Here is a 72,089-nt window from a genome sequence, read left to right on the forward strand (position 1 = left end):
TTTGCAGCAGCACACTCTTGTTTTTCCTCTTGACAAGAACATCAACTTCTTTAGTAAACCACGTATCCATGACCTCATTCCCTCAGTAACACTCACTCCTTCACTGTTTCATTTAATCTGTCATTTTCATCCAGTCTGTCTTGCACTCACTCAATCAAAGTCTCATTCAAAAGGCACTCTGATATTCACTTTCCCCACGCTCATAAACACGCCCCCCAGTTACACACTCGTTCCCTCAGTCTCAATCATTCATTCGTAGCCTCACTATCCCTCACGTTAATGCTGACTCCATCACACTCATTCCCTGACAGTCACACTCAATCCCTCACTGTCACACCGACTCTTTCCTGTCACACACCATCCTTCCCAGTCTCACTCAATTCCACTTTATCATAACGACTCCTCACGATCCTACTCATTACCTCACAGTCACTCAGACTCCATTACAAAGTCATTCCCTCACGGTCATACTAACACACCCACAGTCACACATCAGTGCTGAGAGCCTCACTCAAAGCTTCATAGCCACATTGACACCTTCACAGCCTTCCTCATTGTCCAGCCGAGTCCTTCACTTTCGAGCTAACGCTCCGTCAAACTGACTCCTTCACACTCACTCCATCACTGTTTTGCCCAACAATGGCGCGTGAACTCACTCCCACTCTGTTCCTCCAGCAACGGCCTGTGCATTCATCCTCGTTGTCTTTTCTCCGCACCGGCCTGCAAACTAATCACCATTCTGTTTCCCGAGGCACAGACCAGAGTACCATCCCTACTCTTCTCCCAAAGCAACAAACACTGTTCCCATGGAATCGGTTCCATTTGCAATGACCTGTTATTCCACCCAAACTCTTTTGCCCTAGTAACAGACTATGCAAACACCTCCGTTTACATCCAAGCACTGACAGTGCATTCACGCCCAATGTGTTCCCTCACAAAGGTATTTGTCTCAAAATCCATACTGTTAGGCCAGAAAAGAACTGAACATCTGCATCAGCTGTGTTCCACTCGCGGAAGACCATGCTCTCACACCTATTTGCGCCTGTATCAACAGAAGGTGAAAGGGGATTCGAGAATTCGTGGTTTGAAGAAAGTGACAGTGAAAAAGGTAGAGAAAATTGGGGGCAGGATGGAAAGAGAGAGAGAGAGCACGTGAGAGAGGGAGAAATGGAGAATGTGAGAGACATATATGGTTTGGGAGGGATGGATGAATTCAGGTGAAGGCATGTCCTGGTGGGTGACCCAGAAGTAATAATCAATCATAGAGTGAATTTAAACGTATTTCTCAGCTCTTCCCCCGACCCCTCCGCTTCTGTGAGGATCAGGACTTGGGGCCCAGTCTGTCGTTTTCCAGCTCAACTTGTTCAACGCAACGACCAACAACAGTATAGTTCACTCTGCTGCTTGATATCTTTAATGAACAATTTATTATTTATAAATTGATGCTATCGATACAGTCTTTGTAATGGTGCCTTTTCTCAATGGCCTCTGAGTTGCGAGAAACATCGAAATGTGCCCTGTCGTCCCATGTGGGTCAAGGTTGGGTTGGAAAAAGCACTACTTTCAGTCTGCTACCATAGCGACTGGCTAATCCATTGTTGTAACATTCGAATGAAATGAGAAAATAGTGAATACATTGATGAATGAATGATTCAGATTGATTGATGAATTTGGGTAAATGGATGCTTGAGTACATTCTTCAGCTGCTGTCTGAACCTCGTCTGGGACACGGCATAAATCACAGTATTTGTGCAGCAACTGAGGAGCTGCAGCATGAAGGCCAATTCCTGCACAAAGGGAGCCAGATTCATAGAGCCATAGCCCAACCACCACATCCGGTTCCATATAGAATACACCATTAACGTTGACCATAACAGGATGAAATTGGCGGAGATAACAAACAGTAAGATAATGGATTTCTTTCGATTTCGCATTTCTGTGTCACATTGAACCTCCCCATTGGTGTGAGCCCGGAGTCTCCTGCGGGCTCTGCTGGTCACTATAATGTGTCTGACTGTGAAAGCATTGAGTAACAGAATCAGGAGAAATGGGATAGTTGGATTGAGAATGTGGTGGATGGTCTCGATTGCGACCCAGACACGGGAGTTATAAACAGCGGCTGTTACCTCACAAAACCAAGGGGAGTAGTCCAGCCAATACTGAGCTGTGAGCATAAAATACCAGAAAATGTTCTTCAAACAACTTAACACGGTCACTGTTCCCAGAACCACAGCCGCCGTTTTCTCGCTGCAGTATTTACTTTTCAGCTTTTGGCAACAAATGGCCACAAACCGATCAAAGGTGAAAGTAACGGTGAACCAGACTGAACAGTCAGTGGCTGCATAAAGCAGGACGGCGTGGATATTACACAGGGGAATGTACCATAGGAAACCAAAGTGTTCATAATAAACAATGGGAATGTGTCTCAATATCAGGTCGAGGATAATGACCAGAAGATCTGCCACTGCCATGGCCCCCAGGTAACGACTGACACATGGAGACAATCCACAATCTTTATAAAGCAGGACATAGATCGTCACTGCGTTAACTGTGAGGAAGGAAAACAAACACATTACATATCAGCCTGGAGGCAAAATATACAGTTTTATGAAAGACTCCGCGAGATTTTCAAATGTATCACTGCATTCCAAGAATGTTTGAAAGAATTGGAGCTGAAATAACAAATGGTATGTTCTGAATTACTTACAGAAATGCGAGAAAGAAACACAACAATCCCCCCCTTCAAAACGCATATGGCCACATCTTTACGAAAAAGTGTTTTCCAGAACATTCCCACACATTCGATCCCTTGGGAGCAGACACCACTTTCTTTCCAGCTCTTAACATGGAGAAGAAAACATTGCCATTGTGAGGGATTCCCTCCCAGCTCCTTGAAGACAAGCGGGGAATGGAAATTTCTGTCTTCTCGTCTCAATTGTGGTCTATCCTCTGTCGTGAAGAAATGTTAACCGAGGGAAAACATATTCACACCTTTAATTGCCTGAGGGGGCTTCGAGGCAGTGTGTTCTTATACTTGGAACTTGATCTCCTCCCTCTTGATCGTATCATTTGTTCAAAGTACTGACATCCGACCGTTCACAAATAATTTCAGTTCCAGCATGCTTCGAGAATTCTCATTTACGGAATGTTCGGTTGTAATTTTTCCAGTAAATGTCAGTTATCAAATGTTATGGAGAACTTCGGTTGGAGAATGTTCTGGGCAATGCCGGGACGGGAATGTTCTGGGGAATGCCGGGTGGAGAATTTTGTAGGTAATGTCAGTTATGGAATGTATAAGGGAAAACCGGTTGGAAAATTTTCAAGAGAACATCGGTTTCAGAATGTTACAGGGATTTGCAGTTGATAATGTTCTCAGAACTGGAGATTTTTGCAATGTCGGTCATAGAATGTTCTAGGAATGCTGGTTGGATAATGTTCCAGGGAAAGTCTATTATGGTTTATTCAAGTGAGGTCCTGGTGAATTTAGGTTGTACAATATTCTGGGAATTGTCAGTTATGGATTATTCCGTGAATGTTGGTTGGAGGAATGACTATCGTAAAATATTTCAGATTCCGTCTATTCTCGAATATTCTGGAGAATGTAGGTGACAGAATACCCTGAAGAATTTCTAATAGAATGATCCAGAGATTCTAAGTTAAGGAATGTGTCAGTTGCAAAATGTTGTGGGGAATGTCGGGAAGACAATGCTCCACTGAATGGAAGGGACAGAATGATCCAATGAATGTCAGTTACTGAAGGATCAGGATAATGTCGTTAAAGTATTATCTGAAGAACGTCAGTCAAGAACTTTCCACAGAATGTCGTTAAGAGAATGTCCTGGACAATGCTAGTTGCAGAAAGATCCAGGGAACGTCGTTGTGGAATGTGTTAGATCCATAAATATGCATTTCCCAAAGGGCCTTAACGTCCACGACGTTTGGTGAGATCAACGCCGCTTCGCCGAACGAAACTTTGCCGAAACATGACTCAGCTGGTTTCTGTACTCCAAAACATACAGAGTCAGGCAATGCTTTGATCATTTCATGTCAGATCCGTTGTTACGATCATATAATGTTACCTCTTAATCTTCCCCACCTCCTGTTCAGTTTTGAATAAACACTCCCAGGTGTAGAATGTCCTGTATATTATGTTCCCTGTTTCTCTAATGTCATTTAATTCAGTGTATGCATTGAGTGACTCAATCATTTCAGAGAATATAGCAAACACTCAGATACAGGGCCTTTCATTCAGCTTTATGAGGTATTATTATCTGCTTCGCTGTCATTTTTAGTCTTCATTTTGTCTGTTCAGGAAACAGTCTGACGTCGTCGAACTCACCGGATCAGACTGAATGAATAACGGGTCATCGCCATTCCTGGTTTTCTCCTATCCCACTGGAAGGCCAGTCTCACCACAATTGGTGGTACCGAACAGACAGTAATTATCCTGCAAATTCCCAGCATTGATTCCAGAACACAAGACATTTCATGGTAACAGGTCAAAGGTGGTCCAAAAAATAACCTAATGATGGGCAACTACTGCATTCTGCACCACCTCAGTGATATCTCAGTTCTCCTTGATGTTGAAAACAAATCTGAGGAAGCTTAGAAAGTAATCATTGTCTGTTTTTTCATGTCTATTACCAAGTGGGTCTCCTTAGGTCCACGCCTGACAGAGCAGGGTAACATCTCTAATACAATACAGCCAGATAATGGGAGGTGACATTTCGGGTAATAACGCTTCATCAGGAACAGCGGCAGGAAGTCTCCAGGGTGGAGTGATAAATGGTGTGGGGTGGATGTTGGGGAAGGGAAGAAGGTAGCAAAGTGTACAATGGGCGGATGGGGGTGGGGATGGAGGTGATAGGTTAGAGGTGAAGGTGGGGGAAGGTAGCAAGGAGTACAATAGGTGAATGGGGTGGGGACCGAAGTGATAGCTCAGATGGGAGGGTGGAGTGGACACGTGGGAAGGGAGATTGGCAGGTAGGACAGGTCATGAGCACTGTGCTGAGCTCGAAGATTGGAACTGAGGGAAGGATGGAGGAGGCGAAATGGGAAAAATTGGTGAAGTACACATTGATTCCTTGGGGTTGAAGAGTCCGAGGTGGAAGATGAGGCGTTCTTCCTCCAGGCGTCGGGTGGTGGGGGCAAGGCGATGGAGGAAACCTGCATGTCCTCGGCAGAGTGGGAGAGGGACTTCAAATGGGGTGGTGGGATTGATTAGTGCGGGTGGTCCAGAGATCTTCCATGAAACGCTCTGCGATGAGGCGTCGAGTCTCCCCAAAGTAGAGGAGACAGCATCGGGAGCAACAGATACAATCAATGACGTTGGTGGATGTGCAGATCGAACGTTGATGTATGTGAACGGCTTCTTTGGGGCCTTAGATGGCATTGAGAGAGAAGATGCGAGCACAGGTTTTGCAATGACTGTGGTAGCAGGGGACGGTGCCAGGATTGGAGGGTGGTTTGTTGAGTGGCGTGGACCTGACCAGGTAGTCACGGAGGGAACAGTCTTTCTGGAAAGCGGAAAGGGGTGGGGATCGAAATATATCTCTGGTGGTGGGATCCGTTTGGAGGTTCCGGAAATGTTGGCGGAAGATGTGGTTAATGTGAAGGTTGGTTGGGTGGAATGTGAGGACGTGGGTGGAGGGGGGGGGGGGGGGGGGGGTCGGTCCTTGTTACGGTTGTAGGGGTGGGCTTTGAGGGCTGATGTGCGGGATGTGGATGAGATGCATTGGAGGGCATCTTCAACTACGTGAGAAGAGATATTGCGGTCTCGAAAGAAGGAGGCCATCTGGTGTGTTCTGTGGTGGAACTGGTCCCCATGGGAGCAGATACAGTGGAAGTGGAAGAGTTGGGAATACGGGATGGCATTTTTCAAAGAGGTAGGTTGGGAATAGGTCTACTCCAGGTAGCTGTGAGAGTCGGTGGTTTTGTAAAAAATTGTCAGTGTCAAGTCAGTTATCATTATTGGAGATGGAGAGGTCCAGGAATGGGAGAAAGGTGTCAGCGAAGGTCTTGGTGAATTTAAGGTCGGGGTGGAATGTTTTGGTGAATTTGATTAATTGCTCGACCTCCTAGCGGGAGCACGTGGTGGCGCCGATGCAGTCATTACTGGAGCGGAGGAAGAGGTGGGAGTGGTGCCAGTGTAACTAAGGAAGATGGACTGTTCTACGTAGCCAACAAAGATACAGGCATAGCTTGGCACAAACGGGTGCCTTTGGCTATCCCTTTGGTCTGGAGGAAGTGGGAGGATTTGGAGCAGAAGTTGTTAAGGATGTGGACCAGTACGGGCAAACGAATGAGAGTGCCAGTGACAAAATACTGTTGGGGACGTCAGGAGAGGAAGAAACGGAGGGCTTGGAGGCTCTCGCCGTGGCGGATGGAGGTGTAGAGGGATTGGATTTCCTTGTTGAAGATGAATTGGGGCGGGGAAACGGACGTCCAGGAGGAGCAGGAAGGCATGGGTGATGTTTCGAAAGCATGTGGGGATTTCCTGGACTAGGGGGATAGGACAGCATCGAGGTGGGTGCAGAAAAAAATCGGTGGAGCAGAAGCAGGCTGAGAGAATGGGTTGGCCAGGGTGGTGAGGCTTGTGGATCTTGGAAAGGCGGTAGAATTGGGCGGTGCGTGGTTCCCGGAATACGAGGTTGGAAGCTGTGGGTGGGAGATCTCCTGGAGTGATGAGGTTCTGTATGGTCTGGGAGATGATGGTTTGGTCATTGGGGTGGGGTCTTGGACGGGGGGGGGGGGGGGGGGTGGGGTGTTCGGCGCACTTGTCTATGAGTTGGCGCAGAGGTCAGTGTGCCAAATTACCACTTCATCCCAAATTACCACTGCTGCTTTGAAGATGAGGTTGGGATTGGAGCAGAGGGAGTCGATGGCTGCTCGTTGTCAGGGTGAAAGGTTGTAATGGCGGAGGTGGGTAGACAGATTGAGGCGGTTAATGTCTCGGTGGCAGTTGGAACTGAGGAAATCGAGGGCTGGTAATAGGCCAGCGCGGGGGGGGGGGGGGGGGCGGTGTGGAGCAGGTGGATGGAGTATGTTGGAGGCGAGTGAAAGTATCCTGATAAAGTAGGCGGGAGTCCTGATATCAAGAGAAAGCTCGCAGGTGGAGGCAGTGGAAGAATTGTTCAATGTCACGATGCGTATCAAATTCATTGATGCATGGACGGACGGGGAGAAAGGTAAGGTCTTTGCTGAGGGATGATCTTTCGTCCTCAGTGAGCAAATAAAGTGGATGCAGTGGAAGCTTAGCGCTCTGACCTCTCCACCGCTGAAGCCCGACGCCAATCATAGACATCTCCTCCGACCGTCCGCTCGAGCATGACCCCATTCCCCCATCACGAAACAATCGTTTCCCAGACTATGAAGAAGCAAATCACCTCAGGATATCTGCCACCCATAACTTCAAACCGCGGAGTGCTGGAACCCCTGCAAAGCCTGATTCTACCTCCTTCCCAAGATCCACAAGCCTGACAAACCCGGCCGACCCATTGTGTCAGCCTGCTTCTGCCCCACCGCACTTGTCGCCACTTAACTCGATACTGTCCTATTCCCCGTGGTCCAGGAACTCCCCACATACGTTCGAGAGATCACTCACTCCCTCCACATCCTCCAAGAATTCCGTATGGTTCGCAGCTATGTCTGTCGTTTTGTCAGTCCATCCTCCGTAGTTGCACTGGCAGCACTCACCACCTCTTCCTCTGCTGCAATAATGATTGCTTCAGGGCCACATCGTGCTGCCACGAGATGGTTGAGCAATTCATCAACTTCACCAATGCATTATATTCCGAAATTAAATTCACCGGGACCATCTCTAAACCCTCCCTCCCCTTCCTGGACCTCTACATCTCCGTTAATGACGACAGACTTGACACTGACATTTTTTACACACCCACCGACTCCCACAGCTACCTGGATTGCATCTCTTCCCACCCTTCCTCCTGTAAAAATGCCATCTTGTATACCCAAGTCCCCTGCCTCCGTCGGATCTGCTCCCAGGAGGACCAGTTCCACCACAGAACACACCAGATGGCCTCCTTCTTCAGAGATCGCAATTTCCATTCCCACGTGGTTGAAGATGGCCTCCAACGCATCTCATCCACATCCCGCACCTCTGCCCTCAGACTCCACCCCTCCAACCATAACAAGGACAGAACCCCCAGGTCCTCACTTTCCACCTAATTAACCTTCGCATTAACCATATCATCCGCCGACATTTCCGGAACCTCGAAACAGACCCCAACACCAGAGATATATTTCCCTCCCCACCCCTTTCCACCTTCCGCAAAGACAGATCCCAAACTGGCTACCTGGTCAGGTTCACGCCTCCCAACAACTTACCCTCCCGTCTTGGCACCTTCCCTCGCCTCCGCAGGACTTGCAAACCCAGCGCACACACCACCTGACCCATCACAACCCAAGGAACCAAAGGACTCTTCCAAATCCATCAACGTTTCACCTGCAAATCCGCCAATGTATTGTATCCGTTGCTCCTGATGCGGTCTCCTCTACATTGGGGAGACTGGACGCCTCCTCGCAGAGCGTTTCAGGGGACGTCTCCAGGCCACACGCACCAATCAACTCCACCGCCCCGTGGCCCAACATTTCAAATCCCCCTCCCACTCTGCCGAGGACCTACAGGTCCTGTGCCTCCTCCATCGCTGCTTCCTCACCACCCGCTGCCTGGAGGAAGAACACCTTATCTTCCGCCTCGGAACACTTCAACTCCAGGGTATCAATGTGGATTTCACCAGTATCCACATTTCCCCTCCCCCACCTTACCTCATTTCCAACCTTCCAGCTCAGCACTATCCTCAATACCTGTCCCTTCCAACCTATCTACTCCATCCTCCACTCTGACATATAACCTCCATCCCCAACCCCATTCACCTATTGCACACTTTGCTACCTTCCCCCACCCACCTCTACTCACCCATTGTACTCTTTGCTACCTTCTACCCAGCCCCCCCCCCCCCCCCCAAACACCCTCCCAATTTATCGCTGCACCCTGGAGACTTCCGGCCGCTATTCCCGATGAGGGGCTTTTGCTCGAAACGTCGATTTTCCTGCTCCTCAGATGCTGCCTGACATGCTGTGCTTTTCCAGTACCCCTCTGATCTAAACTCTGGTTTCCAGCATCTGCAGTCCTCAATTTTCCCTCGCCTATGGGAAGTGATGACTGAACCAACAAGAGGGAAGTAATCTCACCTACTTACTTGTCACCGTTGTACCTGTCCCAAACAGTATTTTTCCGGGCACCCACCACCTCAGTCCTGACTGTGTGAAGTTCTCACCTTCATATGAAAGATTAGTCTTTATTAGTTTGATATAAGTAATTTATTACAGTGGCAGGATCCTCATTTATTTTAGGTGGTCGGAAATGTAACAAATGTGTTCTATCTAACTTTATGAATGACGCTAAGACAGATTGGAACCTAAGTTACCCCGGAGATGGAGAGATTCTGAATGGATAATCAATGGACAATCTGGTAGTTGGATTATGACATGGGTAAATGTTAACCCGTGAATGTTTCATGACGAAAGGAATGCAATTACTGAAATGAAGAGTGTGAAAGGATCTTGTGGTACATTGTGTACTGGAGTGTTCACTCTGTCCCGTAAAACATGAGGGAACTGTTGCTCCATCTCCCTTATGAGATGACGCCCCCTGACGCTCCTAGTATTCCCAATACTCTCAGTACGCAGGGAATATTTTGTGTAGTTGGAGGTGGAGAATGGTGAGAGTGATGGTGTTTTGAGCCATGGACCATTGGGGTAATCTATATACACGAAACTATCATTTTACCTCGTGGAGACACGAAGACGATGGGAATGGCTGATTGCTACCGACTGAAAAGGTTGTGGTTGCTTCTAGGACAGTAGATATTTACCAGCGAGATGAATACTGTCACAATGCCAAACTAATGAAGTGCAAGAGTGCGTTCAACCATTGGAGGAATGAGGACATGCCAACTCGGCTCAAATGACTAGATTCTTAAATACACAAGGTATTCCAGACACCATAAAGCTAGATGAGATACCTGAACTAAAACTCTGTACAGCACACCAAACTGCGTAGACCATTCCAAGCAATTCAACGAGAAACAGGGACGAGTTACCTGTCCATTTTGGGAAGCTGTGCAGCGAAGACCTGGAAACCGACAGCAGTTACCAACCCAGCATATAATGTCTTACAGACTCCCTCCGCCCCTCTCTCACCCAACTGCATTGCGTGGTGGCACTGTTTGATCATTACACTGCCTGAGGAAAATTGCAGCATTTTCTGGAAATGACAGGATGTGCCGCTTGCACTCATTTCCAGCTTCAGATCTTGATTGCGCTATGACAAAGGGGGGTTGTGCTGTGGCAATATCTGGCAGAGAGAGAGAGATGTGGGGAGTATCAGTTAAAATAAAAACAAAGAACAAAGCCTTAGGCAATCCAGATATTCCATCTAGACATGTCGCCTATATTCTCAGGATCTTTCTCCTAATGATCCCTATCCATCTCGCTCGCACACCATAGAACTCATTCGCCATCACCTTCTCCATCAGCCGAACATAGGGAATCTTATCAAACACCTTACGCAGGTTTATCTGAATCCATTCTCTCTTCAATCAGCTTTTTCACTTCCTCAAATAATTCCATTCATATTGGAACCCTGACTTTTCCAGCTCAAAACCATGTTTCCTATAAGCCCATTTTCATCCAAATGGGAACAGATAATATCCCCTCAATAGCTTCTCCAACGTTTCGCTTTGTGCAATAGACCAAAAAAAGGTAAGGTTCAGGGAAAATGTCAAAGATGGATGCACTTCCATGTTTAACAATAACAAACTGAAACCATTCAACACTGAACACCATTTCCTGCAGTTGAGGGGAATTTTGTGGGAGTTCTGATGTCCGGGAGCGTTTGTTCTGCAACTTAGTAACGGGAAGTGTGGTCAGCACAGTCTGTGAATCATTGTGCTGAATCTTCGATTAATTTGTCTCATTGTCATTTTCATTGACTGTGACAGAGGTATCATCTATACGAGGCCGACCTAGTTTTCTGGCGCTATCTTTCGATCTCACGTCAGTAGCGACCTACCCATCCTCATGGCAGCCCGCTGATTTAATGCCAGCCGGATTCTCCCACCACGCATGGCTGTCAGTAGTCGCTATCGCCCAGATTAATCGGATATTCTCTGATTGCTTGTGCTGGTGCCTTGCTTAAAAGTCCAATGGACGACAGTTGAATTGTCGACAGCAGTACTCAGGCCCTGGTGGGTGAGCTAGTACACAGGAGGAACTTTCTCTTCCCAGAGGAGGCCATACCACCAGCCACACCAAGCAAGATCCGTGCTCACTAGCCAGCTCAGATGAGTATCTGCAGTCTGAAGAAATGTCCAGAAAAATAGGACAAGCATCTTTCACGCTCTGTCACAGTATACTCACTGCTCCCTCATATTCACTGCACATCTGTTATTCCACTAACCCCCGAAAAAGCTTAATGCTCCATCATTTTCACTGCTGCCTGAAGCACCTCCACTCTATCGCGTGAAGGATAACCTGAAAATCTAAAGAATGTTCCACAGAATATCAATGACAGAATGGTCTGGAGAATGCCACTGTCTGGATGATGTTGACTATAAAATGTTTCAGACAATGTTCCAAACAATTCCCACGTTCATGAAAATGTAAGTCTCACAGTGCATCACACATAAGCGGAATGAGCAGAATTTTGCTTTGTTTTTTCGAATCACATGCGATTACGGTGCACCATGAGGTCATTCAGCTCTTCAGACTTGCTTCACCATTCAGTGAGATCGGGGCTGATCGAATTGCGGTTCAAAGTACATGTTACAGGTCAATCAACACTCCAGGTTCCAATCACTCACCGAAAGAAATGAGTGCACTTTTCATGTTGGCTTTCATTCAAGCATGTTTTCTGCACCCATTTCGACAATGATTAACTCTCCAAGTAATGCATTCCATCAGCTTTATATTTTTATATAATGGTAAGCACACTTAATGCACACCAGCCAAAAAAAAATGTTCACTTATTTCAGAGTTATTCATATCCAATCATAATTCACGTGTTATGCCTTATTACATTAAGCTAAAAACAACATCTCAATTCTTGTCTCATTATAAATCAGTTTCTAGCAGAACTGTTTTGCACTGAGCTATTCTTCTGAACCCGTTACCTTTTTTTTTTGCGTCTCCAAAAGTTTGTATTATCTTTGACATTTGACAATCTCTGTCTATCACGGTTATATAATCTCCCACTCAGGTGGGGGTGGGGGTGGGGAGACGGCTATTTTGTAATGCAGAGGGAGACTAACAGTGTCGGTTCAATTCCCCCACTGACAGATATCACCGCCAAGAGCTAGGTTTCTCAATCTGACCGCTCCTCCGTGGTGTGCTGATCCTCAGGTTGAACCTTTATTTCACTCTCTCTCGCTCTCTACTGAGAGAGGGCCCCATGGTCCTCTGTGTACATATTGAATTCATTCGATCACCGCCATCATTCTACAATTTTCTCTACATTAGCATTTTTTTTCGATTTTATTCCTGGTGTTCTGATCATCCACAGTTCTGGTCATTTTAGACCACGCATATTCCTAAACTGCATATTGCTTCCTATTCCCTGATAATACTTACCACTTCACCAATCGATCTGCCTATGCCACAAGCATATTCAATACCTCTCCCTGCAATGCTCTCTGGGAAAAGAGATTTCGAAAGTCTCACAGCATTCCGAGAAAAGAAGATGCATTTTCTCATTTGTTTAATAAATTGAAGATTTCTTTTTTACAGTTACTTTGAATATACCCGCTAACTGTACTTCAAATCAACATTATTGGAAGAGAATACTGCCACAGCTGTATGCACTCTGACTAAGAACACATCTGGAAGGTTTTGTTTGAAGGCTTATTTTGTAGTCTTTCCTGATAAAGGAAGTAATTGGCTTGCGTGGAGTTCATAGATGTTTCACTTCTCTTATTTTTGAATGAAAGTTTTATATTATATAGGCTAAAACAATTCTGCTTTGAGGAAAATGAATCAAGTGGAAACCCAGTGGGTGCTTGCATTGTCAAAACTTGTTGTCGTTTTACTGGAATCGCTACAGCTTGGCTTAGGCCATTCTGTCCATCGAGTCCTCACCGACCCTCCGAAAAATTTCCCATCTCGGTTCATGCCCCTTATATTTTCCCTGTCACCCTGCATTTCACATCGTTAAACGGCCCAGCCTACACATGTTTGAATGATGGGAAGATATTACAGCACTAAGAGAAATCCAACACAGAGACAGTGGAGTGTGCACATTCCTCAAAGAATATTACTTATGTGGGCCTTTGTTGTTATGAGGCAGCAGTACTCACCACAGAGATAGAACATAGAACATAGAAGAATACAGCGCAGTACAGGCCCTTCGGCCCTCGATGTTGCGCCGATCCAAGCCCACCTAACCTACACTAGCCCACTATCCTCCATATGCCTATCCAATGCCCGCTTAAATGCCCATAATGAGGGAGAGTCCACCACTGCTACTGGCAGGGCATTCCATGAACTCACGACTCGCTGAGTAAAGAACCTACCCCTAACATCTGTCCTATACCTACCCCCCCCTTAATTTAAAGCTAAGCCCCCTTGTAATAGCTGACTCCATACGTGGAAAAAGGTTCTCATGATCAACCCTATCTAAACCCCTAATCATCTTATACACCTCTATCAAGTCACCCCTAAACCTTCTTTTCTCCAATGAAAACAACCCCAAGTGCCTCAGCGTTTCCAGTTAGATATCATGCTAACTCAGTGGGTTCTACTAGTATTTGCTGCTGACTAAATACTTCTGCCTTAGTTGTCTCCGTCACGGAAGCTGAACCTTTCTGAGCCCTTCATGATTGGCCATTTCACCAAAATGATTATATTGAAAACGTGTTGTGACCATTGGAGGAGCAGGACTGAAAAAAAACACAGCGACATTTCCAAACACATTCGCCACAGGGATGAGGAGAAATTTACGAAGTGGGAAATCATTCAAGTGGGAATTCTCTTTTCCAGATCCTTTTGAAATTAAATGTTAAGATTATATCCAGCCTGACTTTTTTTTTTGATTTCTGGTCAACCAGTCAATCCCGTAGAATGGGATGTTCACAGAAAAGTGCAGCTTGGCTAAAATTCGATGTGCCACATTTTTATACACTCGTTCAGTAGTGGTGACAAAGGATCGTTTAGATCTCTCGTGCCCCTCAGTACTATGTTCTCAAGTTCCACTCAGCCCTTCGGATCTGCTACACATGAGCAGATTGAGGACCTTAGTTAGATGTCTGTTTGAAAAACTAACTTGGAAAATCCAGGTTTGTACGACGCCCTGCTCCAACCCCTCTTCCTATTTTTTCCGTGAAATACTGCATGCAGAATTTGACACTGATTCTGAACATCTACTTTGACAAGTCTCGACTGTGTCTTATATTTTGCAGAAATATCACCACTCATTCATTTCAGCGACATTGAATACTCGCTTTAACCATTTTAGACTTTTTTTTTGATCAGTCAACATTTTTATCTGCACGAAATGAAGTAAGATATTTACTTGATTCAATCGCATATTAACTTTCTGTTTTATACATAGGAACACCCGCCCACTTTGAACTGCAGTTTGTTTTGGGAATCTGCTCCATTAAATAACAGCCAGCCTTGTGTTTTTCTCTGTGGCCAGGTCCATAATCTCACACTTTAATATTACCATAAGCACTATCTGCCAATCATTTTAACTATTCACTGATTTTCCTATATTCTCTTTCAGATTCCTTACCTCTGAGTGCTGGCCAAAGCAGTTTCTACAAGTTTAAATTCTTCAGTTTGTGATTGAATACTCTCCTTGACACCTTCTGTGATAAACAGATGGTTCGGCTGCTTATTGAGGCCTTTTCTTTGAACAGAAACAACGATTTCTGGGAGTTATGAAAACTCCCCTTATGCTTGTACAATTGTACATCAACTGACTTCCACCACATCGATTTTTACATTCAGCTTTAGAACACACATCAGACAAAAATCTGCAGTCTGGACGCCAGGTTTTTGTCAATTACTTTTTTGGAGATTCAGGTGAACACATGATCACCTGAGAGTGACTCCGTCCGTCCAAGTTCTCGATTTCTATCACATTCCAGTGAAAAGCATCCGACATGATCTCCTTTTTCCCTCTATCAAGTGATCGACAGCTCTAACTGAGATGGACATGATCTTCAGGTGTGAATTACGCATTTCCTGTGATTCACTCCACACCCTTTTCTTCCTTACCGGAATTATAGGTGTCCCCTTGTCCGCATTTTCCACTGTGCTTGAAATCAGAAATAATCACTATCCGTAAATTCCACCATCTTCAGCAGGACCGCGCCATCAATCACAGCTGTCAATACCACTCCCTGCTGCCACTACCTCCTATTATCAGCATCTCACAGAGGCCATTTCCAATGTGACAACCTCCATCAGCCTCAACACTTCCACATTCCTGCTTGGCACTTTCCCATGAAGTTGCATAATCTAGTGCACGCCGCTTCACTCTTTCAGTCCTTAATGTCCAACACCCCAAACATAATTCTGGGTGAATCAGAATTTCACTTGTACTCTTGCAAACCTGTCTCTTGTCTTTGCTGTGCATATCTGAGCCTCCTTTACATTGGCAAAACCAAACAGAGCCTGATTTGAGAACGAGTTCAACTCTGTAGGAATAACCTTGACCTTCTCATTGCTTCCCGTTCCAATAAGCGATATTCTTCTCATGCTAAAATTTCTTTCCTAGGCTGCTGCCATGTCCCATTGAAGTCCAGGAGTAACCATGGCCATAGCCTGCACACAGGACTCAATAGGACTCACTCACTCATTTTCTGGACCAGCACATTTCCATCACTGATGTCAGGGATCAACCAGAACCACCTACTTTACCAGGAAAAGAGGGAGACATGACGGCATGAAGGTGACATGCATTCAATTTCTCCCTCACTAGCAAAATCCTAGCAATTGTTAAAGCCATTGAGATTACATTAATTTAAAGCAAGACCTGTATTTCAGCGGGAACTGAGATATTGCTGCCAGATCTGTTTATCATTCCTGCTGCACCCGACTATTCCTTTCAACTGAACGTTTCTGAATGCATCATTTCGAGTGTATGGTGATCTCTATTAAAGCAAGAGTTAATGGGGTCTGCCTCCTGATCAGTAACTCCTAGTTCTCAAATGTAGAGCACTTCGTTATTTACTCTTCCTCGGACCCAGAACATGCCATCCTCCCGACGACCCATCCACCATTCTGACAGCAGTCTATATCACACACCATGGGGAATTGAAAAATAAAATATGTGCCCCTACAAATGCACTTTGTTAGGGAAAAGGGAGGCGGATCCAATTATCTAAATGGAAAAAGAAAAAAAAAACAGAAATCTGGAGCGTAAAGTGACTTGGGAGTCTTTGTCCAAGATTCTCTTTAGGTAAACTTGCTTTTTGGCATAGTAATTCGGAAGGCAGGAATAATCGTATCACTCATTTCGATCGCACTTGAATACAAACGCAATGACCTGCTTCTGTGGATTTACAAGGCTCTGGTAAGAAAACATTTGGAGTAGCATGAGCAATTTTGGACTCCATACCGCGAGAAGGATGTGCTAGCCATGGAGCATGTATCGAGGGAATTCACTCGAATGATCCCATCAATGAAGGTCTGAACATATGAGAAGCATCTAAGGATTCTGAGACTCCACTCAATGGAGATTAGGTGGATGAGGAGGGATGTCATTGAAACATAGCGAATGTCGAACAGCTAGATCAGGGTGGATGTTGGGAACATGTTTCGATTGTTAAGATTGACTGGGACCGAATGGCACAAACTTTGAGTAAAGGGAAACCATTTAGAAATGATTCATGGACAAATTTCATCAGTGAATGTGTGGAATGAACTACCAGAGAGGTCAGTGGAGGTCTGGTTATTAATCAAACGATAACTATGTTTTTTTTTGTTGATGAGGGTATCAACAGTTGGAAGGAGAAAGCGGGAAAATAGAATTGAAAACTTTTCCGAGTCGAACAGCAAGGCGCTGGAGAAAAACAGAGATTGGGCAAATAATAGGAGCAGGAGAGTTGGTGTTTCGGATATAAATACTTCATCAGCAATGTGAAGGGCTTATATTCGAAACGTTGACTCTCCTGCTTCTTAGATGTAAAGCGACACGCTGTACTTTGCCAGCGCCACGATTCTGACTTTCCAGCATCTCCAGTATTCACTTTCTCCGATTTGCTGAAAGACCTATCAGTCACTATTGAGCGGCCGAATGGCATAATGTTTGCGCCTATGGACTTACGGTCTTAAAGGGACTTGAGATGGAATATCCCGAGGTTTTAATCATCCTCGGTGTCGACATCAAAGAGGCCAATCACAAGAGGGTACTACCAAAATACCACCAATAGGTCTCATCTCCCAGAAGGAGGCTGAACATCCTTGAACTTTACTACACAATCATGAAAAGTTCCTATCGCTCTAAACCCTGTCCGCTCCTTGAAAAATCAGATTGCAGTACTGTGTTTCTCCTCCTTGCTTACAAGCAAAAGTTAAAATTTGAGAATCCACTGCAGAAACTGGTCTAAGGCAGTGGAATAGTTTCTGCTGGATGGCTTGGAAGCTTCAGATTTGTCTCTCAGACCATAAGAAAATAAGACATAGAAACAGAAATTAGTCAATTCATCCCATCGAGTCTGCTCCGCCATTCAATCATGGCTGACAAGTTTCTCAGCTCCATTGTCCCGCTTTCTCGCCATAACACTCATTCCCTTGACAATCAAGAACCTAACTATCTCAGTCTTAACTTTCCCCAACGACCTGGCTTCCAGAAACTTCCGTGGCAATGACTTTCATAGATACCCCAATCCCTGACTGAAGAGGTTTATCCCTACCTCCATTCTGTCTTCATTCTGGACGCTGTCCCCTCGTATCCTAGTTTCTCCTACCAATGGAAAATTCTTCTCAACAGCCAATCTCTCCAGGTTAGCTCTCAGTGTTCTGTATGTTTCAGTTGGAAACCCCTAATACTTAGTGTCATAGAGTCATAGAGATGTACAGCATGGAAACAGACCCTTCGGCCCAACCGTCCATGCCGACCAGATATCTCAACCCACTCTTGACACACTTGCCAGCACCCGGCCCATACCCCTCCAAACACATCCTATTCAAATACCCATCAAAATGCCACTTAAATGTCGCAATTTACCAGCCTCCAAAAATTCCTCAGGCAGCTCTTTCCATGCACACACCACTCCCTGAATGAAAATGTCATCCCTTCGGTCTCTTTTATATTTTTTCCCTCTCATCCTAAACCTATGCCCTCTAGATTAGGACTCATCGATCCCAGGGAAAAGACTTTGCCTATTTATCCTATCCATGGCCCTCATAATTTGTAAACCTCTGTAAGATCACCCTCAGCCTCCGACGCACCAGGGACAACACGGCCCAGCCTGTGCAGCCTCTCTCTTTACCTCAAATCCTCCAACCCTGGCAACCTCCTTGTAAATCTTTTTCTTAACCCTGTCAAGAGGCGAGAAGTGGCAGATAGAGTTCAACCTGCGAGGTGATGCATTTGGGAAAGTGGAATTTGAAATCTGAGTACAGGATTAAGGATAGGATTCTTGTCAGTATCATGGAACAGAGGGATCTTGGTGTGCAGGTACTTTGATCACTTAACATGGCAGACCCAAGTGGACAGGGTTGTTAAGAAAGCTTATGATGTTTTGGCTTTCATTAACAGGGGGATTGAGTTTAAGAGTCGTGAGATCTCTTTGCAGCTCTATAAAGCCTTGGTTAGACCGCACTTGGAATACTGTGTCCAGTTCTGGTCGCCCTATTATAGGAAAGATATGGATGCTTTGGAGAGGGTTCAGAGGTGGTTTACCAGGATGCTGCCTGGACTGGAGGGCTTATCTTATGAAGAGAGGCTGACTGAGCTCGGACACTTTTCATTGGAGAAAAGGAGGAGGAGAGGGTACCTAATTAAGGTATACAAGATAATGAGAGGCATAGATAGAGTCGATAGCCAGAGACTATTTCCCAGGGCAGAAATGGCCAACACGAGGGGCCGTTGTTTTAAGCTGGTTGGAGGATAGTATAGAAGGCATGTCACAGGTGGGTTCTTTACACAGAGAGTTGTGTGTGCATGGAATGCGTTGCCAGCAGCAGTTGTGGAAGCAACGTCATTGGAGAAATTTAAGAGACTGCTGGACATGCATATGGTCACAGAAATTTGAGGGTGCAGACATGTGGATCAATCGTTGGCACAACATCGTGGGTTGAAGGGCCTGTTCTGTGCTGTACTGTTCTATGTTCGATGTTCTATGTTCTATGTTCCATCTTTCCGATAGGAAGGAGACCAGAATTGCACACAATATTTCAACAGTGGCCTAACCAATGTCATGTACAGCCGCGACATGACCTCCCAGCACCTGTACTCAATACTTTGACCAATAACGGAAAGCATACCAACGCCTTCTTCACTATCCTATCTATCTGCGACAGCACTTTCAAGGAGTTACGAACCTGCACTTCAAGGTCTCTTTGTTCAGCAGCACTCGCTAGGACGTTACCATTAAGTGTATACATCCTGCTAAGATTTGCTTTCCCAAAATGGAGCACCTCACATTTATCTGAATTAAACACCATCTGCTACTTCTCAGCCCACTGTCCCAACTAGTCCAGATCTTGTTGTATTCTGAGGTAACCCGCTTCGCTGTCCACGACACCTCCAATTTTGTTGTACCACTTATGCTCGCATCCAAATCATTTATGGAAAGGGCAAAAAGAAGAGGACACAGTACCGATCTTTGTGGCACTCCACTGGTCACAGGGCTCCAGTCTGAAAAACAATCCTCCACCACCACCCTCTGTCTTCTTTCTTTGAGCCCGTTCTGAATCCAAATGGCTCGTTTCCCCTGTCTTCCATGACATCTAACCTCAATAATCAGTCTCCCATGGGGAACCTTGTCGAACGCCTCTGCTGATCCACCCTAATCTATTCTCTTTGTTACTTCTTCAAAAACCTCAATCAAGTTTGTGAGACATGATTTCCCACGCACAAAGCCATGTTGACTATCCCTAATCAGTCCTTGCCTTTCCAAATACATGTACATCCTGTCCCTCACGATTCCCTCCAACAGACTGCCCACCACCAAGGTCAGGCTCACCGGTCTATAGTTCCATGTCTTGTCTTTACTGCCCTTCTTAAGCAGTGGCACCACGTTTGCCAACCTCCAGTCATCCGGCACAGTACCTGTGACTATCGATGATACAAATATCTCAGCAAGAGGCCCAGCAATCGCTTCTCTGGTTTTGCACAGGGTTCTCAGGTAAACCTGATCAGATCCTGGGGATTTATCTACCTTTACCCACTTCATGACATCCGGCACCGCCTGCTCTGTAATCTGGACATTTTGAAAGATGTCACGGCTATTTCCCTAAAGTCTATATCTTCGAAATCCTTTTCCACAGTAAGTACTGATGCAAAAGATTCATTTTGTATATCCCCCATTATCTGTGGCTCCACACAAAGGCCGCCTTGCTGATATATGACGGGCCATATTCTCTCCCGAGTAACACATTTGTCCTTAATATATCCATTAACACCCTTTGGATTATCCATAACACTATTTGCCAAAGTTATCTCATGTCCCCTTTTCCGCCCTTCTGATTTCCCTCGTAAGTATACTCCTACTTCCTTTGTAATCTTCTAAGGATTCACTCGATCTATCCTGTCGATACCTGACATATGCTTCCTCCTTTTTCTTAACCATATCTTCAATTTCTAATACTTCTAAATAACATCAAGTATAAATCCTGCATCCTTAACAAACGTTCCTAATTTGTTAAACCTTTCATTACTGGGTTTATTCTCGTGAAGCTCCTGTGAAGACACCCCAGTGGCAACAAACTGTTATTGCTGCATGGGTCCCAATACTGCACACAATGTTCCAATTGTTGTCAGACCAGAGAGTGACGGAGTCTTAGACGTGCATCCCTTCTTTTATATGCAATTCCTCTCAAAATAAATGTAATAATTGCATTTATCCTCCTGAACGTCGACTTATTCTGGCAAGTGGTCCTTGAACAAATCCTGGAAAGTAACTCTCAAGTCTCTATGCATTTCAGACTTCGGAAATCTCTCCCTATTTAGAAAAGAGTCTTCGTACCAAAGTTCATGACTTCACACTTCTCTCCTACACTTTTCAAATCCGTCTGCACTCTCCCCGCCCCAACAATACGAACTGCCCCTCTACTTATTTTGTATCTTCTGCGGACAGAAGCTGATCGCACAGTTCCTTCATGTAGATTGCTAATGCAGACAGTAAAAGGGTTTGGTCCCGAACCTGAGCTTGGTGGGCCAACATTTGTCTCCAACAGCCGTCCTGAGAACGCTCTTTTCCTTCTCATTCCTCAGATTTCTGTCAGATAGTCAAGCCTCTTTTCAGGCATTTTTCCTACTCTATAGTCTCCTGCACAGCTTCTTTTCAAAGGCCTTCTTTATGTCCAGGTAGTTAACATGCATGGACTCTTGTTTGTTTGATTGCTCCTTACTTTCTCAAAGAAGTCTTGCGGATTCTTCAGGCAAACTGCCCCCTGAACGAAACTTTACTGACTTTGCCCTATTTTACCATCCACATCCTAATATTTAGAAATCTCATCGTACACAATGGATTCCAAGCTGTAACCCATCACCGAGGTTCGGCAAAACGGTCTAAAATGTTCGGTCTTTTGCCTTAGTCATTTTTGAAACACATGTGTTGCATTAGCATTTCTTTCATTGCGCTCAGACTGTCTCTCATCCTCATGGTTCCTGAAAGATCACCATTAAGGCCTCCGCTATCTCTTTGGATATCTTCCTTAGACTTCTGAGATGTAAACTATCTGGTCCAGCTAATTAATCCATCTTCAGGCCATTCAGTTTTTCGCAGCATCTTCTCCGAAACCTTCTCTCAGATCTGCCCCCTTCACCCTCTTGAAATTTTGGATGAAAGATATTCAATCATTCAGTGGCTAATCTGAAGGAGTGATACCACCATCATCAGGAAATATGTAGAGGTTGCGTGCCAAATGGGGCAATCAGGAGATTCGCCAGCCTGAAACTATGGATGAACCAGGATCTATGCAAGACCAAATGTGTTCATTCAATGCTGACGACTCGGACTTTCAGAAGAATTCCAGATACAACTTCGATAAGCCCATTAAAGATGCCACACTGTGCTACGTTTGAGAACCAAGTTAACTGCATGGACACCTGTCGCTTTTAACATGGCTAAAAAATATAAAGCTGAGCACAATTTCTAACACAATACATCCCTTTCTCCCAGCGGTCGCATATTATTATAGAATCCCAGCAGTTTGGCAACAGTCCATTTGGCTTAACAAGTCCACACCGACCCTGCAAAGAGAAACCTACCTGGATCCATTCCCTGACGCTATTGCACTCGATTAATCCCTCACTAATGCACCTACCCATTACGTCCATGAACAGTACGGGAAATTTATTATTTCCAATTCACCTAAACTGCATATAACTGGCATAGTGAGAGGAAACCGGAGCACCCAGAGAAAACCCACACAGATACAGACAGATCGCGCAAAGGCCTCGCAAACAGTTGCCCTGAGCTGCAATGGAACATAGATCCCTGCCGCAATGAGGTAGCAGTTCTAACCACTGAATCATTGCATTGCCTGCTTGGTTGACACAGCAGGCCATTGAAAATTTGTCACCTGCCCGAAAGCCATAATGCACTTACTCTCTCAGTGAACACCACATATGTCCGACCAGCTTTTTTGTGAGTGAACTCAAGGAAAGCGACTGGCCCAAATGGATTCCCCGGCACTGGTGGGAATATTCGCTAATATCTTTAACCTGTACTTGCTACAATCTGAAGTCCCCACCTGCTTCAAGAAGGCCAGCAAAATCCGGGTATCGCACAAAACAAATACAACGTGTCTCAATGACTTCCATTCTGTGGCTCTCACCATCATAATTATGAAAAGCTTCAACAGATACTTCTTGCTCATATTAAATTTATCATGACTTGATCTCTTGCAATTTGTCGACCGACCCAATAGGTTCAAGTTACATACCATCTTTCTAGCTCTACACTACCCACTGGAATATCTGAACATCCATATGACCTACATCAGGCTTCTACATTATGACTACAGAATCGCCTTACAACACAATGCTTGTGACCAAACTAATGTCATTGCTCTAAGACCCAGGTGGCGGCCCTTCCATCTGCAATTGGAATCCTCAATTCATGACCCAAAGACCATAAACAGTGAAACGAGACAAAACACTTCCTCCACGATAATCCTCCATGCCGACGCCTCTCAACATTATGCACTCAGCCCCTTATTATATTCCCTGGATCCGCATTCATCTACAAGTCAATTTTAGACTGAATATCAAATAATACTGAGACAGAAGTAAAAAATGGTGTGCTTTGTGATGTGATGCAAATCTAACAATTATTACCTCAGTGTCACAGAAACTAAAGTGCTAATCATCAATTTCAGGAGGAAGGAGTCGAAAGCTCCACTTCCTCCACCAATACAGCTGAGGTGGAGACAATCGATGGAGTCAAATGCCGAGGAATTGCAATCATTAACAGTTTGGCGTGGGCATTCCATGTCAATTCGACATCTAACAGGTCGCAACGAATGGACATAAAAAAAGCTTAAGTCAATGAATATTTGCTTGGCAGCCACTTTGATGAGTTGTTGATCAGCGGTGCTAAATTAGCCCTCTGCAATTGCCTCGCTGGTATGTCATCTTACGCATTTCAAACTCGCTGATCATTTAGATACAAGCTTGTGGGCACCCCAGTGCTTCATAATGTTTTCCCAGACTTTCTGGTCTTTCTTTTTGAGGTTTCCACAATGAATGCTACATTTAAGTAACATTTGCCAGGTGCTCTTTCTCCATGTTAACTGTCAATGTATGCATTCTTCCCCACTACTTCAGGAAACGTCTTACTATTCTCAAGAACTTGAGTTCTGTTCAGTCCCAGAAAAGTTACGTGGCTACATCTCACGTTATGCTTTTTTTCGAACAAATTGTGCCTCAGTGTGTTCATTCAAACTCCATTCCAATTTCTGCTAACCACTATGTGCATTCCTTTCTGTTTTGATGAGAGTGGGGATAATGATCGTCCTTTCCGTCTGAAACTCATTTGAATCTTTTCGTCTACTGCTTTTAAAGGTTTCTGGAACTATAACTACTTCGAAATCTATGATTCTATGAAGATATTGACTAAAGCCTACTTTTAATATTGTGCCGTACTGATTAACTTATTTCGGAGAAACATCTAATTAGTTTGAAATGTTTTTTTTTTGTTTATCTTGTGCGTAAAAAAACTGCTGCTGATCTTTCGGTTGCAGAGGTACTATTGCTCCACTTGTGACATTTCTACGCGCCCTATCTGCTGTCAGATATATTCTGCTGCATTAGCCATGGGCAACTATCAGTCATGTTGTGCAACGCAGACTTGATTAGTCCAAGCCGAGACTGAGGGACATTTCACTGACAGATGTGATCAAGTGCTTCTGAAGACGAACAGAAAGGCTTTGCCAAACGCAATAACAATATGTTGCAGTACGCAGAGAAATGATGGATGGATGGGAGTTTTGTGTCGGTTCGGATACATTACTTGGAAAATTGACTCAGAATTCCATCTTCAGTTTTGGGGTTAGGAGTGTCATCAGCAGGTTATTGGTGTTATTAAGACTGTATTTCATAGCTCCAGGTTCAAGTTGTAGATGGGTGAACGAGTAAAATATATTCTGGAAGTGTTAGTTGTTAAAATTATGAATGGTCAGGATATGATTTCAGGAATCAGCTCATGGTTCAAGGGATCATCACATCTGGAACTCATCTCAGCCGCAAATATTGCTGAGGCATGGGATGGAGTCAGGGAAGGAAACCGAGTTCGCAAACAAGACAGAAGATAGTGACCTGCAGGCTACAAGTATTTAAATAACAAGAGCAGGGATGCAATGAATCATAGTTCAAAGATGAACTTTTAACGGTCAACACAGATCCACGAGGGACAGTGTCAGAAGCAAAGAGGGGGAGTGTAGATGACCAATTTCACAGATGTGGTTAGTAGTGGTTTGTCGAGTGAATAACTGGACTCGATGTCTCAACAGGAATGTCAGTGGAAACGAGTGTGAAGTAAATTTATATAAAAAACAGTAATACATTTAAACATGGTTAAAATAAATAATAATGGGCAGTGGTACTTACCAGGGACACCAACGATAGCCAGGATAGGATAATAAAAATGTTGAACAATTAGAAGTGAAATATTGATCCGTTGTGATAATGGCCATTGGTTATAATATGTCGAAAGATACCAAACAGCCTCAGGTAAACCTTTGGCAATTGTTAGAAAATTGCAATCGATTGTTCTCAGACTTTGATTCATTTTCTGTCCATTCAAGTCTCTTGTTCACAGACTCTGAACCCTCCTCTACCTTTCTCTGGAGCCGTTAATGGCCCCACTCTGACTGTGAGATCACTCATTGAATGGTATCAATTTATTATTAAAATATGGAAAATCTCCACTGGGACAACCGGAATCCAGTGAGACTGATGTTATTCACAGACACTGAACAAACATTATGCTGAACACTCCAAGGGTTTTTAATCATTCATCCTCATGTATGGGAGTAGTGCCAGGGATATGCAAGGTTGCGTATGTTTCAACCCATTTGGAAAATAAAACAAGGATAAAATAATTTACCAGCTGCATAAAGTGACTGCACAGTAAACTGGTTAGGACACTTTTGTAACATTGCGTGCAATTGTGATCTGCCTCCTATAGGAACGGTGTGGAATTCGGAAGGGTGCAGAAAAGAATATTGCCAGAGTTGAAGGGTTCGTGCTGTTGGGAGAGTCTGAACAGGATGGGGCTGTTTTCCCTAGAGTGTTGGTAGCTATAGACGTTCATAAATCCACGAATGGGCAATGATGTGGGCCACAGACACGGTCTTTTTGCTGGGAAGGGCAAGTCCAGATGTGGAGGGAAACGCTTTAAAAATGGTCTTTGAGACAACTTTTATTATGCAGAGGATGGGGCATATATGATGTCAGTTGATAGAGAAAGTCATGGCAACTGGGATAACTTAAAATTTCACAATACATCTAGATCATTATATGAATGGGAAAGAATTTACGGAATATGTGCCAACAGCTGGGACTTTTGACAGATAACAATGTTTATTGTCCTTTGACTTTGTGTAATCCTGCTACTAGTTTTAAGAGATCTGTTATATATTTTTTTCGCAATGTTGAAACATCATTCACAGCATTGACACTGCTGCTCAATGACTGGAACAAGCATTTCTGTCCCAATGTGCCTGGTACAGACGGATAGGAGGAGGTCATTCAGCCCACTGGCGGCTATTACTGTACCAGCTGAAAAGGCAGAAAGTTGGAATGTTGGCAAATATTATAAAGGTAATGTTGGAAAGATAAGGAAAAGACACTACAGCTGCAAGAAGTCTTAGTGAGACTGTACCTGGAGTACATAATCTTAGCGTTTTAGAGACCTACAGATCATAGATAGAGCCTTTGGTCCAAGCTGGTCCAGACCTAGCTAAGTGTTCATTCAAAGTATCAAATTTTGAGAATGCTAAAATGTTTTGCAGTCGCATCACCCAGTTCCAAGCCTGCAGTTGCAGAAAATAAACTTTAAATCTCAATAGCGTGGCCAACACTCTTTCCTTCCAGCCTAAACGGTCAATTTCCCTTTTATTCTGAAATGAACATGTTAATATGACTGTCATCTTCCTCACACACTGACACCACCTGGACCTCACTCAAACAAATCCTTCGGCTTCTGCCACCGGAACCATTAATGATGACTAAAAACCAAAGAATTGCTGCTGGGGAATTACAGGAAATTGGAAGGTACAAGTGGGAGTATGCAATTCAGCCCTTAGTGTCCACTGCATCATTTAATATGAACATCGCTGATCTTATACTGGTCTCAGCTTCATTTTTCTGCCGGATCCTGAAGCTCTTTCTTCTGCTTTCCAACAAAAAGATCTTCAATCTGTGTGTTGATTTTGACTCCACTACATATTTGGACATTGATTTCCATAGATTAGCAACCCTCTGAGGCCAGTACCTTCTACTCATCTCAGTTTTGAACCTACTTCTTCTCACTTCATATCTATTACAAAACGTTTTACACAGTCCTGCAAGGGAATATCTTTCCACCATCTTACTTATCAGTCTCCATTTGCATTGTATATAACTCACGCCCATTCTTCAGAACTCCAGCGAATACAAGTCCAAACTAGTCGACTTCTCCTTGTACGACAGCCCCGTATTCCATGATATCTAACCTTGCTAACCAGTCTCCCATGGGAAAATTTGTTGCACGTGTTTTTGAAGTCCATATAGATCATCTCCACCGCTCTGCCCTCATCAGACGTCTTTGTGATTTCTTCAAAAAACACAATCAATTTTGTGAGACGATTACCCACATACAAAACCTTGTTGACTATCACTTATCAGTCGTTGCCTTTCCAAATATATGTACATGCTGTCCCACAGACATCCTTCCAATAACTCGCCCACAAATGACGTCAGGCATACTGGTCGATAGTGCCGTGGCGTATCATTACCAGCCTTCGTAAACAGTGGCACCAGGTTAGCGAAACTCCAGTCTGTCAGAAACTTACCTGTGAGTAGCGATGATACAAATATCTCAGGAGAAACCCAGCAATCACTTCCGTAGCTCCCCTCAGAGTTCTAAGGTACACCTGACCATATCCTGGGGATGTATCCACTTTTACGTCATTCAAAATATCCAGCATGTCCTCTTTTGTAACATGGGCATTTTGTTAAGCTGTCACCATCTATTTCCCTCCATTCTATCTCTTCCGTGTCCTTTTCCACAGTAAACATTGATGCAATATACTCGTTTAACATCTCCCCCATCTCCTGCGTTTCCACACGGAGGCTGCCTTGCTGATCTTTGAGAGGTCATATTCTGCATACATACACAGCATTGGACTCATCCGGTTGACTCATATGCAGGCTATTTCTTTTCAATCCACGATAATGTATCTGTTATCCTATTTTTCAATAGCCACAGCATGTAAAATTTGAAACATAAAAGAATGCAACATAACCTCCAACCAAATAGTCTCATATCTTTTTGGTCTTCCAAGCTCTCCAGAAATCTGTGTGGTTTGTGGTTCCTGTACATTGTTTGCTGAGTAAACATTAAACATTTGCAACAAGCATAATAACCTTACTTTTTCTGGTGTATATTAAGTTTCTTTAAAAATATCTAATTGTCCGTTCAATTCCATCATCATCTTCCAGCATCAATACAGCACTAACCCCTACATTGCTAACATCGATTGCAACTTTGAAGTGTTTCGAAAATGGTGTAGTTAGAAAAGGTGTGTAGGTTAATATGATTTTTTTTAAAGTTCCCAAATACCTCCTGACATTATTCTGTCCACCGTAATCTCGTGTCCTTCTTTTGTAAATCTTTCACTGGTGCCAACATGCTGTAGAACTTTGGAAATCCTCTGAGTGCATCCGCTCAGAAGCAAAAGAAAAGCAAATCTTTTAACAAAATTTGTCGTGGAAATTCCTCGACGGCTTTCGGCTTGACGCTGCTTGGGGTCAACCATCCATGTCTGATGTTATGTCCCAAGAACGTCACCTCTGCCTCCGTGAATTCTGTTGTCTTTCATTTTATTACCATTTTCCTTTTTGCTTCATTTAAAGAGTTTTGTCCTTTCCATGAATGTTTAAAGATCATCATATCATTCGGATAAACGATATTATTTCTTAATCCGGCCACAACCCTCTTCATGATTCTTTGGAAAGTGGCTGGTGCGCTCATCAAATAGCTTTACTTTAAATGGATATCGCCCATTTGGGTTACAAATGCAGAAACTTGCTTTGATATCTCTGATAAAGGAACCTGCCACTAACCACGCAGTCAGTCCAACTTCGTATTGCGTCTGTCATGCCCACCTTTCTCTACACTGTTCGACAAACTTGGCATTGAACAAGAGTCTGATTTAGATTCAGTGTCGCCCTTCCAATATTCCACGCAAAATCTTTGAATCCCAGCAGATCTGGAATCTAACACAATCAGTGAACTCCACTCCCTCTGACTCGGTTGGACTGTGTCTTTGTTGACCATTTCATCCACTTCCTTATGGAGATGTGTGGCTTTGTGAAGATTAAGCCTCGAGGGGTGTCTTTTTAGTGGAACAGCATTCCCTACTTCCACGACTTGCACAGTAGCATAAGTCCCCCTCATTTTATTCCTGCATATTCTCATTCTGCTGCAAACACACACCGTTGCTCCTGAGACAGACACTTTAATCATCTATCCCACTATTCAAGGACGTCCTCATTGTTTGACGTATTTTGAGGCACATCAAACTCTACTACGTCTGGTTTTGATTCTTCACTCCGTGGTATAGTAACTAACAGTTTCTCCAGTTCCATGCTTTTTTATATTAAGGTTTCAACATATTGACATGACATAGTCGATAGAGTAGGGTTATTTTTATCCGGCATCTTTACAGATAGTTTACCTGATTCAAAGTTGTTGTCAGTTTGAAAGGGACACTCAGACGGGACCCCCTAACATTGGCAGCAATACTAGTATGTCATCTCCATGGGAAAAAAGCCCGAATTTCAGAATTTATAACTTCATTCTGTGCTCTGCGCTCTGCAGCTGCTGTTTAGCTAACTCACCTACATGATTTAACCTCCCCTTCTCCTTTACCTCAGATAAAGAAAGGTCCTTTAAAAACGAAATGAAAATGCTTATGGAATACCCGGTAGGTTTTTCAGAGCGGATTAATCAATTCCTGGGTCCGCATGTACATACTTGGACAGAGTTGATGTCCATACTAAATATTTTATTTAGTGGAGAAGGAAGAGGGTTGATAAGGAAAGCAGCATTTGGGGTCTGGGACAGGGAACACCCCTTGGGAACTGAAGGGGCAGGTCATACAGAGGATAAGCTCCCTTTAAGAGACTCCAATTGGGATCATCAAAAACAAGAAGATAGGGAAAAGATGAAAATTATGAAAAAATATTAATAAGGGCAATTGGAGAAGCCGCCCGAAGTCGCAGAATTTAACGAAGGCATTTGAGGTATGTTAAGGAAAGGAAGAGAGTCCCTTGGAGCTTTTTTTGCAAAGGCTGAAGGACTCGATGCGCAAGTATTCTGGGATAGATTTAGAAGGGCCATTAGTGGAAGGATTGTTGAAAATATACTTTGCAACTAAGTCTTGGCCAGATATTCAGAAGAAAATACAGAAAATAGAGGGATGGAGTGAGAAGCCATTAGGTGAATTGCTGAGGGAGGCTCAGAGAGTATTTGTAAGGAGAGAGGACGAAAAGCACAAACAAAAGGCAAAAATAATGACAGCCACGATCGATGAGATAATAAAGAAAAAGAGAAAACTAAAAGGAGAAAGAAGCCGTAATGATCGGGGAGGAGATTTTAAGAAGTCTGGTGGACAGGAACAAGGATAAAAGTGGAAATCCCACAGGCGGGATGATATTACTGTGGAAAGACAGGTCACTTTAAGAGAGAGTGTCCAGATCTTAAAAAGGAAGCAAAGGCAATGCCATTTATGAACCTTGATGAAAAATAGGGGTGTCAGGCGTTCCTGCCCCCGGGTAAATTTAAAGGTGGGACTTTATAAAGAGGACGTAGTTTTCCTAGTCGATACAGAGGCAGTATGGTCATCCATAAATTTTAAGCCCAAGGAAGCGGGAACAAAAGAGTTAATTGGATTATGGCGACATTTTTTGTGATGAGAAGAATCAGTTTTGCGCTCACGACAAGGTACTCTCATCAAATTGAGATTAAATTGACTTCAAATGGTGCTATGAAATCTGTTGAGATTCTTAAAAACGAATGTGCTCGAGCAAAACAATTACAGAAACAAAATGAGAAGTCACAAGTGACTGGCAAACGAACAGAACTGCACAATTACAGTTTTAAAAATGTTTTAGTCACTAGTTGCGTTTCCACCTGGAATTACAGATAATGATTTTTTTTATATTTATGTAATATATAATTAATAACCAATATTTATAATAAATCGATTGTGCTACCCTGAATCAATATTAGTTGGCAGGATCCCTTCACACATACTCAGTGACCTGTCGCATTGATTCGTGGTTAATTAAAAACATGACTGCATAAATTTACTGTTAATTAAAAACATGACTGCATAAATTTACTGTTAATTAAAGAATGGAAAGCTACATCACTGGCCGATGAGGTAACAGAAGAAGCAGCCCTGAATTCACAGGAAGTGGCGGTTTATTCCTTAATACCTACTGTCCCAGGTCCTCAGGAAGCTCCTATCTCTGGCCACTGTCAATCCCAGAAACTAAAGATTTGTTCTTAAAGAAGCATATGCTGGGCTTGTCCTCCTCTTTGTTTTTTCCTCAGGAAACACGATTTATTGGCACAGACTTCGCCGCTTGAATCACTATGCATAGGCTCAGACCGGGAGATTGGGTCTTAGTAAAACCATAGACAGAGATAAAATTGCAACCAGACTGGGAAGGGCTGTACCAGGCTCTCTTGACCACTGAAACACCGATAAGGACGGCGGAGAAAGCCTGGACTCACTACACTCGGATGAAAAGGACAGTGGAATCTCCAGTTGAGGAAGAAGTCTGGACTGCCGAATCAACGCAAGAACCACTGAAACTCAGGCTAAAGAGACTTTGAGTAACTGATTATACAGTGGTGACCTGAGCGCGGGATTTATACTGTAGGATTGTATATTAAGTTTTGTTTGTGCTTCAGCCCGATTTTTAGAATGCTGGGGATGCTTAGAGTTATGGGATATTGGGATTTTGTCAAATTGTCAAATTAATATTGAGATTTTGCATAGGACAAGGAAAACGGGCAGAACTACTGGATAATAAGGTTCAGCATTTCACCCCTCCCGATAACATTAAAGTATTAAAAATTATAGAGGTAAAGGACTTAAAACAGACCATTGAAATAAAAACTGGATATGGGGATACAAATGCTTGGGTTGAATGGGTGAAATATACTGTGAAAATCTGAACAAAAGCAATTGCTATGCATGTGCCTTAGGTAGACCCGTGGTCCCCTTTCCGCTCGGGTGGAAACGAGACAGGGCTGGTATAATATGCATGATAGCCCTGTATCAGGATGAGACAGCATGGGGCAACCAAGGCTGTCGGTCTTTGTTGTTGTTCCCTCCCTGAAAAAGGTGGAATTAAAAATTCCCCCTTCATTTTCGGACGTGGTCAGGAATCACACCTCATGTGTACGAAGGCAGGAGTCAAACCAGTCCTGATTTCTAGGAGACCTAAAGTCATGTTCGGAAATTGAATCGGTTTCCGAGACAGAGTGGGGAGGAAACTTTTCAGCTTTAAAGATGCCCCGAGCGGATTTGTAGTGGTACTGTGGTGGAAAGTTTCTAAGACCTACTGTGCCCTCTGACTAGCGAGGCACATGTGCAATTGTACAATTGGCTATTCCATTCACCCTAGCATTTGAACGAGGCGAGATTCCTGAAATGAAGAAAAGGTGGGGGGCACAGTCAGTCATTGCTACCTCCTTTGATGATGATATTTATTTGGATTCGACAGAGGTTCCCAGAGGGGTACCTGACGAATTTAAGGCCCGTAATCAGATAGCAGCTGGATTTGAGTCTCTCTTCTGGTGAGCCACGATTAATAAAAATGTCGATTGGATTAATTACATATTTTACAATCAAGAAAGATTTATAAATTACACCAGAAACGCTGTTAAAGGAATAGCTGAACAGTTAGATGCCATAAACAGGATGGCCTGGGAAAATAGGATGGCCTTAGATATGATGCTGTCAGAAAAAGGGGAGTTTTTGTTATGTTAGGGGAAAGTTGCTGTACCTTTATTCCGAATAACACGGCCCCAGACGGCTCGATAACTCGAGCCTTACAAGAATTGACGACCCTCTCACGTGAATTGGCTTAAAATTCTGGGCTGGATACTTCAATAATGGGGTGGTGGGAGTTTTGGTTCGGCAAATGGAAAGGATTTGTGGTTTCTATTCTAACCTCCTTGACAGTGGTCGTTGGGATTCTGGCAGCACTGGGCTGTTGCATTATTCCTTGTATTCAGGGTCTCGCTCAGAGAATGATCGAGACCGCCTTGACCAAACAGATGCCCCTGAAGGATATGCAGGGAGACGGACTTTACATGTTAACAGCTTATGATGTTGAGAATACCCCTGAAGCCATTTCCAAAGGAGATGAACTTTCTGGCATGATGCTCTCTAACCTGGAGGCCTCATTGTCTCAGACTCAATGAGATCAACATACACTGACAAAAACAAAAGGAGGGATTGAGATAAAAAAAAATCAGTTTGTCAGGTGTATGTTGAATTTAACGAATATAGAGGGTCCTTTAAATAAATAGTTTTAAGCTAAGAAATAACTTTGAGCATTTTAGCTTGACCACAAAAGAAGCAGCAGGGGCATTTCGCAATAAGCTCAAAGTGTGTAGGTCCTCTTTTTGTATTATCAAAATAGTAAAGGATTATCTCAAAAGTCAGAAGGTTAGAAAAGAGGAACTGGATAAAATAACAGGAAGGCTGTAACGAACAAATACAGCCAAATAAGACAGGTTTAAAGAAAAAAACAAGTGAAGTAATTGATAAGAATGATCGGCTTAGGCTTGGGTGCAGGGAATAACCAAATATGGGGATAGAATGAAATAGACACTTATGATAGGTTTATTGCTTAGGGTAGAGGTGTCGAGAGACCCCTCAGGAAAGCATTAAAAAAACTCTCCTCATAGAGCCACCCATCTTTAAAGATCTTCGAATAAATGTACTGCTTTGGACCTCTTTGACTCGGACTGAAAATTATTAATTAAGTGGGTTCGTTTCTCACAGTTTTAACATTAAAGCATCATTAGACAGAGAGTGACATTAGCAGCCCAAGTAAAGTAATATTTAATCGGAATCTGAGATAAGCTCTCTGCTGGTTGGATTAATCATCATCAAAAAAGGTTGTTGTTGTTCGTGTCAATAAATCGAAATCCAGGACTCTTCTGCAGTCATTCCCCGGGAGAATGTGTTTCCAACGCTCAACCATTTTCAGCTGCTTCAATGACCTTCCCTCACCATTGAGTCAGAGATGGGAATGTTCACTATTCTCCACATACGGAAGCAGTCTGTTTTTAAATGCAATAAAGTTTCGAAAATATCAAGGCTTGGACTGAGAAGGGAGAAGTAACATTCATGCCTTTTATAAATGCGAGAGAAATAGAGAATGAAACCATCCTTCTTCACTGTTACACGATGTTATCATCACTCAGTCCCCAACACAGTGCTTACCAGCATCCTACGTCGTACGATTGACCAGAAATTGGACTTACGATCCATATACGTATCTCCGTCTTGAACAGTGGAAAGAGGCTAGGAATCCTATAGTGAGGAAATCACTTTTCCAACTCACTAAAGACTGTCCGCCATCTGTGAGATGGAAGTCAAGAGTATGATGGATTACACGTCAATTATAAACCAGGACAAAAGAAGCAAACTTAATTGCTATCACATCCACAAACATTCATCCTCACCGCCACTGCTCAGTATTGGCACTGTATACCATCTACAAGATGAACTGCAGCAGAACTTATTAGGCAATATCTTCCAACCCATGAACACCCAGAAGGACAAAGACAGCAGATAGATGTGAAAACCACCCATCGAATTGCTCACTCCTTCAAATGGCAACATGTGATGCAGTTCAATTTTGATTTGACGATTATCACCTCCTCGTTTTATAAATTCAGTCCAGCAGTAAATACATCAAGACATGGACAACAGCCAGGCTTGAGCTGATAAGTAAAATATTAGGTTTGCTTCAGAAAGTTTGCCACCAATAGCAAACTCCATCGAGAGAAATGCTGACCCCTTGATATTCAATGACAATATCATCACTGAATCGCCCATGAACAGCATCTTGAGAAATACCATTTCCAAAAAAAAACTGAACTCGAATCAACATATACGGTCGATGGTTCAGGAGCAGTTTTCCTTCAGTAATTGGAACATCTCCCAATTCCTCAAGAGGATGTTGGAATACTCTCCACTAGCCTGGATATGTACAACGCCAGCAATTCTCAAGAAGCATGGCACGATCCGTGGCCAAACAGCCCTCTCAATAGCTAACACATTACGAAACACACATTTCCTTCATCAGCTGAGCATGCTAGCAGCAGTGTTGTCACAATGGTACTCCTTCTTTCTGAAATCAGTTCCTTGGCCAAAGGACACTCTGTACTTTTATTTTTTTTTCAGGGGGCAATAATTCGGCCCGGGCTTCAAAAAGACTGATTAGGTACAGGTATGAAATGGATTTTGAGTGTCCTTTTGTTTCCATGAAAACAAATGAGAATTCGGTCAAAAGTGGTCATGTTTTATAAGTGACATCTATAATGAAAGGCGAGGGGTCAGTTGGACTGAGCAGTTTTTAGTTCAGTCATGAACTGAGACGTTCAATAGGGAGCTCTGTGGTGACGATCTCTTTTTTTCTGCACTTCATCGTCAACTTGTAAGCGTGTGTAACATTAAATCTGTTTTTTTTTTAAGGGAGAATGTTTATTGGGATTGTTGTGTACGTTCGAAAAGTACAATTATGTGGAATTGGATAGGTTGAGTTCTGTAGGGGTTCTTTCTGTTCCATTGAGTGAATAATTTTTGTCTGTTTTAAAATCTAGTAGTCAATCTAGCTAACTTAACACGGATAATTTTCAATGTACACATACTGCAACAATTTACAAAGTTATGGTCTGGGGTTGCCAGGTCCAGAATGTTTTGAGTGATCTGGCTTAACCCATAATAGTGTGCACAATCAACAACATGATCTTCACAAGTTTCACAAGCCTCTAAATAAAGCAAATTCCAAACACAGGATAAATAACGACAAGAAGGACGAGTGCAGTTGATACATGGGAAGGATTAAACCTAAACACCTGGAGATAGACAAGACTAACAAGCTCAGCAGTTTTGCAAAAGGCAATCGTGAAAGTTAGAAGGCACTTCATCTTTTCAGTCGGAGGATCCACAAAAGACCTTATTGATGACAGAAGTCAATCCTAAGTACAATTACATATTTAAAACATGAACAATAGTTTTCAACTGGAACTATTGTGAGGTTACTCAATCTCTACCTAATCCAAACATCCTTCACAAAATTCAATTTACTCCACTTGGTGTTGAGAAACTGTGGGCGCTGCCAAGGACGCTGGAAGAAGTCTTCAACACAACTGAATTCGTGTGCTTGAAGTGTCCTACACGCCTAGTCAAACTCCTTCAGTGTAGTGACAATATTGGCAAATATTCGAAAAGTGGGAAATTGTCCAGCTAAATCCTGTGCACAAAAGCTGTACAAATACAAGCCTGTCATTACCGTTCCATAGGGATTCCCATCATCATTGGTAAAATGAGGGAAGTGGACATCATCAACGTGATTAGATAACCACTTGCTCAGGAATAAACAACTCAGTTTGGATTCTAAAAGTCCACTTAACTCCTGACGTTTTTCTTCCAGTACAGATTAAAAATGGAAAAATGAACTGAATACGAAAAGCAATGAGAATGACGAGAACGAGGGTAGGTCCGATCAAGGACAGTAGTGGGAGACTGTGTATTGAGTCGGAAGAGATAGGAGAGGTCTTGAACAAGTACTTCTCTTTAGTATTTACGAACGAGAGGGACCGTATTGTAGAAGAGGAGAGTGTGAAATGGACTGGTAAGCTAGACGGGATACCTGTTAGGAAGGAAGATGTGTTGGACATTTTGAACAACTTGAGGATAGACAAGTCCCCCGGGCCTGACGGGATATATCCTAGGATTATGTGGGAAGCAAGAGAGGAAATTGCAGTACCGTTGGCAATGATCTTCTCGTCTTCACTGGCAACGGGGGTGGTACCAGGGGACTGGAGAGTAGCGAATGTTGTGCCCCTGTTCAAAAAAGGGAATAGGGATAACCCCGGGAATTACAGGCCTGTTAGTCTTACTTCTGTGGTAGGCAAAGTAATGGAAAGGGTACTGAGGGATAGGATTTATGAGTATCTGGAAAGACACTGCTTGATTAGGGACAGCCAGCACGGATTTGTGAAGGGTAGGTCTTGCCTTACAAGTCTTATTGAATTCTTCGAGGAGGTGACCAAGCATGTGGATGAGGGTAGAGCAGTGGATGTAGTGTACATGGATTTTAGTAAGGCATTTGATAAGGTTCCCCATGGTAGGCTGATGCGGAAAGTCAGGAGGCATGGGATAGAGGGAGATTTGGCCAATTGGATAGAAAACTGGCTAACCGGTCGAAGGCAGAGAGTGGTGGTAGATGGTAAATATTCAGCCTGGAGCCCAGTTACAAGTGGAGTTCCGCAGGGATCAGTTCTGGGTCCTCCGCTGTTTGTAATTTTTATTAATGACTTAGATGAGGGAGTCGAAGGGTGGGTCAGTAAATTTGCAGATGATACGAAGATAGGTGGAGTTGTGGACAGTGAGGAGGGCTGTTGTCGGCTGCAGAGGGACTTAGATATGATGCAGAGCTGGGCTGAGGAGTGGCAGATGGAGTTCAACCCTGCCAAGTGTGAGGTTGTCCATTTTGGAAGAACAAATAAGAATGCGGAATACAGGGTTAATGGTAGGGTTCTTAGTCAGGTGGAGGAACAGAGGGATCTTGGGGTCTATGTACATAGATCTTTGAAGGTTGCCACTCAGGTGGATAGAGTTTGTAAAAAGGCCTATGGAGTATTATCGTTCATTAGCAGAGGGATTGAATTCAAGAGTCGTGAAGTAATGTTGCAGCTGTACAGGACTTTGGTTAGGCCACAGTTGGAGTACTGTGTGCAGTTCTGGTCGCCTCACTTTAGGAAAGATGTGGAAGCTTTGGAGAGGGTGCAGAGAAGATTTACCAGGATGTTGCCTGGAATGGAGAGGAAGTCGTACGAGGATAGGTTGAGAGTTCTCGGCCTTTTCTCGTTGGAACGGCGAAGGATGAGGGGTGATTTGATAGAGGTTTATAAGATGATCAGAGCAATAGATAGAGTAGACAGTCAGAAACTTTTTCCCCGGGTACAACAGAGTGTTACAAGGGGACATAAATTTAAGGTGAAGGGTGGAAGGTATAGGGGAGATGTCAGGGGTGGGTTCTTTACCCAGAGAGTGGTGGGGGCATGGAATGCGCTGCCCGTGGGAGTGGTAGAGTCGGAATCATTGGCGACCTTTAAGCGGCATTTGGATAGGTACATGGATGGGTACTTAATCTAGGTTAGAAGTTCGGCACAACATCGTGGGCCGAAGGGCCTGTTCTGTGCTGTATTGTTCTATGTTCTATGTTCTATGTTCAATGCGTGAGTAGTTGCCCTTTCGTTCATGGTCACTTATGATCTCATGTGGCATCTTGGATCTCGAGCAAACCTGGTGTCCATGGTGTATATAATGGGAAAATGAGAAGTTGCTCATTATGGAAGGGAGAAACAAAGAACATAATATCATTTAAATGGAGAAAACTGCAGAAAACTGCAACACAAATGGTTTTGGGGTGTGTCCACGTGAAACAGAGAAAGTTAAGGTTCTTAAGTAGATTGACATAGTTCATGCTAAGAAGATGCTTTCTCTGTTAGGAGAGTCTAGGAACGGAGGAGATAGTCACACAATAAATAAACGCAAATTTCAGGTTGAGGTGAGTATGACCTTCTTCTGTCAATGTTGAGTGTCTCACAGAGAGCTGTCGTGGAACAGCAATTTTTGTTTATTGAATGCTTGTGTAAGAAGATCCTTTTGCCAGGATGTGGAATCATACATAACTCAGAAAGCGGATGCGAGCAATGTCGGATACGAGTTGATCGTATTTAATGACAGAGGAGGCTTGAGGGGCAGAATTGCCTCGTCCTGATCATCTTTCTTATGCTTTTATGGGAATGTAGGGAATGGGTGGTGTGTTACCTGGCACTGAGGATGATAGTTTTAGTTGTGAGAAGTCAGGTTTATTAGCTTCTGGTGTTCTCCGAGATTTGTTTCGGACTGAACCTTCTCAGTTTATTCATCATTGAATTTTCCTCCACTATAAATCCAGGAGTGGGGATGTTTGCCGATGACCATATTTGTGACTGTTTCGATATTTCAGCCGTATTCGTGACTCTTTCGATACTAATGCAGTCCATGTTGACATACAGCAAGATCTGGAAAATGTATAGGCTTGGTCTGACAAGTGACAAGTAATATTCATGCCACACAAATATCAGACAATGACCATCCTGAGGAATAGAAGGTACATTGTCGCCATAAGGCATCCAATGTTGTTGCAATAGCTGAATCTTTTGGTATTAACATTCTGAGGTTTATTCAAGACTGAATAACTGTTAAAGTTAGAACAACAGACCAACGCCTCCAACAATCCCCGAGGCTCAAATCAGACATGTGATAGAATACTTCCCACTTCTCTGAATGAGTGTAGTTCCAAAAGTACAAAAACAGCTAGACCCTATCAAAGATTAAACAGCCCACTTGATCAGTCTCCATCCTCACTCACGCACCCCGGCCACCCCTGAAACTCAACAGCAGGTGTGGGTATCGTGACAATCCTCAGACAGCACCTTCCACACTCAGTACCGCTGCCATCTGAAAGAAAAGGACAATACTTCGGGATTGGTGATCGTCATTCTGTTGATTCTAAAAAAAAGTGAAAAGGGCAAAGGTAGACTAACAATGGGAGTGTTAGTTTGAGTCAATCTAATTTTAATAAGCTGAGAAGAGATTTCGTTGAAGAAAACGGGAAATAACAATGAGAAGATTATTCTGAACCAGCGTAGTGCTAGGTGTGTAGAGCAGAGGTTAAAGTGGTTCTAAGAAAACTAGTCTTTGCAGAGTAAAAGGGTCCAGCTTCTAAATTCAGAGTTCTCTGAAAGGCTAAGATCATGCAAATTAAAGGAAAGCCTCTGTCAGCTCGTGGGAACTCAATACTACAGAAAGCTGAAAGTAATGTGGAATGTGGAAAGTTGCAATGCAAAAGGAAGTTAGAAATAAATTAGTGCGTGCAAGATGATGTTGGAAAGAACATCAAGTCGACCTTCAGCTATTTTCTTTCGCAATGCAGAGAATGGAAAATCAGGAAAGGAAGGAACGTAAAAGACAAACAGCATAAAACATGTGAAAATGTAGACATTTTGATGTAATGGCAACCACCTTGAATAATACCCAATTAGGTCAAAGCAGGCACTAGTTTCCAAAACCGAATTCAACTTAAATCTGTGAATTTGACTACCTTGAACCAATCCAATTGAAATTAAATCAAAACGTGATCAAGCTTATATTAGAAGAGGATCTTTGATACTTGGTGTGACAGCCAAATGTCAGCTGAAGAGTATATATCTGGCGCTCACATAAATCTTTAAGCACTCTTATTAAGCACGATCTAAAAGGTATTACGGCACTCTTAACTAACATTCCTGACGCAAACATTCGAAGGAGAGAGTTGTTTAAGATACCAGAACGCGACAGAGAATAGTGGTGGAGGATCAGCAGAAAGGGAAATGAGCATTCCTGAATGCTTTTAGTAGCTGTAATTTTGTGAGAGTAAGTCTTATTGTTTTGTTATGTAGCTGGGACTTGTACTTACTGAAAGGGCATACCGTTAGGAGTTTGGTTCAAAAGGGAATATTTCACTGTCAGAGGGAAGTTGGCGATCCTGTTAATTGTGCACTCTTAGAGTTAGATACATAAGTCGTTATGTGTTCACTACAAAGAGAGTTCAAGGGTGTTCTTGTGCACCAGTCAATGAAGGTAAGCATGCAGGTACAGCAGGTCGTGAAGAAGGCTAAGAGCATGCTGGCCTTCATAACAAGATTGAGTATAGAAGCGAAGAGGTTCTTCTGCAGCTGTACAGGGCCCTGGTGAGACCACACCTGGAGAACTGTGTGCAGTTCTGGTCTCCAAATTTGAGGAAAGACATTCTGGCTATTGAGGGAGTGCAGCGTAGGTTCACGAGGTCAATTCCTGGAATGGCGGGACTACCTTACACTGAAAGATTGAGGCGATTGGGCTTGTACACCCTTGCGTTTCGAAGACTGAGAGAGGATCTGATTGAGGCATATATGATTATTAAAGGATTGGGCACTCTGGAGGCAGGAAACATGTTTCCGCTGATGGGTGAGTGCCGAACCAGAGGACACAGCTTAAGAATACGGGGTAGACCATTTAGGACAGAGATGAGGAGAAACCTCTTCACCCAGAGAGTGGTGGCTGTGTGGAATGCTCTGCCCCAGAGGGCAGTGGAGGAGAAAGAGTTTAAGAAAGAGTTGGAGAGAGCTCTCAAGGATAGTAGAATCAAGGATTATGGAGATAAGGCAGGAACAGGATATTGATTAAGGATGATCAGCAATGATCATATTGAATGGTGGTGCAGGCTCAAAGGGCAGAATGGCCTACTCCTGCACCTATTGTCTATTGTCTATTTCATTTCATTTGATCACTACCGTTTTATAACAGATTACGAGGCGAGATGCTCATTATGAGTGTTTAGGTTTTTAGACCTGGTGATATTCGTTTTGTAAGATACGATGTGGACAGATCCCGAAACGTAGCAGAACACATCAATAATTTAGTTAAGCTAGTCAATGGCATAATTTCCTCTGTCAGTCAATTAACAGAATGCAAGTGCAGGAATCTTGTCCGTTAACTGTTTAATTAATTATTTCTTTCAGTCACATCTTCTGGTCAGGACATCACATGGAAGGAAGGAACTAAACTGGAGAAGCCACACAGGAGATTTGTTGCCATGTGAAAGGAAAAGCGTTGTTATTAGAAACGTTTGGAATGGAGGATGCTGTGAGAAGATTCGATGAGGGTGCACACGTTTTTCGGAGCTAGAATAGAGAGGGGGAGAACGTCTTGTTTCTCGTCTACAGCTCAGCTGCCAGTGGCGAAGTTTTAAAGTAAATGGTTGAATTATTAGATGGATGGTGAGGAAAGTTGTTATCATACCGAGAGGACGGCAGGGGCCTGGAAGGTATACCTGAAAGGGGTGTACAGCAAGAAAACTCTCCAACCATTTTAGAAAAAAGTAGCCGGGATCTACATTGGAAACCTGATAGACTTCATGGAGTCAGAAAAACTGCTTTACAAAAAACAAGAAATCAAGCTGAATACCGCTTCTCAGAGTCCACTGCAGACATTGTATAGTGACCCTGCCTGTAATTGTCTGAAGATTCGAATTTCGGATGTCAGATATGATCAACGTACAGGCCTGAAGGGAAAGGGCAAGGATGATCAAACTGTAAATTGGTTAGCATCACAATACGACTGATCCCATACTTTATACACAATGCTAATCACTGCATTCACCTATTTATCTATCCTATGTAAATGTTGAAAACCCCCCGTGGTCACTCGACAGCTGCATGTCCATAATGACAGGTATATCTGACCTGATTTGTTCTGTCACTTTATTTGCCTTATTAAAAAGAAAGAAAGAATTCCGCGATGGCAAGAAATGCCAGAGATTAAAATGTCTGTCCATTAGAAGGAGGTTGCAGAGATAGGAAGGCATGTGCAGGCTATGGGATACGAAAGGGATATTATTGTTCGATGGGCTGAAGAAGATTACAAAGACAAGTATGCTTTGGTTGAAGGGAAAAGTCAGCTGGGCCAGCTAAATCAATATTTTGGCCACAGCAGCTGAGAGAAAACCCTCCACGAAGCCTGACAAAAATTATAACTGGAAAAATTCTCACATGAGTCATCTCTCTGTCTGTTTCCACCCGAAATAAAACGGGGGCCCGTACAGGAGAATCGGGCACGGAGCCCACACTTGCGACAGGTGAACTGGCCTGTTGACCAGATTATGGTCAATTTTTTTTTTTAGATTAGATTAGATTCGATTACTTTACAGTGTGGAAACAGGCCCTTGAGCCCAACAGGTCCACACCGACCCGCCGAAGCGAAACCCACCCATACCCCTACATTTACCCCTTACCTAACACTCCGGACAATTTAGCATGGCCAATTCACCTCACCTGCACATTTTTGGACTGTGGGAGGAAACCGGAGCACCCGGAGGAAACCCACACAGACACGGGGAGAATGTGCAAACTCCACACAGTCAGTCGCCTGAGGCGGGAATTGAACCCGGGTTTCTGGCGCTGTGAGGCAGCAGTGCTAACCACTGGGCCACCGTGCCGCCCACCGATGTTGCAGATACATTTCACACTAGTTGATATACATTTTCGTTCTGAAAAGAATATGTATTCACTTGTAACAATTCTAGGAATTGAGAACTGATTCTAATCTCAGGCTCTGTTGAATTGATCACTGATCAGGAAATGATACTTGGATGTAATTGACTGCAGAGTCATTTTCGTTGAAACTGTATCAGTTCAGTATCACATCAAGGTACAGATATAGAATAATTGTTTGGATTCTGAACTGAACAAGCTCAAGCAAGTTCGACAGTTGTAGCTACTCACATCCATTCTGGAAATGAGTCCCACAAGAAGTTCCAGAAAAGTACAAACCCCCTCTCTTTCCTAAACAGCGTCTGCTCCTCTCACTGATACTGGAACTGAACTCCAAAACCCAATCAGGAAGGTAACTGACCCTCTCCCCAGACTGTGGGAAGTCAGCTGCTGACATCTATTCGAGTCGCAAGCTCCTCAGTCACAACAGGAAGATGCGAGGCTTCATAATGGGCCTATTCATTTACAACTCAACAGAATTATTTATCTGGAAACCATCGCCAACCAGTCAAATCGCAGATTATTTTCACTGAGCCTAAAAATTGCCAAGCTCTGGAACAAACTCCCAAAAGAAGTCAAAATACATTCAGATACAGTAGTAACTCTCCCCTACATCAATGACACCTCGAAAATGACTGCCACACTACCCAGACATGTTGTTATTATGGTAGCCCACAAACCCACCAACACACCAGCAGCTAAAGAAATTGAAAGACGCTGTGCAGACAACAAGGACAGCTAATGTCATTTACAAAATATCTCGAAAGAATTGTAACAAACACTACGTTGGACAACCCGGCAGAAAACTAACAACCAAGCCACGTGAACATCAACTAGCCACAAAAAGACACGACCCATGACACTCTCATTAGTGTCGTTACATACAGACGATGAAGGACCACCATTTTGACTGGGACAACACATCCACCCTAAAACAAGATTATAGTGTGACCCAACCGAAATTCTGTATTGAAAAAAAGACTAGATTGGTTGTTAAGTCTTGCATCTGTTCGAATGAACACTTTGGTTTGAGTTCGTTCATATGTATATCTCATTTTTTTAAAAAGTGACATTCTCATGTGATCTTTAACAAATAGTGTCTGTCTGCCCAGATAATGTATGACACGTATGGGACTATAACCTGGTTTTGTGTGATTTTTAATTTTGAATACCCTAGTCCAACAGCGGCATCTCCGAATCATGATTGTCATAGAGGAGTTGAAACTTTATTGCTGGAACAGCACAGCAGGTCAGGCAGCATCCAGGGAACAGGAGATTCGACGTTTCGGGCACAGGCCCTTCTTCAGGAATGAGCAGAGAGTAGATACGTTTGAAGTGATGGAGGACGTTACAGTGATGTGGAAGTTCGGGACGATGAGGGAGCTTACAGTAATATGGAGGATTGTATAGAATGGGGAGTTGAACGTGATGTAGAAGGAGTTAATGGGGAGGTTACGAAGATCAGTAGGTTTGGAGTGATTGGAAGAGGTTACCGTAATAGGGAGATTCGGAGAAACTGGAGAAGGTCAAAGAGATAAGGAGGGCTTTAGTTTGAGGATTTCTCTCTCTCTCTCTCTCCCTCTCTCTCTCACTGATGCAATTTTAAATCTGACTTTTATTGGAGCAGTGTATTGTTATAGTGTTGGAGGCAGATAGCAAACATTTTAGAAAAAGGAGGCTCAGAGATTTAAGTAGTTTTTGTTGAATATTTAATTTCCTATCTGAAGAATAACATGATACTATTTTCATTTATTAGTGGAATCTGGGAGTTCACTGTCATTTATATTTTAATAAATTACGAGGCGTGGTGAGCTGTCCTGGATGCAAGTTTAAAATAGCAGAAGTGTTCAACACCATTTTGTAGGAGTTTTGTGGCTCAGGTATGAGATTTGGACAGAATTACACAGGTCCAGTCTGAGATTGCGACAGTTTTGAACAGATATAGGGGACGAAAGATCCCAGCAGATTTAAACACTTGCCAATTGATGTCCTAGATTTTTTAATAAACGTGAGGTGACACAAGTTATGTAATTTTGGTTACTTATGTTTGGTGAGATTTACGTGAGAGAAACGGTTTCAAAATTGCTGAAGATGTTCTGGGGTTTGAAGATCATTTCCAAATTTGCGAAGAAAATTTAGAAAGACAGATGAAGGCCATACTTTTAGAATTAGCAAGTCGGTTAGAATTGGGTCTAACCAGTGAAAACAGTAATCCTGACATTGTGAGGGAGTTGGAAAAGCACTTGGGTGTTTCAGGCAAGCAAGCAAGTGCAGTAGATTTAGAAAAACTTCAAATATCATCGAGAAAAATGGAGTCAGAGGAAAGAGAAAGAGAACAGAAAGACAAAGTGAGAGAAAGGTAGAAAAAAGAGAGAAAGAGAGAGTGATATTAGAGAAATGGAGAGTGAATTTGAACTTCAGAAGTTGTTGCTTATTCAGGAAAGTTAACAGCATGAAGATGAAGAGAGAAGGTAGTGATATATAAAATACATTCACACACAGCCACATTTTAATGAGAACATCTCGAAGCCCTTTTTATTCTATATGAAAAATGGGATAGCAGATGGAGTGAGCTGAGAAGTTGTCGGACTGAGCTGGTTGGCAGAGCTCGTAAGGTATTTGCAGTAATGTCAGATGAGGCTGAACGCGATTGTGAAGATGACAAACAGGCTAGTTTGAGTATTTGTGAATTGGTACCAGATGACAGCGCTTCGGAATCATAGAGAAGGAATCCAGTCTGTATTATATTGAGTTTGAAAGTATTAAACATAGTAATTTTGAGAGCTACGTGCTAGCCTTAAGGAAAAAAAAATGGTAAAGCCCTTGAGGCTCTAAGAGAGATTATTCTGCTGGAGGACCTCAACAACACACTTCCAGATGTGATAAGAATTCAACTGGATGAACAGAAAGTTCAAGAAGTGAGATGAGCAACAGAGATTACAGAGGAACATACTTTGTTGCTTAAGGCAAAGTTTAGTTTCTTGCAAAAAATTAATCTTGTGAGAGAAGGAATTAGGGAGAAGCCGAGGGCCTGCACTATAAAACAAAGAGGAGATCGCACTGTTTTGTTTTGCCACAGAGTAATAAAGGAGCCCAAGAGAGGGAAAGGGAGTTGATAGGCCTCAGTTGTTTTTACAGCAATGCAGCTGATATTGGGACAAGTTGTTTACATTGCCAGAGGCGGGACAAATACAGTCACAGTTCTTTTCGTTAAAATAGGCACTGTGGGAAAATAATTGCTAAAAGAGGCGAAGCCAGTGGCATTAGTGACAGTAACGAAGGATTAGATTAGATTAGATTACTTTACAGTGTGGAAACAGGCCCTTCAGCCCAACAAGTCCACACCGACCCGCCGAAGCGCAACCCATCCATAACCCTATATTTACCCCTTACCTAACACTATGGACAATTTAGCATGGCCAATTCACCTGACCTGCACATCTTTGGAATGTGGGAGGAAACCGGAGCACCCGGAGGAAACCCACGCAGACACGGGGAGAATGTGCAAACTCCACACAGTCAGTTGCCTGAGGCGGGAATTGAACCCGGGTCTCTGGCGCTGTGAGGTAGCAGTGCTAACCACTGCTAACCACTGCTGCCTCACAGGAGATGCATAAAAAGAAGATGAATTAGAGGGCACTGCCGAGGCAGTGGGCTGGGTATGGAGTAGACTGCCTGATCTCTGACAAGAATTCGTCTCTGTGTACAGAGTTTTCTCAAATAGCATTTGAAATCTTTCTGATCTGTTACCACAGAAAGTGGCCATTTGTGGGAAAGATGGAGAGAAATTTAATGTTTCCCTACATAAGACCAGGATGGAGTTCCAACCCAACTCTGGGGAAGTAAAAGTGAGTGTGATGGACGGAGTGTCAGTTTCAAGAATACAGATTGCCATTGGGAACGGTACAGCGCGCTCCAAGGTGGGAGTGACAACCCTCGTCGTGGATAGCAAAATGAAGACCAGGTAACTTTGGAGTAAAATAAAAATATCCTGGAATTTTACCGAACAGCATAGTAAAAATATTCCATTATCATAATCCTCAGAACGAAGCAAAAACCAAATGGAAAGATGAAGGAGTTGAGGTTCAGTTAGAGGACACCTTGTTTGTAGTAATTGTGCAGTAAATACCTGAACAGGGAGAGGGTAAGCCAGAGCTTTTTGGTCCTGAAAGCCTAATGAACTTATAGCAGAATGAGCCGAGATAATAAAAGATATGATAGCACAAACAGTTGCAAGAATACTGACAGAAGAGATTAACACGAAGTTTCATTGGGCAGTTGGGATGTGGGCAGAGGAGTGTTGTGGCGCTAGTTTTGCAGACAACTTCTGACCAATAGACACAGTTTAGAGGGAAAGTGATTACACATTTGTGTGCCATGTTAGGTAAGCAGAAATTGATTTCACATAATTCCAAAATTCCTGTAAGGAAGATCGAATGTTTTAAAGTTACTCTCAGGCCCATACAGTGACATGAGAAGGAAAGGGTCAAACAATTTCTGAAACTTTTGGCAGAAAGGATTCAAGTGTCTGAGCTGAGAGCAGACTATTAGAAATAGTCAGAGCAGCTTACGTTAGAAACTGCTGGAATATTGAATCATCTGCAAAATATGACCAATTTGCTCATTGACTGACAGGATAACGTATCTAAGGGAGAACACATTGCCGAAACACGCACAATCTATGCCAACTGGCTGCATACAATGATCATTACTAATGTGCTGAAAATGAATGTACACCGAGTCCCCGTATGGGTGACTATTTAGACACTTGAGAGAATGGATAGGAAAAAAGATATCTGACAACTCAGGAGTTTAAGCTTGCCAGCAGAGTACTGGATACTTAAAATGCTGATGAATAGGAACGTTAGATAGAGTTAGTTTTACACAGACCCAAACACGGGAGCAGTCACACGTGCTCACTGAAAATGGTTCACGACAATGGGAAATACCATGAAGGACGCTGGATATCATTAAAACCCCTCAGACTCATAAGATTATACTGAATACAATCAAAAATGATTTAACAAGATGTCACTGAGGAGGGGATCATTGGTCATACCCTGATGACAAGACCAAACAAAGCATAGAAGTTGCAGTTTTGTGACATATAACAACTATATACTCTCTAAATTCCAATGAAGAGCAGCTCCTTCTTGCAGCACGTTCTGGTGGAAAAAAAAAACGTATTATTTAGCCACAGCAGGCAGATATTAGCAGAAGGCATTGATGTTGCACAACTTCAAAGGACATTATATTGCTGTCAACATCCCGACACAGAGCAACACACTAAATGGAGAGTCACTGCCGAACTCGGGAAGACGAGCAGGGATTAACTGCGTCATCCAATGGACTCATGCAGTTCAAGAATACAATGGAGTAACAACAATTTGATGCATCAGATATGAAAATACATCAAAGACACCTGGATGGAATCTCCAACATTAGTACAAATGTGTTTGTTATATTGATTGTTGTAATGATACCAGTATGTAAGAGCAAATAGTGTATTAAACAGTGTTGACGTAGACAATATGGGAACTGAAGGACTACATCATTAGCTAAGGCAGCAGGTGTTGTGAGTGTATCTGGAAATTTGTACCAAGAGGGGGATGTCTTTTCTCATCCTATGATTAAGTAGACAAGATGGCTGCCTGGCTTTTGTTTTAGCTAAGGCAATACAGTCGACAGGGTTTTGACACTGATGAACAGTAGGTGCTCACAGTTCGACTTGTAGACGCCAAACGGTTAAACTGGATATGATCAATTTCTCTGTGTGAACAAACGTGCAGAAGTTGATCTGGTTTCTGTGGTTCTAACCAAATAAGAATTCCAATAAAGGGCATTTTTACAAGGCCTAGTTCGGCCACAGGTAAAGTTGACTCAAGTTTGTCCTTTAGTAAAAACTGGAAGGACAAGTCTGATTCTGCAGTATTCGTAATTGTTTTGGCGACTGCAAAATAGAAAAGCATTGTACAGTGTGGTTCTGAAAAAGGGGCACTGCATCCAAAATGTAGACTCTGTTTCTCTCCCCACAGAGGATGACAGACCTGCAGCTTTTCTCCAGCAAATTCTGTTTCTGATTTCAATAACTGCCTAAAACTCTTTCAAGTGGGAGCTTTGCTAAATTCTTGCTCCTCAGCGAGAACACAGTGGAATTACAGAGCAATGAACAACTAAGCGAATGGCCTCTCCGGTGTGAACTTTCTAGTGAGCGAGGAGAAGGGTGAACATATGAAACGCATTCGTCACGCATGAGCAACTGAATGGCTTATCCTCAATTTGAACTAACTGGTGAGACACACGATACATTTAGTCCCTTCGTACATACAGAGCATATGACCAATCTTTCTTCCCAGTCTGAACTCGTTCGTGTATGAGCAGTTTAGATGACTGAATGAATCCCTTCTCAGACAAGGAGCTGGTGGATGCCCTTCTCCCCAGTTCATGAATATTGGTGCACAGTGAGCGTGAAAGGATGTCTGAGCCTCTGGCCACAGGGTGTGCAGCTGAACGGTTTCTGCTTAAGGTGCACTCGGTGGCAGGATCTAAGGTCGGATAACTGAGCGAATCCATTTACACACATAGTGCAGGTGAAAAGCTTGTCACGAGTGTGAACTGGTTGCTACATATTCAGGTCAGATGAATATCTGAATGTCTTTGAAATTTAGGAGCAGTTCAAAGGCCTCGACTCAGTGTGAATTCGACAGTCTATCTGGAGTTTCGTTGTCTCCATAAATAATCTCGCATACATGGAGCAGCTGATTGGCTTCTCTCCAGTATGATGTATGGACTGATTGACAGCAGGATTGGCTCATTCATTCGCTTCCCGCAGTTTCCACATTTCTACAAATTCTCCATCGTTATGGTGTATTTGTATGCTTTTATTTAATCGAACAGTTGGAAATGTCTCAGTATTACGTCCCTGCACGAATGACGTATTTTTTAAACAACTGTGTGAATGTTTGAGGATCTTTCCACAATCCGTACTGTGGAACAATTATTATGTGGCTGTCTAAGTGTTTCTTTAGCACTGATACTTGTCTTATTTTCGCCAAGGGACATAATCAAAGCCTGGGAATATTCAGATTCCAATTAATTGAGTAATTTTGGAGAACATTGACAGATAATTCTGCTGAAGATTCCATATCTCTCCATTCCTTCCACTGGAAAACCAAACGACAGAAGTTAAGACAAAGGAAAAAGTTCAATTCAGACAATTCCAGTTTCTATGAAACACTTCATCCTCTCTTGTTCCTCCAGTGGCTTTTGGCGAATTCTCTCTGCCCACCTCCGGATGTTTCCTTCCTGACAAGAGAGTGGACCCTCGTTGAAGCAAGGCAAGTCTTATAAAATTAAGGGTAGGGCCGTGCGTAATGTAATAGTAAACTGAGGCCTCGGGGTCAGTCGTATAATTCTTTGAAATTTGCTTCACAGGTGGACAGTTAGTCAAGAGGCACTTAGCACAGCTTTTTTGAACCGATGCATAACGGATTATGGACGTCATGTTCAGGTTTTACGGGAAGAAGGTGAGGTTTCGTTTGGTGTACTGTATGCAATTGTGCTCGCCCTGCTTTAAGAAGGATGATATTATATCGGAGAATATTCAGAAAATATTAAGCAGGATGTTGGAGTGATTGAATTACGAAGAACAGGCTGGGATTTCCTTTACTGAAGCGCAGCAGTTTGTGGAGTGACCTTACTGCGTTTTCTAAACTTGTGAGGATCAGAGATATGGTAAAAGGCAACGTATTTTTTCCCCTCGGGCTGTGTCGTTAGCACTGCTGCCTCACAGCGACAGAGACCCGGGTTCAATTCCTGCCTCAGGCGACTGACTGTGTGGAGTTTGCACGTTCTCCCCGTGTCTGCGTGGGTTTCCTCTGGGTGCTCCGGTTTCCTCCCACAGTCCAAAGATGTGCAGGGTCAGGTGAATTGGCCATGCTAAATTGCCCGTAGTGTTAGGTAAGGGGTAAATGTACGGGCATGGGTGGGTTTCGCTTCGGCGGGTCGGTGTGGACTTGTTGGGCCGAAGGGCCTGTTTCCACACTGTAATGTAATCTAATGTAATCTAATCTAAATAACTTTAAGTGAGAGCAGAATGTCTTTTGAAAAGAACATAGAACACAGAATACAGGCCCTTCGGTGTAGTACAGCCCGATCGGCCCTCGATGTTTCACGAACCCGTGGAAGGAATTTGAAGCTAATCTATTCAAAGTTCAGCCGTATGTTTATCCGATTACAATTTAAATGTACTTAAAGTTGGCGAGGTAACAATTGTTGCAGACTGTGTTTTCCACGACCGTACCACTCTCTGAGTAAAAAAAAACTACCTCTGTCAGCAGTTCTGTATCATCCATCAATGTAAAGTTATGTCCCCTCCTGATGGCCATCACCGTGTGAGGAAAAAGCCTCTCACTGTCCACCCTATCTAACCCTCTGATTGTCTTACACGTTTCATGTCACCACGAAACCTTCATCTCTCTAACAAATACAGCCTCAACTCCCTTAGCCGTTCCTCAAAAGGCTCTCCCTGCCTCCCAGAATACACCCCAGGCAATCTCTGAAACTTATCCAAAGTTTCCAACTTATTTTTATAATGTGGTGGCCATAACTGCATGCAATACTCGAAGTGCAGACACAGTAGAATTTTGCTAAGCTAAAGCATGACCTCTTGCTCAAAAACTCAGCACCTCTGCCAATAAAAACGACCACCCTATATGCCTCTTATCAATCCTACTAAACTGGTTCCAACTTTCAGGGATCTATGTGCACAGACATCGAGACCGAACTGCACTTCTACACGACCAAGAATCTTAGCATAAGCCCTGTAACTCTTTATTCCTGTTTTTCCTTCCAAAGCGAATCACCTCACACTTACTCGCAATAAAGTCCATTTTCCACGACTCAGCCAAGCTCTGCAGTTTATCAATTTCACTGTGTAACTTCGGCACTGTGTAACTTCGGCATCCACAACTCTACCGATCTAAGTGTCAGTCATAACTTTATTATCCCTTCCTTCTCTGTCCTCATCAAGGAATTTATAAAAATGACAAACAGCAATGGCCCAAACCAGATCATTGCGATTTATCACTAGTAACTGAACTCCAGGAAAAACTTTTCCCATCAACCATCACCTCCAATCTACTTTCAGCTCGCGTATTTCTGATCCAAACCGGTAAATTACCCTGAATCCCTTGCCTCCGTATTTTTGTTTTCAAGTGCATACCGTGGGGAACCTTACCAAATGCCTGACTGAAATCCATATACTCCACATCAGCCGCTTATTCCACATCCACCTCTTTGGGCATCATTTCAAATAAATCAGTCAGGTTTGCGACGCACAACTACCCTTCACAAAACCATGTTGACTATCCGTAATCAAATTATTCATCTCAAGGTGATTATCCTCCAGGCGGCTTAGGACACTATTCCTGCTGCCGACATCAAGATCAAAGCCAAAGAATCTGCAATCTCGTTCCTTGTTCCCAGTGAATCCTGGGATAAATGTCATCCGGCCCACGGGACTTATTCAACCTTCACACTTTCGAGAATTGCTCGCACCGCCTCCTGGTGATCCTCAATCCCATCTTATCTAATGGCCTGTATCTCAGCATTCACTTCGACAACACTGTCGATTTCAAGTGTATATACTGACGAAAAATATTAATTTTGCGCTGCCCCATCTCTTTGGACTCCACACACAATTTCCCACTAACCTTGGTCATTCTTTTATTTCTGGCATACCTATGAAAACATCGAGTGTTTTCTTTGATCCTATCTGCCAACGACTTCACATGACCCTTCCAGGCTTTTCTCAGCACAGTTCTTAATAACCAACTTAATAAGATATGGTTGTTTTCTTAACTTCCTTTATTGAATATAAATTTATTGCTTGACTTTATAGCAGTTTAATTATGCTTTCTTGTTTAGTATTGTGTGGTCGTTCAGATAAGTTGGGGTATGGAACCTAGGGCAGTTGCTTGCTCCTCCTGCAGAATGTGGCAGGTGAGCGACATGACACATGTCACCGCTGGCTACATCTGCGGGATGTGCACCCAACTCTTAGTGGGCGGCACGGTGGCACAGTGGTTAGCACTGCTGCCTCACAGCGCCTGAGACCCGGGTTCAATTCCCGCCTCAGGCGACTGACTGTGTGGAGTTTTCACGTTCTCCCCGTGTCTGCGTGGGTTTCCTCCGGGTGCTCCGGTTTCCTCCCACAGTCCAAAAGATGTGCAGGGTCAGGTGAATTGGCCATGCTAAATTGCCCATAGTGTTAGGTAAGGGGTAAATGTAGGGGTATGGGTGGGTTTCGCTTCGGCGGGTTGGTGTGGACTTGTTGGGCCGAAGGGCCTGTTTCTACACTGTAATGTAATCTAATCAACTCCAGCTCATTGAAAATCGTGTTAGGGAATTGGAGCTGGAGCTGGATGGACGGCGGATCATTCGGGAGGCTGAGGAGTTAATTGAGAGGTGTTACCGGCAGTTTGTCCGGTAACACCTCTAGATGAGTTACAGTCGGGGAAGGAAGGGGGACAGACAGACAGTGCAGTGATCCCCTGTGGACATTTCCCTCAGCAATAAGTATATAGCTTTGGATACTGCTGCGGGGAATGACCTACCAGAGGAAAACCATAGTGGTCAGTTCACTGGCACTGAGCCTGACACTGTGGTCCAGATGAGAAGGGGGCAGAATAGAAAAGCGCGAGTTGTAGGAGACTCGATTGTTCGGAAAAATTGACAGAGTTTCTGGTCAGGATCGGGATTCCCGGAAGTTTTGTTGCGTCCCTGATGCCAGGGTCCGGGACATCTCCGATCGGTTGTATAACATTCTGAAAGGGGAGGGCGAACAACCAGAAATCGTGTTACATATTGGCACCAATGATATAGCCAGGGAAAGGATTGAGGATATAAAAGTGATTTCAGGGAGTTAGCGTGGAAGCTGCAGAGCAGGACGAACAGAGTAGTGTTCTCGGGTTTACTCCCGATGCCACGTGATAGCGAGGCGAGGAACAGGGAGCGGGCGCAGCTTAACACGTAGCTGCGCAGCTTTGTAGGAGAGAGGGCTTCAGTTATGTAGATAATTGGGATGCCTTCTGGGGTAGGTGGGACCTGTACATGAAGGAAGAGTTGCACCTGAACTGGAAAGGGACCAATGACCTCGGTGAAAGGTTTGCTCGAGTTGTTCAGAGGGTTTAAACTAATATGGCAGGGGGGTGGGAACCTGAGCTATATACCGGTGGTGAGAGTTGATGGAGATGAGGCAATACTAGAGGTAGCGCAGCCAGTGGGAAGGAATTTCCTGGGAAAGAACCATGGGATAGGTTTAAGTGTGTTTGCTTTAATGCAAAGAGTATCAGGAATAAAAGTGAGGAGCTTCGAGCGTGGATCAGTATCTGGTGCTATGATGTTGTGGCCATAACAGATACGTGGGTTTCTCAGGGGCAGGAATGGTTGCTTGATGTTCCAGGGTTTAGAACATTTAAAAAGGAAAGGGAGGGGGAAAAGAGGAGGTGGTTTGGCGCTGCTAATCAGAGAGGGTCTCACAGCTACAGAAGTTACCAATGTCGAGGAGGGTCTACCTACTGAGTCAGTATGGGTGGAAATTAGGAACAGTAAGGGAGCAAGGTAAAAACAATGACTGCAGATGCTGGAAACCAGATTCTGGATCAATGGTGCTGGAAGAGCAGAGCAGTTCAGGCAGCATCCGAGGAGCTTCAGCAAAATCGAAGTTTCGGGCAAAAGCCTTTCATCAGGGAGCCAGAAGCGCGGAGAGATAAGCTAGGGGAGGGTGGGGGTGGAGAGAGAGTAGCATAAAGTACAATGGGTGAGTGGGGGAGGAGATGAAGGTGATAGGTCAGGGAGGAGAGGGTGGAGTGATAGGTAGAAAAGGAGCTAGGCAGGTCGGACAAGTCCGGACAAGTCAAGGGGACTGGAAGTTTGAATCTAGGATGAGGTGGGGGAAGGGGAAATGAGGAAGCTGTTGAAGTCCATATTGATGCCCTGGGGTTGAAATGTTCCGAGGCGGAAGATGAGGCGTTCTTCCTCCAGGCGTCTGGCGGTGAGGCAGTGTCGGTGAAGGAAGCCCAGGACCTCCATGTCCTTGGCAGAGTGGAAGGGGGAGTTGAAATGTTGGGCCAGGGGCGGAGTGGTTGATTGGTGCGGGTGTCTCGGAGATGTTCCCTAAAGCGCTCTGCTGGGAGGCGCCCAGTCTTCCCAATGTAGAGGAGACCGCATCGGGAGCAACGGATACAATAAATGATATTAGTGGATGTGCAGGTAAAATTTTGATGGATATGGAAGGCTCCTTTAGGGCCTTGGATAGAGATGAGGGAGGAGGCGTGGGCACAGGTTTTACAGTTCCTGCGGTGGCAGGGGAAAGTGTCAGGATGGGAGGGTGGGTCGTAGGGGGGCGTGGAATTGACCAGGTAGTCACGGAGGGAACAGTCTTTGTGGAAGGCGGAAAGGGGTGGGGAGGGAAATATATCCCTGGTGGTGGGGTCTTTTTGGAGGTGGCAGAAATGTCGTCGGATGATTTGGTTTATGCGAAGGTTGGTAGGGTGGAAGGTGAGCACCAGGGCCGTTCTGTCCTTGTTACGGTTGGAGGGGTGGGGTCTGAGGGCGGAGGTGCGTGAATGTGGACGAGATGCGTTGGAGGGCATCTTTAACCACGTGGGAAGAGAAATTGCGGTCTCTAAAGAAGGAGGCCATCTGGTGTGTTCTGTGGTGGAACTGGTCTTCCTGGGAGCAGATACGGCGGAGGCGGAGGAATTGGGAATACGGGATGGCATTTTTGCAAGAGATAGGGTGGGAAGAGGTGTAATCCAGGTAGCTGTGGGAGTCGGTGGGTTTATAAAGTATGTCAGTGTCAAATCGGTCGTCACTCATGGAGATGGAGATATCCCGGAAGGGGAGGGAGGTGTCAGAGATGGTCCAGATAAATTTAAGGTCAGGGTGGAATGTGTTGGTGAAGTTGATGAATTGCTCAACCTCCTCGCGGGAGCACGGGATGGCGCCAATGCAGTCATCAAAGTAGCGGAGGAAGAGGTGGGGAGTGGTGCCGGTGTAATGACGGAAGATCAACTGTTCTACGTAGCCAACAAAGAGCCCATGGCTACCCCTTTGGTCTGGAGGAAGTGGGAGGATTCAAAGGAGAAATTGTTAAGGGTGAGGACCAGTTCGGCCAAACGAATGAGAGTGTCAATGGAAGGGTACTGTTGGGGACGTCTGGAGAGGAAAAAACGCAGGGTTTGGAGGCCCTGGTCATGGCGGATGAAGGTGTAGAGTGATTGGATATCCATGGTGAAGATGAGGCGTTGGGGGCCGGGGAAACGGAAGTCTTGGAGGAGGTGGAGGGCGTGGGTGGTGTCTCGAACGTATGTGGGGAGTTCCTGGACTAGGGGGGATAGGACAGTGTCGAGGTAGGTCGAGATGAGTTCAGTGGGGCAGGAGCATGCTGAGACAATGAGTCGGCCAGGGTGGTCAGGCTTGTGGATCTTGGGAAGGAGGTAGAACCGGGCAGTGCGGGGTTCCCGGACTATGAGGTTGGAAGCTGTGGGTGGGAGATCTCCTGAGGTGATGAGGTCCTGTATGGTCTGGGGGATGATAGTTTGGTGATGAGGGGTGGGGTCATGGTCGAGTGGGCATTCGGAAGAGGTGTCCTCGAGTTGGCGTTTGGCTTCAGTGGTGTAGAGGTCAGTGTGCCAGACCACCACTACGCCCCCTTTATCCGCTGGCTTGATGGTGAGGTTGGGATTAGAGCAGAGGGATTGGAGGGCTGCGCGTTGTGAGGGTGAGAAGTTGGAGTGGGGGAGGGGGGTAGGCAGGTTGAGGCGGTTACTACGCGACCTCCAATAGCAGCAGGGAGACTGAAGAAAGCATGGGTCGGCAGATTTTGGAAAAGTGTGAATGTAGTAGGGATGTTGTAATGGGTGACTTTAACTTTCCCAATATTGATTGGAACCTCCTTCGACCGGATAGTTTGGAAGGAGCTGTTTTTGTAAGGAGTGTTCAGGAGGGTTTCCTAACTCAGTACGTTGACAGGCCGACGAGGTGAGAGGCCATTTTGGATTTGGAGCTCGGCAATGAGCCAGGGCAGGTGTCAGATCTTGCGGTGGGAGAGCATATTGGTGATATGGCCACAACTGCCTCACATTCCACATAGCTATGGAGAAGGAGAGAAGCAGGTACAATGGGAAGATATTTAATTAGGGAAAAGGAAACAATGATACTCTCAGACGTGAGATGGGAAGCATGGACTTGGAGAAATTGCTCCATGGAAAGGGCACTATAGACATGTCGAGTCTGTTTAAGGAACAGTTGTTGTGAGTGACGCAAAATGTGTTCCTCTGCGACAGACAAGAATGAGTAGGATAAAGGAGCCTTGGATGACGAGAGCGGAGGAGCTCCTCGTCCCAAAGAAAGAAGGCAGCTTACGTAAGGTGGAGGAAGCAAGGGTCTTGCTCAGCTCCACAGGATTACAGTCAAGCGAGGAAGGAGCCCAAAAACGGTCTGAGGACAGCCAGGAGGGGGCAACAAAAAGGCTTCGCAGGAAGGATTAGGGAGGATCCAAAGGTATGTGAGGAATAAGAGAATGATCAAAAAAGTGTAGGGCCGATCAGGGATAGCACAGGGAATTTGTGTACAGAGTCTGAAGAGATAGGGGAAGACCTAAATGAGTTTTTGCTTCTGTCTTCACTTAAGAAAAGGACATTGTAGTGAATGAAAACATTGAGGAGCAGGTAAGCATGCTGGAACGGATAGACATTGAGGAAGCTAATGTGTTAAAAATTTTGACAAACATTAAGATTGAAAAATAGCCAGGGCCAGACCAGATTTGTCCTCGGCTGCTTTGGGAAGCGAGAAATGCGATTGCTTCGCCGCTTGCGAAGATCTTTGCATCCTTGCTCTCCACCGGAGTCGGACCTGAGGACTGGAGAGAGGCAAATGTAATTCCTCTCTTCAAGAAAGGAAATAGGGAAATCCCCGGCAATTACAGACCAGTCAGTCTCACGACTGTTGTCTGCAAGGTGTTAGAAAGCATTCTGAGGGATAGGTTTTATGACCATCTGGAAGAGCATGGCTTGATTAAATGCAGTCAGCACGGCATTGTAAGGGGCATGACATGCCACACGAATCTTATTGAGTTCTTTGAGGATGTTACGAGACACGTTGATGAGGGTGGAGCGGTGAATGTGGTTTATATGGATTCAGCAAGGCATTTGATAAGGTTACCCAAGGTAGCCTCGTTCAGAAGGTCAGGAGGAATGGGATACAGGGAAACATAGCTGTCTGGATTGAGAATTGGCTGGTCGACAGAAGGTAATAAGTGGTCGTGGAAGGAAAGTATTCTGCCTGGACGTCAGTGGTGAGTGGTGTTCCACAGTGCTCTGTTCTTGGGTTTCTACTCTTTGTAATTTTTATTAATTACTTGGAAGAGGAGTTTGAAGGATGGGTCAGCAAGTTTTCAGACGACAAAAAGGTTGGAAGTGTCGTTGAAAGTATAGAGGACTGTTGTAGGCTGCCGTGTGACAGAGATGGGCTGATGGAGTTCAATCTGGATAAATGCGAAGTCATGCATTTTGGAAGGTCGAACTTGAAAGTTGAGTACAGGATTAAAGACAGGATTCTTGGCAGTGTGGAGGAACAGAGGGATCTTGGTGTGCAGGTACATAGATCCCTTAAAATGGCCACCCAAGTGGACAAATTTGTTAAGAAAGCATATGGTGATTTGGCTTTCATTAACAGGATGATTGAGTTTAAGAGCCGTGAGATCTTGTTGCAGCTCTATAAAACTTTGGTTAGACCGCACTTGGAATACTGTGTTCAGTTCTGGTCGCCCTATTATAGGAAAGATGTGGATGCTTTGGAGAGGGTTCAGAGGAGGTTTACCAGGATGCTGCCTGAAATGGAGGACTTATCTTACGAAGAGAGGTTGACTGAGCTCGGTTGTTTGTCATTGGAAAAAAGAAGGAAGAGACGGGACCTAATTGAGGTGTACAAGATAATGAGAGACATATGTAGATTCGGTAGCGAGAGACTTTTTTCCCAGGGCATAAATTGTTAACACGAGGGATCATAGTTTTAAACTGTTTGGCGAAAGGTATAGAGGGAATGTCAGAGGCAAGTTCTTTACGGAGAGAGTTGTGAGAGCATGGAATGCGTTGCCAGTAGCAGTTGTGGAAGCGAGGTCATTGGGGATATTTAAGAGACTGCTGGACAGGCTCATGGTCATAGAAATTTGATGGTTCATACAGTAGATGTACCTTACATGAGGATCAATGCTTGGCACAATATCGTGGACTGAAGGGCCTGTTCTGTGCTGTCCTGTTCTATGTTCTGTCTCTAACGTCGGAAGTGATAGGGCTTAAAACGATGCCCGTGGCGACACAGCAATCTCATGGAGGACCATCCTATGGAAGGAGACCCTATCCCAGCCAGAGGGAAGCTTTAAACTCAGCCCGCCTTCCAGGCAACACAGACACCGGTGAAAATTTATAACCAACTTGTGTTATTTCGCACTGGCAACAAAAGATGTGGCAAACAAAACGTCAATCAAAACGTGTTCACACAAGGGCCGTCAAAGTGGCCTACCAGAGCAGAGCCATTCCGTCTGAAACATGCAAAGTTCAAGACTTTAGACATGCCGAAGTCAGCAACAGAGAACGCCTGGTTACTTTTACTGGTAGACCAAGCACTACCATAACTGCAACACTGTCGGAGTTGCTATCTGCCCCACTTATCTTGGTGTTATAATACGTAAGCCGAAAAGGGGAGGCAACAGGGCCGCATAAATAACAATGAATGATTTCGATCAAATGGTCGAAACTTCCATAATCATTAACGTTTGGAGCGGGCGGAAGAATTATAGGCATAGGAACAACTAAGTAAGTGACGATTTGCGACTTAGTGCAGAGGAAAGAGTCCTGTCCCGTCACCAGTGCTGCTGCACAATTTGCCCATTGGTACCAGTGATTGCTTTGGGCAGACAAAGATGCATGGGTATTGGGTTCCGCAAGCCTCGCTCCTCTATAAATGTTGGTTGGCTTTGCACGGCAATGGCGCATCCAAGAGAGATACGCCATGTCTGACAAATTGATGGTCCTCAAATCTGCACAGGTTTAGATAGGTTCAGGACTCAGGGAACGTAAGGAGGCATTAGTGGCCTCCCTAAACACGTCCCCAACCACACAATCAGGAGACAATTCATCTTCCACAGACCTATCTCTGATGGTCCCAGAAGCTCCAGTATACGCAAAGAACTTACTCACTGAATGCACAAAGTCATATGAATATCAGTCACCAGGGCCACCTTTCTCCCTTACCTTCTTCAGCTGCGGAATCAATCTGTGTCTACGGGACAGCCCTTGTGCAACGAATGAGATGATACTGTATGGATTGTTCATCCACTTGACGGCAGTGGGCGATGCCTTGGTTAATGTGAAGGGTCAATCTCTTATTTGTTCATTCCACTTATTCCGGAAAATCCACATATGCACCTGATATTCGGATTCCATAGATCCCTCTGCTTTGCCAGACATCGGCTACCTTCGTATTTCCTTGTGTGGGCGGACTCATGAATAATAGTGAGCTGTTGCATGTACAGCTTACGTTCTCCTCCAATTGTCACAGGCTTGGTCCTTCATACGGGCCCTTCCACCTTGGAACTGGCATGGGACATCCGGTAAACATTTCATCCGGCGTCAATTTAGTCATGCGGTTTGACTGCATATGGTAGCAGAGGCCATTCTAGCTACTTAACCACCATATTACTGCCTGCTTTGGTGCCTGGTATTTGGTAATAGCTAGCGTTGTTGGCTTCATTAACGCGGTTGTCAACTATTCAATTTGTTGACAGAGATGTACGGGAGCAAATTTGCTCTTCCTGAAGCCCCTTTGCTTCCAGGCCGCCCCAGATAGATGGCAAACCCCATAAGCATAAATTGAATCAGTATACACATCCGCCTTTTCACCTCCCATCAACTTGCATGTTGCTGTTAGTGCCATTAGCTGTACTAAACAAGGTTGTGTATAGGCGTCTAATTTGAAAGTTCAAAACTGAGACTGCTGTTGCCTCACTACATTAAGCACTGCACGATTCCTAGCATAGTCTCTTTTTGTAGAGGGCACGTTGAACATCATTGTCCTCATCAGGCATTGATTCAGACTGTAAACCAGTCCTCAATTTAACGAATAAAGTCACCTCCCAATCGGAAACATGGGATCTCTCTTATGTTCTGGTGGAACATAATCCCCTACGTTCCTTGTGCAACGTCACTGTACAGAAATGCCTGGAAATGTTCGTAACATCTGGTATACTATTGACCTGTCAGGTGTCAATGCAAATTGCCCATTTTCTAACAATTCATCAACCTTATAGTGCATATACAAGATTACAGGATAGCCCATCGTCACAGAGGATGCCTTATCATGTCAAAATTAAGCCACTGCTAGGCCTTGGTAGCAAGGTGGATATCCCTGAGCCTCTTCATCCAATCTAGTGCGATAATAAGCAACAGGTTGCTTACCTCTCCCGACGCCCACCGATTTTGCAAGTACTGGAGCAGCATAAACTTGCTGTCTGTTTGAGGAATAAAGGTAGAAATGTATCTCATATTTCGAAAGGGCTTATGCCGGCTCTGACTGCAATGCCATCTTCAGGGTGTTGAAAGCTGCTAGAGAGTCCTCATTCCAGTGCAGTGCGCTTTTCAAACTTGCATGTTTTGTATCCTTGTTTATTTTCGTCAAGGAAGCCGAAATTTCCCCCAAGCAAAGGGTGAGGAAGCTGTGGATGTGCTGTACTCCATTACCAACACCCTGAGAATGGAACATCCCGAGGCCCTGTTTATTGTAACTGGTGAATTCAATCAAGCCAATCAAAGGAAGGTGTTGTCCAAGTACCCCCAAAACAGGACCAGTCCCAGAAGGGACCCGGACATTTTAGACGACTTTAGACCAATGTGAAGGATGCCTTCCGCTCCATCCCGCGGCCAATGACCACAATGTCATGCTTTTTCTCCCGGCTTACGCGGAAAAGTGCAAGCAGAAGAAACCCCCATCCCGCGGATACAGGTCCAGTGCTGGTCGAAGGTGTCAGAAGATCAACTTCGGTGCTGTCTGGAATGGCTGCTTGGGCCATGTTTAAACAGTCCGCAGGTAACCTGGACGAATACGCCACCACAGGCTGAATCAGCAAGTGTGTGGAGGACTGCAAACTGAGGAATTCAAGCTGAGTGTGCTCCAACAGGAAACCCTAGATGAATCAGGACCTAGAGAACCTGCTAAAAACCGGGCACGAGGCCTTTAGATCTGGAGACCCACTCAAATATAAGGAATCCAAGTATGATCTTCACAGAGACGTTAGAAAAACCAAGGAAAAATACTGATGCAAGTTTGAGACTCAGCCAGACACCCAGCGACTACGGCAAGGTCTGAATTATATCACAGGTTCAAAAAAGAGACTGTGAAAGATAGCAGATGCTGACATTCCCCGCCCAGATCGCCTCAACACCTTCTATGCTCGCCTTGAGCAGAAGGTCGGCGGATAGGTAACACCTATTCCAACAGGTCCTGACAAACCTCTCCCAACTGTCACTGCATCAGAGGCCAGATCAGTGTTCCTTCGTGTGAATTCAAGGAAAGCGATGGGACCAGATGGAGTACCAGGCCGTACTCGGACATCTTCAAACTCTCCCTGCAGCAGGCCACTGTCGCTGCCTGTTTCAAGAGGACAAATCTCATTCCTGTGCCTAACAAGGCTCATGCAGAATGTTTCAATGACGACCGCTACACAACGTCGGTAGTCATGAATTGTTTTGATAGGCTGATCGTGACATTAATTAACTTCAGCCTACCATTACACTTGACCACTACAATTTACCTATCGGAACAACAAATGCACCTCACTTGCCCTTCACTCGTAGGTACCAACGACACGGATCATATACAGCGGAGTTTCTGCTCAGGGAGTATGAGCAGTTCGGTGCAAAACTCAAAAACAGAAACAAAAAGCTAATAATCTATGCATTACCACCTGAGCCTCGAGCTAATTTATACAGGGTTTGAATTCCTGGGACATTACTGGAGAAGCAGGGAACATTTCCGATGGGATGGTCTTCATTTGAAACCTGCTGGGACAGGAATCCTAGCGAATCACAAAACTGGGGCTGTCGACAGGGCATTAAACTAAAAGGGTGTTGGGGGTAAGGGGGCAAGGTTCAGTATTAAGCTAGGAGAATTAAAAAAGGAGGTGAGAGTGCAGAACTCACGAAAAGTTATTTAAATCTCGAACAGAGGCAAATCGGACACAGTGTATGGAAATGCACAGCAATCAAATTTCAAGCACACTGGCAAATGAATGATAAACAGAACATTTAAGGTTAATACAGACGGAAGACGTTATATCAGAATGCACACGATGTAAAATTTAAGGAAATTGAGCGCGTGGTGCAGTCCGAAATTGGCAGCAATGACGTGGTGGTCATCACTGAAGATTGGATCCAACTGGACGAGGATTGGGAGCTCAAAAGTCGAGGCCATATATCCTATCAGAAAGGATAGGTGGTGGTGGTGGTGTTGTCTTGTTAGTCAATAATGAAATTAAATCAACTATATGAAACGCAGTAGTGTCAGGTGGTGTAAAATCTTTGTGACGAGAACGGAAGAAGTAAAAACGTAAAAGCAGGCATAGTTGGCATTATGTACAGGTCAATCTTCAATTATTGCTCGTGTTACTGCTCCTTGGATGACGAAGCTGGATTGTTATACTCCAAATGCTTCGTGCCACTTTGGGAGGGTCTTGCATGTCTTCTCATAGTTTCATCAGGTTTGACCATACTTATCGATTAGAATCGACCAGGGTTTGGCACGCTCATGGCAGGGTGGTACTTAAGTCTCCATTATTGGACATGCTAGTTGTACGTAGCCTCCTTCAAATAAGGGTACGAGGCACCTTCCTGTCTATTGCACATATCCATGTTTCTTATTGGTCCGAGGCTGACACTCTATTGCTTTTTCAAACTTAAGTTAGGTTTTGTGTTGTAGAGGTCTGCAGCTCCCAGATTTCCTTGCAAAGTTCTTGTGAGTAGTTACAGCCTGTCTGGTTCCTGCAGCATGTGGATTGTTCGATTCACTTTCGGCAAGATTGGCTTCATGTCACATCACAGTTTAATTTTTGTCCACTTTATTAAGTTCATCAGAAATTTACCAGTTTGAGCAGCCTGTCCAGCCACAGCCCTGTCCTGACCATGAACATGAAACGTGATTGATCACATGATAAAGATCAATCTCTTGCGCGGTGAGTAAACGACCATCAAGCTCAGGTGCAGCACAATATATACTTGAGCCACTGCATTATAATAGATCGCTTATGAGGTTCAAGGAAACATTGTAAACTAAATAAATAAGTAATGCTGATTGTACATATGACTACATCAACAACCAAACGTTTTTTTTTCAAGATAAATAATTTTAAAGAATGGAAGGACTGTAAATAGCATATGGAACGTTCGGATGGATTTCGAGGTCTGTTGGGCTCTAACCTCAGTTTTCAGTGTTAGGCTTCGTGTATTTGTAGCGATGTCACAATGGAGTGACCTGGAAAGATGGAAATGAGGTGGTTGTAGTGGCCTATGTGGCTTGAGCAACAAGTGAAGATGAAGATACCTTCCCCAGAGAACCAAGAACGACATGGTGAACATGATCAACAATATAAACATACGTAAGAATGATCAAAACTATGAATTCAATCTAAATGAAAGTCAGTTGACAATTCAACCAGTGTAACCTGGTTAATTCCACCTGCATGGAAAGAAATGAGAGTTGGATGACGTGTGATGTTCCTTCCAGTTTTGACCATCTGAAGCAGTCGCACTTCGCCTTGGGTGACGGTCAGGAGCTGTTTCATCACCTCGATCGGTCAATGAGTGTCCGTGGCAAAAGGGCAGACAACAGAGAGTCATCAGTGTGTTCTGAATCCTCTGTCTCTGGAGGCATGGCCATATTGAATCCTCCCGTTGCCCAAATTATGTCTGCTCATTCTCTCTGATCATGACACCCAGAATTACCATTTCATAGTCTGTGTTTGGCTGTTCTTCCATAGTTCGTACTATAATTTTGTAGTGTCATGTTTCCATGAGATAGATATGTCGACTGGGGTGTGCTTCAGGCATGTCCCATCTGCTGGCCTGTCAAACTGATATCGGAAAATGGTGTAACGTCCAGCCTGTCGGGAAGATTTGACATTTGCATATTGTTATTTGGTAGTCAGTCATTACAATATGTAAGAGAATCTCCTCTTATTCCTCTTAAAGTATTCAGGAGTCAATTGAATGAGGAAGCTGCTGCCGGCGAAACTGGTGGAAGTGCATCACTTCCATGGCGGAGGAGGAAAGTTTGAAGGTGTGGCATACAGTGTCTTGGCCTTGTAATGAGTTCGAGAACGGTGGTATCCGCTATGCGTATTAAGGTGGTGGAAGTGGCTGTCTTGATCATTAAATCTCGGGGTGTTTAGGGTTGTGCTGGACCCTCCACTATCTCAAATAAATTCTTACCTCCCATTTACGAATCCTTCTGCACTTCGAGTTGCAGACCCACACTGTGGAGGCAGAAACCTGAAACCAGAAGACAGTGGCCTCATGGTTTAGGAATGGGTGTTACATGGGCTGGCTCATGTCCGAAGCATGGACTTCACCTTGCCGAGTGGGCATTGTCATAGGAGATGATGACTCGTTCTATCACTTCTGCATCCCGCTGTCGTCGGTGATCAATGTAGATGTGGGTAAGGCCGGGCAGCTTCTTGACATGCACATGCATTGTATCCTGAGCGCCCGCAATGGTTTCACCTTACTGCCTGCCAAGTGTTTCCATGCAGTGCCCCTATATCTCTCACTGTAGCTGTATGTGGTGGAACTTCTTTTTTTCTGGTTAGAGCTCACCCACCTTCCTTCATTTCTTCCCATCGGACACTGGCTGAAGTTTCATCAATAAAGCATTTCGACTCCAGTCTCTACCTCGCTTTTCTTGAGTTCTTCGACTGCTTTCTCCCATGCCTGGGACACTCACATGATGATCAAAGCCTCATTCTGACCTGGCTCTGTGGGATTGAAAATCATAAATGTCTTCCTGCTCTCTTCGTTGTCCTGGGGCTCTAGAATCCAAGCCCACATGGCTGACGCAGTCTCTGATAACTGACCCCTCTGTAAGTCCCTGTAAATCCATGCAAAATGTACCCTTAAATGCCTAACAAAGGCAGTTCTGAGTTTCCTTTCTTTTTTGCATAGACTTGCTCATTCAATCTCCAAGGTCACATTTATTATAAACGATCGCTGTTAACATTGCCTCTTTCATGTTGGCAAAGGCTTCATCTTCTAAATTTAGTGGGGCTCGGGTGGCGGAATGTAGTGACAAGCTTAAACAACACTATAATTTCAGCTCTTTCCTCTCATCGAAACCATGTAAGACGTCCTGCTGTATGACTCTCTAAGAGAATGTAAACGGATCATTTGACGGCTCAAATTCCCTGGGTCGTTATCTCTTTTATCTGTCTGTTGGATGCAGTGCTCTTGCAGCTGCCTCCAAATCTGTATTTTTTTTTTCAGTTGCCTTACTACTTTCTCAGCGATCTCTTTCTCTAATACTGCTCCCCTAGTATTCTGATATGCTTATCTATGTTGGGTCTGGAATTATCCCGTGCAGCTTTGTTTGATTCCTCAGGTGCTGAGAAGTTTGTTTTTCAACTATAGTTCCACGATATCGCATTTTGAGTTCTTTAGTTCATTCCGGACGTAATCCTTTTTTACGTCGGAATAATTGTCGTCTACAGTGCCCGAGTGCTGGAAGCTTCTCAAGTTTGGAAACTCGCTTCACCTGAGATCTCGTAAAGTCATCGGAATTTTTTGCCCGAAGGATCCTGGCCCTGTTTTATCAGTGCACCAAAATTCTGTCCCTCAGGGCTACATTTTCGTTTTGATATACTGCCTCAGGTTTCTTTTCCGTATGGGACAATCTTCTGCTCCGCTACTTTCTCTACCATTGAAAATTCAATCACAGAAGGAATGGGGGTGGACTGGACTAATGGAATGGCTTTTGCTATTGCCTTGTTTCAAATCCAAAAGAGTCGCGACTGACTTCTCGATGTAATATCTGACCTATCCCAAACACACGTAAAATTATCGTTTGATAGACTAGAAGTAAACACCTGTTGGGTTTCTCTTTAAAAGTGAAGTTCGGTATTCTTATCAACTGTCCTCTTAAAAACTGGCTGAGACAAACTCTAACAGAATGTCAGGTTCTAGAAGATTCGATCTCGGAGCAACAAAGTTCACTTCTTATCGTCGTTCCATCTGGGTTTCAATTTGTAATATCTGTAAGTGTGTTTAACTCTTACTCCGAGAAAAAAATATGAGTCGACATGTATGAATAATAATATTCATTTCTTGAACGTAATTAAGATTAGACCAATAAAGTGTACTGTAAACTAAATATATACTCTCCAAAAGATCTTATATTTTAATGTTTCTTTGTATGATCATATCCCATCACATTAGAACTTGACTGGGCTCCACATGCGACGACTTCTTCCTCAGATTGTCCATGAGGTTTCTCCTCTTTGAATGGTTATTCTCGTGTTACTGAACTGAGCGGGATTTTATGGAGATCCTTATTTATTTGAAATCTTCGCGCGTTTTTGGGAGGGTGTTGAAGGTCTGCCAGTGGAGAGATCAGGTTCGATTACCCTGGTGAATCTGAACGAAATAAGGTGTTCGTACATTGATGGCAAGCTGGCCCTCAGATCTCCAATGTGGTAGTTGCTAGGTGCCCGTCGCTTCCTCCAAATAAGGGTTCAAGGCACCTCCGTGTTTAGAAATGGATTGGTGTACCTGATCGTCACCAGGGCGACATTCCATTATTCCACAAAAATTAAAATCCAATATGTATTGCAGTGTCATCAGCGGACAGGTTTGTTTCTGAACAATATGTGGGCAAATGCAGCCTATTTGGCTTCTGCGCCCTGTAGATAAACGCAATCACTTTCGTCAAGCCTGAGTTCTGTTTCTCAGCATGCTTTAATTTATGACCAATTTACCGAAGTTCATCATAAGTCAGTTATTCTGCATGGCCTGTCTGGCCACTTTTTTCTCGAGATATAGACACTGTTCAAATAAAGTGCCAAAGCACACATCAAAATTATTCAGTAACGTTATGGACAGCTTAGGAATAAAGGAATTCAGTTCCAATGTGCAAAATCCAGAATCGCAACGATCGCAAGCAGTACTTCAGCCTTTGAAACCATCTGTGCTCAATGGTTACCAACATTATTCACAGCGCCAAGTACCCAGTTCGATTCCAGACCTGGGCGACTGGCTGTGTCGACTTTGTCCATTCTTCCCATGCCTGTTTATGTTTCTTCTGGGTGCTCCGGTCTCCTCCCAAAGTCGAAAGATGTCCACATAAAATGAATTAACTATGCTAAACTATCCATGATGTTCAGGGATGCATAAGCTAAGCGTATTAGTCAGCAGAAATGTCGAGGGTTAGAATAAGGGGTTGGGTCTGGGTCAGATACTCTTCGGAGAGTTGGTGTGGATTTCTTGGGTGAAATGGCCTGTTTCCACACTGGAGGAAATCAATGATTCAGGCGTAATTGTCAAGACTATCCAGATGATTGAGATAAAGGAATTTCATTTGTACATCTTGCTAAAACAAAACAACAAATTTAGTTCATTTCAGTTCGGTTTTTTTTGTGCATAAGTTGTGAGGACAACTAAAGTTTATCAAGGACAATGTACTGAGTAAACATTCAGAGTCCACGTACTTGGACCAATCGTCAAATATTGGGGTACAGATAAATAGAGCGGGGGATTTGGCTGGGCAGCATTCATAGTTATCAAAATAAATGATGAAAAATAAAACAGACAAGAAATGAAATATTCGCAATTTTGCTAACCAAGATAATATGCCAGCATTCCTTCCAGTGATAGGTGAACTTTTCAAACCAAGTCTAGTGGACATTATCAATTAGAAAGAAGATGCAAAATGTAATCTCGCAGATTGTGTCGTGTGAATATTCTCAATAGGTACTTTGACAGGGAAGGAAAGCAAAAAACAGAATGTGTTACTGGTTATAACATATGATGAAGAACCCATTTCAGAAGACTGTGAATTGGACACTACTCAAATTAAATTGGGAATTGAGGAATCTGTCAAAAGCTAAGATGAAATATTGAGTTACCTTCCAGAGGAAAATCGAAAATACCTCAAAACGTCATTGCTAGCACGTGTTAAGGAATGTTGAAATAAGTTGGTAAGTACTAAACTAATTACGGATGACATAGATATAGGAAATGCAGTTACACAAAACTTTTATGCATTTAAACCTCTAAAGTTGGCACAGGTGGAAAAAGAGATTGAACCCATGCTCAAAGGCAACGTAGACAAGGCGGGTTTCAGTGACTGAAGTTCACTCTTAATAATGGTACCAAAACGAGAGAATAACCAAATGTCATGTGAAGACTATCACAAATTCAATTTAGTTGTTAGGTCTGATTCACATCCAATTCCAGGTTTGGAAGACTGCATTAGAAGGTGAGACAAAAAAACTAGTCTTTCTAAGTTGGGTTTGCTCAGAGTATACTGAGGGGTATCTTTTTCCGAAAGAGCGAAGAGAGTTTCAGCTGTTGTCACTCTGATTGGACAGGATCAATTTAAAGTCATCACATTTACGATGGAAAAATGCACCTGCCACATTTTAAGTACTAACCAATAGAGTCATTTTCACATTACCCTATAGTGTGGTACAAATCGCTTAACTGGTGACTTTTGTATATTAATTAGAATCGTTTGCTCGACTTCGGGAGGCTTGGTGATAAACCTGGCCAGGATTGAATTCGCCGAAACCCAAGTCACGTTCCTGCGTCATCGTCTGTGACATGGGAGGGACACCCCATGAAGTGTGAAAGCAAAGGCTGTTGCTGACGTTCCCATATCATCGACGAAAAATTAGTGCAACAATTCCTGGGATTTTATCAGAAATTTGTGCTGGATCTTAGCAGTGCAGTACGTCCAATCACTGAATTGCTGAATAAATGGAGGAAGCTTCAGTGGATGACAAATTGTCAGAAGGCAATTCACAGCCTTAAATCTCTGTTCACCACTGCGTCAATGTTAGCCACACCTCACTATACGAAGTCATTGAAGGTGGCTGTTGCTGCAAGTGATATTGGTATCAGTGGTGTGATCTTGCGAGAATATGACGAAAAATAAATATCTATCGGGTATTCCCATACGAAATTAAATATTCATCGATAGAAATATGTATTTCAAATTACCTTTTCGTCATGGGTATGTTTAAGTAATGTTACTGGAACGGCTGCTCAGTTAAGTTGCTGTATCGGGTCATTTAAGTTTCCCAATAGTTCATTTATGTTAAGTCCATTTCTTTTTACTGAGTTTCTCCTGCAGTGCTGAAATAATTTATGTGTTTTGTTTAAAGCCGACTGGTTTAACCAGCTTATTACACATGGAACATATCTGCCTATATACATGTAAAAAAAAGCAGTTTAAGATCTGATCTACCATCTAACATATTTTGATTAGGGTAGGGCAGGGTGGGCGGGGAGGCTAGCCTAGTCCATAACAACAGTGGCAGTCTGCAAAGCTGTATAAAGGACAGGTCATTTCCAACCAACTCTATTGAATTTTGAGCATGTCCAAATCATGAGCAATGCGTGTCGAACAGTGGATTTTTGTCTACTTGGATTTTGGTGAAGCTTTCAAAAATGTCTCTCGTGGTAGGGTCATCCGGAAGAGTGAGATGCATTCGATCATCTGTGACTTGACCCTGAAGACCTTGAATATTGGACATCGGAAACAGACGTTGTGGTGTAGGATTGCTTTTCTGGTTGAAAGTGTGTGACTTGCCGTGTTCCACACACTTCTGTACTGGGACTTCTTCTGTTTGTGGTAGATATAAATGGCCTTGAATGAGAATGCAGATGTGTGAGTTTGTAAGTTTCCAAACGGTACAAATATCATTGGAGTTGTGACGAGATTAGAATATTGTCAAAGTGTATTGTGGGATTTGGATCAGTTGCAGATGTGGTCGAAGAAATGGCAGATGGACGTTAATGCGGGTAAGTGTGAGATGCTGTACTTTGGGAGATAAATGTAACGGAAAGATATATAGTTTATGCCATGACCCTGTACAGCATTGCTGTACAAAGGGATATTCGGGTTCAAGTTTAAAGATCCCTGAAAGTGACACACAAGTTTATCAGTTGGTTACAGACAAGTCTGGCTTGCTTGTCTTTATTTTTCAATTAACTCAGTGCAAATGTTAAATGTCATGTTGCAGCTTTAGGAAAGTGTAGTTAGGCCAACACTTAAGAATCCGCATTCATTTCCACTCGAAACATTACAGGAAAGGCTTTGGAGAGGGTGCAGACGATGTTTCCTGGGTTGGTCTCTGGATTAGACAGTGTGAACTAAAAGGAGACGCGGGAAAACTTCAGGGGCTTTCGTCTGAGCGACGAAGCTGAAGGGTGACTTGATAGCGGCCTTTAAAACTATGAGAGGTGTTGGAAGTTTTGGCGATCAGATTATTTTCCTCCAGGAGTTGTAAAGTGTAGTATTGGGGGCATATAATTCACTTGAGAGGGGCAGTTTCAAAAGAGGTGTGAGCTATACATGGCTTTTGCATAAAATATCATTGGAGTCTGGAACGCACTATCGTGATGCTAGTGTTTGCAGATA

At 43.8% G+C, this 72,089-nt stretch overlaps 1 protein-coding gene and 1 pseudogene across 1 annotated transcript; one reads left to right on the plus strand and one right to left on the minus strand.

The window, feature by feature from the left end:
* Nucleotides 1-1,652: 1,652 nt before the first annotated feature.
* Nucleotides 1,653-25,487, minus strand: LOC148134729 (putative G protein-coupled receptor 139). Its single transcript, XM_087985349.1, has 2 exons — nt 25,307-25,487; nt 1,653-2,548 (listed from the first exon to the last, which is right to left on the minus strand). The coding sequence occupies exons 1-2, from the start codon at nt 25,485-25,487 to the stop codon at nt 1,653-1,655; spliced, it is 1,077 nt and encodes a 358-aa protein (XP_087841475.1).
* A 4,781-nt stretch (nt 25,488-30,268) lies between these two features.
* On the plus strand, nt 30,269-33,407 carry LOC148134730 (uncharacterized; annotated as a pseudogene).
* Nucleotides 33,408-72,089: the final 38,682 nt, after the last annotated feature.

Source organism: Chiloscyllium plagiosum, unplaced genomic scaffold, assembly GCF_037043375.1.
Source record: "Chiloscyllium plagiosum isolate Xiang-an unplaced genomic scaffold, Cpla_swu_hap1 HiC_scaffold_52, whole genome shotgun sequence".
NCBI lineage: Eukaryota > Metazoa > Chordata > Chondrichthyes > Orectolobiformes > Hemiscylliidae > Chiloscyllium > Chiloscyllium plagiosum.

Bases quoted from the DNA above. Each gene is read 5' to 3' on its own strand.
- LOC148134729 (XM_087985349.1), bottom strand. From the start codon at position 25,487: ATGAATCAAAGTCTGAGAACAATCGATTGCAATTTTCTAACAATTGCC. The intron at 2,549-25,306 runs GTAAGTACCACT...CCTTCCTCACAG, and splicing joins GGCTATCGTTGGTGTCCCTG to TTAACGCAGTGACGATCTAT.